Source organism: Sminthopsis crassicaudata, chromosome 1, assembly GCF_048593235.1.
Source record: "Sminthopsis crassicaudata isolate SCR6 chromosome 1, ASM4859323v1, whole genome shotgun sequence".
Classification (NCBI taxonomy): Eukaryota; Metazoa; Chordata; class Mammalia; order Dasyuromorphia; family Dasyuridae; genus Sminthopsis; species Sminthopsis crassicaudata.
Genome location: NC_133617.1, coordinates 315,471,967 through 315,544,055, shown reverse-complemented (window position 1 = coordinate 315,544,055; position 72,089 = coordinate 315,471,967).

Below are 72,089 nucleotides of genomic sequence, written 5' to 3'. Positions count from 1 at the left end.
CCTAATTTTTCACTCTTGGTCTAACTTGGTGATATTTCTCTTTGGATTCAGCTAATCTGGCCTGCTTATACTGACATAGAGTGAATAAATGGACTTGAATACTTTCTGGCTTATTAGTACATTCTAGAACTTGATCTCTACTGGTACATTCTTTGAAAAAACATATCAGCATGTGGTAATATAGTAGGGCATCAATAAATACTAAATTTTAAAAATTAAATAAAAACTCATTTTGATAAATAAAATTTCATCTTTTATGGATTTTAAGCTCATGGACCTTGAAGAACATAATTTATCAATTTAATGAAACAATTTATTTGGCTTTTTTTGTTCAAATATTTATTCAATGAGGTGATTCAGGCCATTTTCACTAGACTTGTGATGAAGAGAGCCATCTGTATCCATATGGAAAATTTGAGGGACTGAATGTGTATCACAACATAGTATTTTCCCGTTTATTTGTTAATTGCTTTTTTCCCCCTCATTTTCCCCCTTTTTTGAGCTGATTTTTTTTTGTGCAATATGACAATTTTTTTTAGAAGAATTGCATGTTTAACCTATATTGGATTATTTGCTGTCTAGGGGAAGGAGATGAAGGGGAAGAAAGGAGAAAAATCTGGAACACAAGGTTTTTCAAGGGTGAATTTTGAAAACTATCTTTGCATGTATTTTGAAAATAAAAAGCTATTGTTAAAACTTTTAGACAGTTGCTTTTCTTAATTTACATAATTGGGCTGTTATGAATCACTGCTTTGTACAAAAAAACCTTAAAGTAATGAGTGAATGAAGATACATTTATTATATTCCTAAATTATGTCTGCATTGGTGAAATGTAATATGTAACACACAGCCCCTTTTCTCCCCCTCATTTCTCTTATTTTCTTTTCATTTTAGATAAATTAGTGTGCATCATTGAGATGAATAAGAAGGACTTTAAAAGACCAGCTACTGCAATTGGCATGAACTTTCAAGTGAATACTTACATTTCAAATGCTGTGTTAGTTTATCTAAACTTAAATCTTTTCTATTGATAGCTCTAAGTTTCTGGACCAGCAGTAGTAGATGATACCTCATTCATTTATTCCAGAGCCATCCAGTAAAGCAGCTATAACAAAATAGCCTGAAAGGGGAAAAAAAAATCTCGCAGATTTATTCATGTGATGAATTGACTATTTGTTTATGGATAGGCATGTTCCACTACATCTAGAGCCATCTCTCATCATCCTGATCTGGAGCTTCCCATGGGACCCAGATGACTCCAGAAGAGAGAGTGAAGGTGATAACTTTGCACAGTCCTACCTCACTTAAATTCAATTCATTTGACAAACATGACATGGTTGTCTCAAGATCCTGCTGTTCTTTGAGAACAATAAATAAACAAACAACCTGTGACTTGCAGTAACTGCCTTACTGTGCTCCTAACTGGGACTAATGGGGATCCAACTGGTGAGTTTTAGTTGGACAAAGCAGCTTCTTCCTTCCTTGTTTGACTCGTTCTCCATTTTCCCTCTCTTCCTCCCTCCTTTGCTCCCACTATTCTCTTCATTTGTCCATCTAGAAACTCATTCTCTTACCTATGGGTGTTCTGCCCAAATGAATGTAAACTTTGATCACTGAAACCTTGCAAAATATCCTGGGGTTACCAACTAAATTTTTTTCTTAAGGATCATGCCTTAAACTCAAATCACTCATTGACTGGCCAACAGCGGGTTCCAACCCAAACTTCACTTTGTGAGGTCCTATTTGGCTCAGAGTGTAAAGAACATTTGTTTTTGTTTTGGCCAGAAACTATGAAAGTCTTCCCTGCCCAGATTGATTTTGTTTTGTGACTAAAAAAAAACAAACAAACAACAACAACAACAACAACAAAAAACAGGTCATTTTTGCTTAGTTTCTCACCTACTTTTAATCACTGAATGCATGATGCCTCAGGAAAACTGAAAACTTTGATAGCTCTTACCTCAAAAAGTCCAAGGTTTCACATTACTTCTAAGGCCATCTTCATTTTGTCAGTAGACCCAAATGGCTCTGGATGAGAGAGTGATACTGGTCACCTTGCATAGCTCTGCCTAAATTAAATCAAATTCATAAGCAAATTATGCCATCACCTTTCTGATATCATTATCCTCTTTGGGAATGAAGGACAATATGTCAAGAGTATTATCACTGAAATTTCAAGAAATCTCTGATCTTACTGATGTATGCATTCCCTACAAAGATGAGATTGCAACATATTTATGCCTGATTTTCTTGTTCTAGTTTTGCCTCTATGTTCCCATTTTAAGAAGGCCACACATTGTGCCAGTGGCCTTCTTCACTTCTCTTCTTCCTCCTCCTCTTCCTCCTCCTCCTTCTTCTTCTCTGCTGGTGCTCTATCCATTGTACCTGCTCCTATTTCTTTTTTAATGTTACAATCTACTACTGCTTACTCTAAGGATGTCCATTAATGTTTTGAGTCATCCTCATTTTTTATATATAAAGAATATTTAGTGCCAAATACAATATCTAATGTTAGATAGACACTTGATTATTGTTAAACTAATTAAAATACTTATTTCACTGAAACAGCATTGCTATTAAAAAGATAATCCTTCATTTTAAGAAAAAATTTGTGTTCATTAAGAGAGTTTTGTAATTTCTTAAAACTAATTCTGGCATAAAGAGTTATATAATCAGGGGCAGCTAGGTAACACAGTGGATAGTGTACCAGCCCTGAAGACAAGAAGATCCGAGTTCAAATGTGACCTCAAACATTAACACTTCCTAGTTGTGTGACCCTGGGCAAGTTGCTTAACCCTAATTTCCTCAAAAAATAAAAGTTATATAATCAATACCCACACACCTTTTTCTTAATCTATATTAACATTGGTATTGTTATCTATATCTATATTTATGTATGTCTTTGTCTATTTATATCTATAATTAACCTATATGTATGTCTATATTATCTACATGTCACTATCATCTGTTGCTGAATCTGTATCTGTTAATAGCTCCACATATAGAGATATTGAATAAAAACTGAAAATATAATTAGCATTGTAATAAAAATATATTATATGACTTTCAAATTAGTTTTTATTTAAGCACATTTAATATGTAATGCCATATGACTAATTCGTAGTATATAATAAATTTACCTTAGGCAAATTTCTAGAAAAATGATTTACAGATGAGTTGGTGATCCCATTGGTAGATACTGTTTTCATACTGTATTGCCTAAGTAAATAAAACTTAGGCAGCTAGATGGCATGAAAGACAAATTAAATATCTAGCTACAAACACTTAAGAATTGTGTGACCTTGTTAAAGTTAAAGTTGGACTAATAATAGCACCTATCTTCCAAGAGTTTTGAGGATAAAATGATATCATATTCATAAAACTCTTTGTAAACGAGTATATGAATGGCAGCACTTGTTATTGTCATAGATATAGACAAAAATAAAACAACTACAAATTAACATTAATATTTTTCATAATTTATTTTCATAATGGTATAATTGCTTTTATGTCATTTTACTTATATTATTGGGAATTTTTTTTAGTATAATTATTTTTATAGTTTACAAATGAAACAATTATTCTAACGTTAGATAGAAAAATAATTTTTCAATCATTTGAAAATTATGTAATATTTCCCGCAATAATAATAATAATAATTAATAATAATAATAAATTGAGGGTTTTTCCAGTTACAGTTAATTGGCTAAACCTCAAATGGTGTTTCTCAGATTGCAACAATATCCACACAGAATAAAAATATTTTGGTAATTCTCTGTAAAAGAAATTAGTCAAATGGATGATTCCCCTGAATTGGACATTTTATTCATTTGAAACAGTCACTTTGGAACAAGACCATTTTACAACCAACTTGTTCATTTTATCTATCACTGCTATGTACAGAGTTGAATTAAAAATATAATTTCTGAATTAAGTTTTAAGATGAAAATAACATTAAATTCACATTTATAGATTTTATCTATAAATGTGTAGTCTAATCATTGAGGTAAAGAAGATATGTCACTTTTCTGACTTTCTTTATAATATGCTTACAAGTTAATCCAACACAAAGGTAAACCATTTTTTCCAAATTAAAAAAAAAATTAGGTTTCAATGATTTCTCATGATATAGGATAATCCTTGTTTCTTTATTTCATTCATCTCTTCTAACTCCTATTCTTCATTTTATTTCACTCCTATCTTCATTTTATTTTGGTATCTATAAAATAAACCTATGAACTAGAAAGAATATTAATACTTCCTAGCTGAAAGTGATAGTATCAAAAATACTGTTTATCTGTATTCATGTTTGCCAACATTAGAAAACAGTGAAAACATGAGTTTATTTATATGAGAACATCTCATCAAATTATAAGATCAAAGCATGTTAGATTTAAAAAAGACTTTGGAAGATATATATTGCAAAATCATTGAACCAAATTCTTCACTACAATATTTAACATGTGATAATTCTGCCTTCACTAAAAGACCTAAACATTTAATTAAGGAAATTAACTCTTTTTTTTAATTAAAGCTTTTTTTTTTAAATTTTTTAAAACATATTCATGGACAATCCTTAAAAATTAGTCCTTGCAAAACTTTTTCTTTCCTTCCCTTCCCCCACACCCTCCCCTAGATGACAAGTACTCCAATATATGTTAAACATGGCAGAAATATATGTTAAATATAATGTATGAATACATATTTATACAATTATTGTACTGCTCAAGAAGAATCAAATCAAACCAGTAAAAAAAAAAAAAAAAAAAGAAGAAGCAAAATAAAATGCAAGCAAGCAATAACAAAAAGAGTGAAAATGCCATGTTGTGAATCACATTCACTTCCCACAGTCCTTTCTCTGGGTGTAGATAGCTCTCTTCATCACTGAATAACTGGAACTGGTTTGAATCATCTCATTGTTGAAGAGAACCATGTCCATCAGAATTGATCATTGTATAATCTTGTTGTTGTTGTGTATAATGATCTCCTGGTTCTACTCATTTCACTTAGGATCAGTTCATGTAGGTCTCTCCAGGCCTCTTTAAAATCATCCTGCTGGCAGTTTCTTACAGAATAATAATATTCCATAACATTCATATGCCATAATTAATTCAGCCATTCTCCAATTGATAGGCATCCATCCAGATTCTAATTTCTTGCCACTACAAAAAGGCTGCCATAAATATTTTTGCACTTATGGGTCCCTTTCCCTATTTAAAAATCTCTTTGGGATATAAGCCCAATAGAAACACTGCTAGAAGAAAAGGTATGCACAGTTTGATAACTTTTTGAGCATAGTTCCAAATTGCTTTCCAGAATGGTTGGATGCATTCACAGTACCACCAACAATGTATTAGTGTCCCAGTTTTATCGCACCCCCTTCAACATTCTTCATTATCTTTTTCTGTCATATCTTAGAGTTGTCTTAATTTGCATTTTTCTGATCAATAGTGATTTAGAGCATCTTTTCATATGACTAGAAACAGTTTTAATTTCTTCATATGAAAATTCTCTGTTCACACCCTTTGACCATTTATCAATTGGAGAATTGATTTGTTTTCTTGGTTTCTTATAAATTAGTCAATTCTCTATATATTTTGGAAATGAGGCCTTTATCAAAAACTTTGAATGTAAAAATGTTTTCCCAGTTTATTGATTCTCTTCTAATCTTGTCTACATTAGCTTTGTTTGTACAAAAAAAAACCTTTTTAACTTAATATAATCAAATTTATTTATGTTGTGTTCAATAATGATCTCTATTTGTACTTTGGCCACAAATGCATTCTTTCTCAACAAATCTGAGAGACAAACTCTCCTATGCTGCTTATGATACCACTTTTATATCTAAATCATGGACCAATTTGGACCTTATCTTGGTATACTGTTAAATGTGGGTCAATTCAGTAGTTTTCTTCCTTTGAATTTTATTAATCTTCTCTTTTATTTTCAGAATTTCAAGTCTGTTATTTGATTGGGTTTTTAAAATTTTTTTTCCTAATCTTTTTAGTTGCAAGCCTAATTCATTCATCTTATCTTTCTCTATTTTATTCAAGTAAGCATCTAGAGATATGAAATTTCCCCTTATTATTGCTTTGCTCCATCCCACAAATTTTGGTATGTTGTCCCATTATTGTTATTCTCTTTGATGAATTTATTAGTTGTGTCTATGATTTGCTGTTTTACCCATTCATTCTTTAGGATGCAATTATTCAGTTTTCAACTAATTTTTGGTCTATTTTCCTCTGGCCTTTTATTGAATGGAATTTTTATTGCTTTGTGATCTGAAAAAAATGCATTTACTATTTCTGCCTTTCTGCATTTGATTTTGAGGTCTTTATGCCTTAAGATATGATCAATTTTTCTATAGGTTCCATGAACTGCCCAGAAGAACATGTATCCCTTTCTGTCTCCATTCAATTTTCTCCAAAAGTCCATCATACCTAACTTTTCTAGTATTCTATTTATCTCCTTATCTTCTTTTTTATTTATTTTGTGGTCTGATTTATCCAAGAGAGTAAGGTTGAGATCTCCCACTATTATAGTTTTGCTGTCTATTTCTTCTTGCATGTCTCTTAACTTCTCCTTTAAGAATTTCCATACTATACATTTGGTGCATATATGTTTAGTATTGATTTTGCTTCCTTATCTTTGGTACCCTTTAGCAATGGATAGGATAATTTCCTTCCTTATCTCTTTTAATTAGATCAATTTGAGATCAGGATGACTACCCCTGCTTTTTTTTACTTTATCTGAAGCATAAGAGATTCTACTACAGCCTTTTACCTTTATTCTGTGTATATCACTGTGCTTTAAATGCTTTTTCTTATAACCAACATGATTCTAGCTTATAATCCCATCTGCTATCTACTTCCACTTTATGGAAGAGTTCATCCTATTGACATTTACTGTTAAAACCACTTATTCTGTATTTCCTGCTATCTTATTAACCCCAAATTATACTTTTCTCTTTCCTTTTCCCCTTTCCCTCCCACTCAGTATTTTACTGATGAGCACCACTTGCCTCAAGCAGCTATCCCCATTTAGGGTCCTTCCCCCTTTCTTATACTTTTTACTTACTATTTCTGTTTTCCCTTCTGATAAGCCTATCCCTCCCCTTTTCCCCTTTTCCCTCCCACTTTTCTATAAGGTGTCAGAAGTTTCTCTGTGAAATCAAATGTGTCTAGTATTCTTTCTTTGAGTCAAATCTGATGAGAGTAAGATTCACACAATGTTCCTCGCCCTCCCTTCTTTCTCTCAATTAGTAGGTTTTCTTTGCCTCTTGGTGAGATGTAATTTCCCTTATTTAACTCCAATTTCCCCTTTTTCTGATACAATCCCCTTTCCACCTCTAGTTTCTTTTTATTTTATAATAGTAAAATCAAATTATACATGTGTAATTGTATGCTCATAATGTATAACAGAAATACAATTTTCAAGCATTCTTTTCTTTTTTACATTTCTATGCTTCTCTTGAGTTCTATGTTTGGAGGTCAAATTTTTTGTTTAACTCTGGGTTTTTCATTAGCTATAAATGAAATTCATCTATTTTGTTGATTGTGCATCTTCTTCCCTGAAAGAAAATATGCAGTTTAATGGGGTAGTTTATTCTTGGCTTTATTCCAAATTCCTTTTGAATGAGATGAGGTGAGATCTTTCAAGACAGTTGTGAAAATCGAGTAAGGCTTCATCTACTTCAGAGTTCGAGTAGGCCTGAAGGACTCTGAAGTTCGGCAAAGGGCATTGCCTTCCCCTCCTATGATATCATCTCCCTATTTCATCCAAATATGGGCAACTATGTACTTATTGGTCAAGTTCAATTTCATGGGTAGATCTGGAGTTTAGAATGTAAGACTCTCAGCCAATGAGGATGAGGGTCAGTGGTGGGAGGGGGCGTTTTGCGTTAGGGATTAAAGGTGCTGTCCTGCCCACAGGAGGTGCTTCCTCTCTTCAATTGTCTACTCGAAGGGTGGGACGCCCTTCTTGCGAGAATGTACAATAAACTTTGCTTTTCTCTAGAGCTCTCTCCAGCTTTTTTTATTAAATGGTGTTCCCTCACCATTTCCGTACCACACAGTTTTGGGGGCTCGTCCGGGATCCTTTACTCGGTGAGTAAGTGAACTCCTGGGTGCTAGTGGGGTGGCGCCCTGCCTTGATTTAGGCAGCCTGCCAGCATCCAGGGGCTTCTCCTTGCTCCCTGAAGTAGAGTGGACCTGAAGTGGAGAAACTCAGAGAAAAGCAACGGAAACTCCACGGTGAAAATCCCAACCGGTTGGTGGAGGACAGATCAGTCAAGTAATTTGCTGTGCAGCAACCCAGAGGTAAGCGTCCTGTGAAGCCCCTTGAGTCTAGTTATAGGTTCTGGAGGGGGCTGTAGATGGTAGACAGGAAGAGAGCTAGGCCTTCCTGGGTGACTGAGTTAACCGGCGACGGTTAGTGTGTTTGGGCGTTTAGGAGTCTGTTAAACTCCTTCCAAATTCAATGGGTGTGGCCTAGTCCCAGCCAGCCCTCACAGAGAGAAATGAGAAAAATATCAGAAAATACCGGTAGATATTCCCTTGGGAGATAAATTAAGTACTTGGAACAAACTGCCAGAATATGAGGAAAAATAAAAAGGAAGAAAAAGATGATAAGGTATTGTTGTTTTGTTGCAGACTGGTGGTATCAAAAGGATTAAATGGTACCTGAAGGGAAGGACCTGAGAGGATTTAATTCCATTAGCCCTTCCAGGGGCCTTCGGGCAGGGAGGAGAAATATGTCTTTTGAAGCAGGGGCCATTTCAGCTGACCAGAAATAGCTGTTAGTAAATCCCATTTGGGATCAGAAACCCTGTACATGGGGAAGTATGTGGGATTGAGCCAGTGCAGATGGTGGCTTCCTTCCTTTTCCTCCCACATGTCCTGACTGCAGCAGGGCCACGTGGGCCGGGGGAAAGAAACCGCTATTTAGTGAAGTTCATTGTTTTAAATATGATAGCAAAGTAGTTTTATATTATTGGGAATTTAAAGCTGTGTTTGGGATTTTAAGTTAAAACATAGGTTTTTAAAACAAAATGCTGGTAGCTTACTTAGGGGAGGTTGTGGTTGTATCTCTCTACTTAGATGGTATGTTTGCTAGAGGTATTGGGTAATTTGTAACTGAGCTATGCCTTAAGTATTTGTCAGCTCTGTTGGGCATGTATTAAGTTTTATGAAATTTGGGTCAGTTACTTGCGAACATTGAAGTGTAAAGTTTAAAAATATATACATATATATTTACTTAAAGACGGGACAGGAAAGATTGATTTGTAAAAGTAATTAATAGTTTAAATGGAGCTATGATATATTGGGTCGGGAAGCATGGTGGTGTGGGGGAAGGGTGACCACGTGGAGAGGTCCCTCCTCCCATTAAGTTAGTGGGGTTTTTTGTTTGTTTGTTTTTAATAACTGCACCTCCTTGCTGATTTAGATATTAATTATTTCTACTGTTTAAAGGAACAGCCTACATTTATATGGTGTTAATAACTAAATGTTTTATTTTTATTTTTCAAGTCTATAACTGTTCTAAGGAGTTGGAACTGAAGTTTTCTAAAAGCATGTCATTTCTACTAAGATCTCATCTAATTAAGCAAATTATTCAATGTTTATTTACATGCGTGATAGTCTCCTTGTTTAAAGATTATTTTAATCTGATATGATAATTTGATAGGGTTATTTGCAAAAATTTTAATTCTTTTCAGAATGAAGAGAGTATTAATGTTAACTCTGAAAGACCTGAAAGTTTCTTTCTGTGGAAACGGGATGGACAACATGAGATTTAGAATTTTTCTTGTATTCAGTATTTTGAAGGCAAAATAATCTGTAATGTTAAACCTAGAACCATCTACTTTATGAAAGAAACTGTATAATCTGTGAACTTCCTAGGATGAATCTTTACTGTGATTCTTGAGAACTAGATTCACCTGAAGCCTTGATTAATGATAATTGCTGTAGGAGATAAAATCTTTTGGGACTGAAGCTAATATTTACTTGGAGCTTTGAATTCAGATATAACTGTTTGCATAGGTCGTTAAACTCCACCATCTTGGGATAGGATGGTTAAAAATTAGGACAGCTACCTGAAGTAAAACTGCCTTAAATCATGCCCCTGGTTTTTTCCTCTTATGTTTGTAATCAGAGCCAAGTGGTCAGTGAGATATACAGTACTAGGACTGCTCCCACTTTGCCTTTCTTTTTGAGACAAAGCTGGCAATCTCTGGAACCCCAATCCTAGACTCCTGACTATAGATCTATATTCAGATGCATTTTTCATGTTTTGCATGATCATGGTGGGGAAAGAATGTATATGGAAAGAACTTTTGACACTCAATCCCCTATTAAATATGCACAAAAAATGAAAGGAAGGGGTATTCAAGTTAGAACAATATTAAATCAAGAGGGCTGGGAGATGGCTCACAGATTCCAGAATGTTGAAACATGAGGCAATACTATTAGAAAAGAATGCTCTATAATCCAAGATCATAATTTTAATCCTGCTTCCTTTTTGTCCCCTGGAGAACAGAACTATTGCTGTATAAAACTGTATGACTATTGCTATTTGGGGAAATTTACTTCTTTGTTATGTATAATCTGATAATTTCTGTAACCAGGGGGGAAGGAAACTGAGATTTCAACTGGTCAGAAAATTGGGAAAAACTGATGTCTTATTTCAGTTCAGGCCAAATTGGAAACCATTTACTCTTTACTTACCTCATCATTTTGGTTCCCTGATGGAGGACCTCAAAAACTAGACATAATTTGGGTACTGAATGGAACTCTGGAAAAAGTAAAAGATTTTTTTTCTTTTTTCAGTGGACATCCAGGCTGCTTCTGGCCTGGATCGATGTTAGAGCTCTATGCTCGGGCACAATTCTTTAAGAATTGCTGTGATTGACAAAAGGTCTCCTTTTGTCTCGCTCTCTTGCCTCTACAGATAAGGGAGAGGCTGCAAAAAGTTGAAAAAGCTTTTTACCTGTCCACTATCTAGACACACCTGATTTTAGCAGATGCTGGGTTTGGAGAAGGCTGCAGAGACAAAAGGCCTTTTGCATCTCAAGGCTTTCTAATCAGACCTCAACCTTGCTTGCAAACCTTGCAATAAACATCTTTTTACTCATCTAGGTTTTCGGCCTGTAAATTCATTTACAGGGGACTCTAGCTGAAAATTTGCTAGACTATGATTGGCTGGCTTATGTTTTAACTGAATTATTGTCCTGACTCAGTCCTGCCTCAGTTTCCCTGCCTCTTAGTTCTGCAAACCTCCCCCCCCCTGCCTCTTTATCAGAATACTTGATAAGACCTTATGTTTCAGAATAGCAGAATGTCTCTCCCATTACAAGTTAATGGGCATCTCTTATCAAAACTTCTTGAATTCTCTTGTGTGGAATTGGACATTCTGTATATGATTGTATTTGCATTGGGTGTTTTTAAAAACAAACTGATTTGTATGAATAATGTTCACTTATGAAAGATCTACTTGGATATAAACTCATTGGGACAAATTCCTTACTGTTATCAACACAAGGTTATGATAAATATTTGTTTAGAATTTATGTATGGTTCTTCTAGGTAAATGGGAAAAGAAATGGGTTTGTTAGAACTTCCACTGTTACCAAGGGCAGTCTACCTGCCCATTGGTTGGCTCAAACTTGTGAATTGTATCCTTTAAATCAAGCGTTAAAATTATTGCGTGACCAAGATGGGAATATATATACTGATTTTAAATATGCCTGGGGTGTGGTGCATGTATTTGGGAGGATTTGGGAGGAAAGAGGATATGTAAACAGTAAAGGTAAAGAACTGGTTCATCATACACTAGTCAGAGAGATACTGGAAAACATTCTGACTCCTAGTAATATAGCAGTAATACATGTAAAGGGACATCAGATGGGAAATTCTTTTGAGGCAAGGGGAAATAGATTAGCAGATGAGGAGGCCAAGGGAGCTGGAGACCAGGATATTTCTCATATAATGGCCGGCCTTGATACCTGTACTTCCCCCTAGTCTACCCTCTCCCAGTTTTACTCAGGAGGAAAAAGAGAAAGCCTCAACTCTCGGAGCAGTTGAGAACTCGGAAGGACGATGGCTCTTACCTGACGGCAGAGAGGTACTGACCAAAGCAAGTATGAGGCAAGTCCTTCAGCAACTGCACCAGGGCAGTCATTGGGATGTCCAAAACCTGTGTGATGCTATACCGACAAGGTATGTTTCCCCCGGCCCATATACTATGGCTCGACAACTGGTGGACGGTTGTCTTGTTTGTCGAAGGACTAACAGGGCTGTTCAACGCCAGCTTCCAAAAGGGGGACCACCTCCTGGAATCAGACCATTCCAAAGCATCCAGGTGGACTTTACTGAGCTGTCACCAGTGGGTCGCCTTAAGTTCTTGCTGATCATAGTGGACCATCTGACCTCATGGGTGGAGGCATTCCCGTCAGGCCGAGCAACTGCCTCGACAGTAAGTAAGGTCTTATTAGAACAAATTATTCCCAAGTATGGAATGGTGGAGAGGATAGACTCGGATCAGGGAATACATTTTTCTGCCCAGATATTGCAGAATCTGATTAGGGCCTTAGAAATCACTTAGGATCTCCATACCCCTTGGCATCCTCCCTCTTCTGGGAAAGTAGAAAGGATGAACCAAGAAATAAAATGTCAGCTGACTAAGTTATCTTTATAGACCCAACTACCTTGGACGAAATGCCTTCCTCTCGCTCTGGTTAGAATCAGGACCAAGCCGCATAAAGATATTGGGCTTTCACCTTATGAATTATTGTATGGTCATCCTTTCCAGGCTTATCCTAAGGGAGACTGGGACCCTATTTTAGAAACTAAGGATTTGTTTGTTAAGAGAGATGTTAAATCATTGCTGGAACATTTGCAAGGACTTCAACAAAAAGGGCTAATAGCTCAGACCCCTCCTCTAGGTTTCCCTGTACATAGAATTCAGGTTGGTGATTGGGTGCTGATCCCTTCCTGGAAGGATGAGAAGCTGACTCCGTGCTGGGACGGACCCTACCAAGTGATACTGACCTCAGATACTGCGATTCGCACCCAGGAACGAGGCTGGACACACCACACCAGGACAAAAGGACCTGTGGCGCCACCTTTATCAGAGTGGACAGTTGAAGACAGGGGAGACCTCAAATTACATTTGAGGAGGGGACCTCCACTGAATGGGAACACTGATTCTGAATCTAATGCATTGTAACTGCGAACCAATATTTAGGGATTCAGTTGTATGATGATTTGGGAAGGGGGAAACGGAGTTTAGATACCTCCATCACTTGGACTGGAGATGCAAATGGTTGGGATGAGGCCTGGCCTCCAGAAAGAATAGTCAAAGAGTATGGGCCAGCGACCTGGGCTCAAGATGGAAGTTGGGGATATAGAACTCCAACATACATGTTGAACAGGATAATTAGGCTTCAGGCAGTTGTAGAGATTATCACCAATCAGACAGCTGAGGCACTAGATCTTTTGGCTGATGAAGCTACTCAAACCAGAGAGGCTGTTTTACAACATAGACTTGTGCTGGATTATTTGTTGGCTGAGGAAGGGAGAGTTTGTGCTAAACTAAATTTATCCACATGTTGTATAAAGATTGATAACAATGGTAATCTAGTGAAAGAAATCACTAAGAACATTAGGAAACTTGCTCACGTTCCTGTACAGATGTGGACCTCACTGTTCAATACTTCCTGATGGTCCTGGTTTGGGAAGCTGGTGGAAGCAGCTCCTTTGGTTTGGCCTTATAGCTCTTAGTGGTGTTATATTATTCCCTATCTACATCCCTTGTTTGATCAGATTAATAACCAGAATTGTCCAAAACTCATCATCTGGAATGATCAGGTTGGAAGAGAAAGCAGGAACCAGAAGGAAGTGAGGAATTCATAGGGAATGTGAAATTATGTTACAAAAATTTGAAGAGATCTCAGTGTACAAAATAAGAGGAGGGACTGAATGAGATGAGGTGAGATCTTTCAAGACAGTTGTGAAAATCGAGTAAGGCTTCATCTACTTCAGAGTTCAAGTAGGCCTGAAGGACTCTGAAGTTCGAGCAAAGAGCATTGCCTTCCCCTCCTATGATATCATCTCCCTATTTCATCCAAATATGGGCAACTATGTACTTATTGGTCAAGTTCAATTTCATGGGTAGATCTGGAGTTTAGAATGTAAGACTCTCAGCCAATGAGGATGAGGGTCAGTGGTGGGAGGGGGCATTTTGCGTTAGGGATTAAAGGTGCTGTCCTGCCCACAGGAGGCGCTTCCTCTCTTCCATTGTCTACTCCAAGGGTGGGACGCCCTTCTTGCGAGAATGTACAATAAACTTTGCTTTTCTCTAGAGCTCTCTCCAGCTTTTTTTATTAAATGGTGTTCCCTCACCATTTCTGTACCACACACTTTGCCTTTAGGAATATTAGATTCCAAGCCCTTCAATCCTTTAAGGTGGAAGCTTCTAGGTCCTGGGTAATCCTTATTCTGGCTCCTTAGTATTTGATTTTTTTTTTTTTTTTTTTTTTTTTTTTTTTTTTTTCTGGATGCTTGTAACATTTTTTCTTTGGTCTGACAGTTCTGAAATTTAGCCACAATATTCCTTGGAGTTTTAATTTTGGGGTCTCTTTTAGGAGGAGTTTCGTGAATTCTTTCAATGGTTATTTTACCTTCTGATTCTATGACATCAGGGCAGAGTCCTTTGATGATTTTCTGAAAAATAATGTCTAGGCTTTTTTTTTTTTTTTTTTTTTTTTTTTAAGAATGGTTTTTAAGAAGTTCTATAATCCTTAGATTGTCTCTCCTAGATCTATTTTCCAGGTCAGATGCTTTCCCAAGTAGGTATTTTACATTTTCTTCTTCTTCTTTTTTTTTTTTTTTTTGGTTTTGCTTGACTGATTCTTGATGTCTCATTGAGCATTCATTTCCATTTGTTCAGTTCTGATTTTTAGTGAGTTATTTTTTTCATTTATTTATTTTTTTTTTTTTTACTTCTTTTTTGTATTTGACCAATTAAATTTTTAAATGAGTTGTTTTGTTCTATGGATTTTTTTTTCCATTTCACAAATTCTGTTTTTCAGGGAGTTGTTTTCCTTTTCCATTTTTCAAATCTATCTTTTAATGAGTTATGCTTTTTCCATTTCACTAAGTCAATTTTGTAGGGAATTTTCTTCAGATAACTTTTCCAAACCCTTTTGTAAAGTTCACATTTCCTTTCCTCATTCTTCTTCTAGATATCTTTTAAGATTTAAAAAAAAAAAATTTCTTCTAGGTGAGCCTTGTGTGATGGGGATCAATTTGTATAATCCTTTGGGGTTTCATATGAAGATGATCTGCTTTTATTCTCCTCAGGGTTTGAAATCTGTTCTGCTTTTTCACCATAAAAACTATCTATGATCAGATTTCTCTCTCTCTCTTTTTTTTTTTTTTAAAACTCATTATTTTTTAAAGTTGAGATCTGCTTTTAGGGCAAGGGAGATTGTCCAAGCTTCTTCTAAAATCAGCAGTGGCTCTGCTGGCTCGGTGCTTACTGACTTCTGGTTCTGGCTGGGCATGGCCAGGTCCTGTGAAATTCAGGCTTTTCGGGGTTCATTATTTACCTTTCGTGTTTGTGTTGGATAACACAAGTTAAGTTTTGTAACTTCTCTGCTTATCTACTGGCTTTGCCACCAGGGCAGAGTAGCCAACACTGGTGTAGATTCCTCTCTACTGTAGATTTTCTGACAAGTGGAGCTCTCGCCACTCTGGGTCTTCACTGCCTGCACTGGCGTCTGTGCTCAGCCTGCTTGAGCTTGGCCCACCTCCCCCATGTCTGATTGAAACAGACCTTTTCTGGAGCGCTTTGAAATTATTTTCTGCTGGTAATTTGTTATCCTCCTAATATTTGTGGGTTCTGCCAGTCCAAAAATAAATTTAGAAGCTGTATTTGCTAATTAGTTTGAGGGAAGTGGGATGAGGTCAGAAAGAAATATGTGTCCTCTCTACCATTTTGGCTTCTCCCCCCAGAAATAAACTCTTAATCTAGGCTTTCCTACTTTTTATATTTGCTGAAATTTACATTTTGAACAATATTTACTCTTTCTCATTTTTTTATACTCTAGTAGCATGTGAAATCATTGTATTCCTTTATGATAACTCTTGAAATACTTGAAGACAATTGGTAATATCCTTCCAAGTCTCCTCTTCCATATAAAAAACAGCTTTTATAATTTATCCTTTTTTAACATGGTTTTAAAACTTGTTATTATTCTGACTAACCTGCTGATGACCTACAATTTATTGTTTTCTATTCTGTGGAATGAAGAATTATTTAATATATATATGATGTTACCTGATTCAAAAAATGTTGAGTAGAGCTATCACTTCCCTGTTTTGCTCCATTAATGCATTTGGTCATATTCCTTAAAGAACTAGTCTGCAAGTATGTATATCTGGGGTAGACATTAAGATTGGACAAGAAAAAGAGAAGCAGATCAGTTGTAAAGACACTGACAACATCATCTGTTAATCATCTATTTGCTTCTATTTATTAATATTTATTTTAGGAAAAGGTCTCTGTCAATTAAAAACATCTGAGGTAAATTGTATCATCTAATTAAGAGGCCCATTAAGATGGGAAAACCACCCTAAAGAATGTAAGTTTCTCTTAAGAAACATCAAATGGCAGAATCTAGCACAATAGCACAATAAACAACAATTAAGGTCAAGGGATACAGAAAACCAAGATAAAATATCTGTCCTCAATAAGTTTGTCATCTAATTGAAGAGATAGATATAAACATGTGAATGGCATCTGTACAAGTTAAATTATGGAATTTGTTTTAAAATTCCACTAGAGGAACTGCACAAGTCCTTGTAATGATGCTACAATGTCTAAAGAATGTAATTGAAATATTTAGGTTTCAATGACCTTCAGAATCTGAAGCAAGAAAATAGTAATAATAGAAAAGCAGATTAGGGCAATATCATGGAAAGCCTTAAATTGTAGGTCCAAGCATTGGGCTTTATTCTGACAATAAAGAACTTTGTAGGTTTTCTTTTTCCCAAATATATATATATATATATATATATATATATATATATATATATATATATATATATATATATATATATATGTATATGTGTGTGTGTATGTGTGTGTGTGTGTATGTGTGTGTGTGCGTGTGTATAATCTATAATCAAAGGTATAGTTGAATAATATTAGCTAAGAATTGATATTGAGGGAAAAAAATTGCACAGAGATAAGAAGTATATGCTGTATATTTACTTGAGAAAAATTCAGCAGATAAACATAGTGAATAGATGGGTAAAAGGTTTCCTATAATATATAATATACTATTTTTTTTAGAGTAAGTAAATTGGAATACACATTATGACAATTTATTTTAGCAAGGTATTTATTACTCATATAGTTCATAAAATGTTCTATATATCTTCTTAAATGGCAATAACCACTACAAAAATCCTGTGAATATCTTATTAATATTGCAACAGCCATTAGGAATATGCAACATATATCTTATTAATATGACAATAACCATTAACTTATTTTAATATTAATGAAGGCATGCAAACATTTGTCAGCATAATATACACTACTAAAGACACTTATAAACATGGGGCAATGACTTTAATGGTATTAATTAAAAGAAGCTAGCATTCTACAAATACAGAGGAAGTGTGCCTTTAAAAATTGGTAGTCTGAATAAAGACACCATTGACATTATCTAAATGTTGTCAAACATGCGGATGGAAATGAAAATCGATTATCAATGTAAAAAATTCTTTGTATTTCAATAAGTGCACAGAAGATTGATCTTTCTTCTTTAACTTTTATTTCTATCAGAAGCAAGGTGGTGAGTGGATAGAGTACCCCAAATGAAGTCAGGAAAACTCACATCCCAAAGTTCAAATCTAATCTCAGACATTTACTATCTATGTGTCCCTCAGTAAGTCATTTAAATTTGTTTCTCTCAGTTTCTTCATCTGGAAAAGGAAATGGCAAATCACTCTAACATGTTTGCCAAGAAAATCTTAAATGAGGTCATAAAGGTTGGATACTAGTGGAATGACTGAACAATAACTACAACAAAAATTTTAATTCTAGCCTCTTTTTAACAATATCACTTTTTCATATAAATGAATCCATTGTGAGCTCTATCATATTCTGTTTATATTCCAAAAGAACCTGGAAAGGAATAATATTAGAGATTTGTCTCTTTTTAAAATAAGCTTTTGAAATCCCCCCTTTATTGTACAGTCATTTAGTCTTGCCTACTCTTTATTATCCCAATGATCTTTAGTATGTCTTCCCCATCTCCCCTCTCTCATGTTCATTATTTCCCCAAACACTATCATAAATTCATCTCTATCATTGCCATCCTTTTCCTTTTGCCTAAATCTTTTTCAACACAAATGTATTTTTCAGTGTGTGCTGTCTTTTCATAATGTGGCCAACATATTTTAAGCTTCAGTCATTTACTTTCCAGTGAATAACCTGAGTATATTTAAGCATTGACTGATTTGATCACCTTGATATCTAAGGGACTCACAAAAGTTTCCAAAGTACCATAATTCAAAACCATTGACTCTCACAGCAGTTCGTTGCTACTTAAAAAAAATATACCTTTGACTATATGGAATATTTTTGCAAGGTGAGATGTCTGCTTTATAGTATGCTGTCTAGATTCACAGTACCATTTATTGAAAATAACAAATAGCTTTTAATTTTGTAGTTGTAGTCACTATCTGCAGTGATATTTGAACCCAAGAATATAAAATCTGACACTTGTTTCTATTTCTTCTGCCTCTATTTTCTGGAAAGTGATAGAATCAGTCACTAAGATCTAGGATTATTTTAAGCTTCAAGTCAACTTTTATACTCTCCTTTTTCACTCAAATCAAAAGCCTACTTAATTTTTCACAGAGTTATATCACCTAAATAGCTGAGATTGTTATTTCCTGGCCACCTTAATTCTGGTTTTCAATATACTTATCCATCCTGGCATTTCACATGATGTACTATTTACATGTAAGTTAAGTAAATAGGGTGACACTCTATAGGCTTCTCATACTTCCTTTTCCAACCTTTAACCAATCAGTTGTTCCATGTTCAAATCCAACTGTTTTTTCTTGGCCTTAGGAGCCAAATAAAATGATCTGGTATTCCCATCTCCTTAAGGAAAGCTGTGAAGAAGAAAGAAGTTTTAGAACCTTAGCTTCTTGGGGCATTGCCACTGTGCTGGCAACAATATCTAATTATATAAATTATGTAACCCCTGAATACCCCATAACTATTGCTTCTGGATTAGATCAGACACTTCATTCCCTGCACATATAACAGAAGAAGGAACAAAAAAGCCAGAATCTCAGGTTCATTATACTGTGTTACAGCTATATGCCCTCAGAGGAAGAAAAAGGAAGTCCAATTTTCACTCATCCTCATGATTTCATTGATTACAAATGAAAGGATCCATTTCTCTGTCATACTCAAAATGTTGAAAAAGTAATTTTCGGGGAAGCTAGGTGGCACAATGGCTAGAGCACCAGCCCTGAAGTCAGGAGGATCCGAATTCAAATTTGACTTCAGACACTTAACACTTCCTGGCTGTGTGACCCTGGGCAAGTCACTTAACCCCAATTTGCCTCAGCAAGAAAAAAAAAAAAATTGCCAACTTCTGGTCAAGATGGAGGAGAGGACACACACACACCTACTTAATCTCTGTCTTTGCTCTCAGAATGTATTTCATGACAAGCCTCAGAATTAGTGCTTGACTAGGGGAAAAAAAAACCCACAAATAATTACCCAGAGAAGATATCCTTGAAATTTGTCAGAAAAGGTCTGTTTTTGCTCTGAGGTGGAGAAGGCCAGATACGGCACAGGCTGAGGGCAAGCAGCAAGAGCAAGGCAGGCAGCCCATACTGAGTAGACCAGAGGGGGGGGAAAGGTATGATCTCTGCCATTTCTATGGAAAAAACATTACCACAGTGTGGATATTTTGTCCTGGCAGCAAGCCAGGATCAGCAGAGAAGCTGTAAACACAGGAGGTAAAGGTCATAACCCTGAAAAGCTAGGGTCTTTCTTAGGACCTGGTCATCCCCACCTGAATTGCCTTAGCATGATCTTAGAGCCTCAGAGTCTCAGAGTGCAGGCTCATTGAACAAAGGGAATTTAATGATTCAAGGACACACCAAGAATGAGTCAAGCAAAACCAAAAAAATGAAACAATGAAAAAAAATGTCAAATACTTTCTTGGGAAAACAAAAGACCTGGAAAATAGATCAGGAGACACAATCTGAGAAATTTTGGACTCCCTGAAAAAATGATGAAAAAAAAAAAAACCTGGACACTATTTTCCAGGAAATTATCAAAGAGAACTGCCCAGAAGTTATAGAAACAGAGGGTAAAATAGACATTGAAAGAGTTCATCAATTACCTACAAAAAGGGACCTTAAAATCAAAACTCCAAGAAATATAGGAGCTAAATTCCAGAACCATCAAACCAAAGAAAAAATATTACAAGCTGTTAGAAAAAATCAATTCAAATATAGAGGAGCCACAATAAGGATTACCCAGGATCTAGCAGCATCCACATAAGGATTACAGGGCCTGGAATCTGATAATCGGAAAAGCTAAAGAACTTGGTATGCAGCCAAAAATAACTTACCCTGCCAAAATGAGCATTTATTTTCCCCAGGGAAGAAGATGGACATTCAACAAAATAAGTGAATTTCATCTATTTCTGATGAAAAAACCAGAACTAAACAAAAAGTTTGATCTCCAAATATAGAACTCAAGAGATTCCTAAAAAGGGTAAAAATAAATTTTGGGAACTATATTTCTGCTATAAAGATATATAAAGAACACATGTATAATTTGTTCTAGAAACTAGAGGTAGAAAGGAAATTGTACCAGAAAAAGGGTAAAATGGAGGTACTACATCTCACAAAGAGGCAAAGGTAACCTATTATATTTGAGAGAAAGAATGGAGGGTGGTGAACATAGTGTGTATCATATTCTCATCAGATTTGGCTTAAAGAGAAAACTATTAGAAATATTTGATTTATGGTGAAACTTCTTCCACTTCATTGAAAAGTGGGAGGGAAGGAGTAAGCTAAGCAGAAGAGAATACAGAAATTGTGGGGTAAAACTGAGGGAGGAACTCTAGGGTGGGGGAGGGATACTAAAAAGGGAGGGCTGTGAGAAGCAAGTGGTGCTCACAAGTTTAATACTGAAGAGAAGGGTAAGAGGGAAGGAAAGGAGAAAAGCATAAGCAGTGGTTAACATGATGGCAAGTAATATAGAATTAGTCATTCTAACCATAAATGTGAATGGGGTAAACTCCCCCATAAAGAGGAAGCAGTTAGCAGACTGGATTAAAAGCCAGAATTTTACAATATGTTGTTTACAGGAAACATACCTGAAACAGGGTGATATATACAGAATAAAAGTAAAAGGTTGGAGCAGAATCTACTATGCTTCAGATGAAGCCAAAATAATAGAGGTAGCCATCCTCATCTCAGATCAAGCAAAAGCAAAAATTTATCTAATTAAAAGAGATAAGGAAGGGCACTATATCTTGCTAAGGGGTAGTATAGATAATAAAGCAGTATCAATATTAAACATATATGCACCAAATGGTGCAGCATCTAAATTCTTTTTTTTTTTGAATGAGTACTTTTTTTTTTATTATAATATTATCCCTTGTATTCATCTTTCCAAATTTTCCCCTCCCTCCCTCTACTCCCTTCCATAGATGATAGGCAATCCTATACATATTAAATGTGTTACAATATAACCTAGATACAAGATATGTGTGTAAATCCAATTTTCTTGTTGCACCTTAAGAATTAGATTCTGAAGGTATAAGTAACCTGGGTAGAAAGACAGTAGTGCAAACAGTTTACATTCAATTCCCAGTGTTCCTTCTCTGGGTGTAGCTGTTTCTGTCCATCATTGATCAACTGGAAGTGAGTTGGATCTTCTTTATATTGAAGATATCTACTTCCATCAGAATATATCTTCATACAGTATTGTTGTTGAAGTGTATAGTGATCTTCTGCTTCTGCTCTTTTCACTCAGCATCAGTTCATGTAAGTCTCTCCAACCCTTTCTGTATTCATCCTGTTGGTCATTTCTTACAGAGCAATAATATTCCATAACATTCATATACCACAATTTACCCAACCATTCTCCAATTGATGGACATCCATTCATTTTCTAGTTTCTAGCCACTACAAAAAGAGCTGCAACAAACATTTTTGCACATAGTTCTCTTTCTCATCTTTAGTATTTCTTTGGGATATAAGCCCAGCAGTAGCACTGCTGGATCAAAGGGTATGCACAGTCCGACAACTTTTGTGGCATAGTTCGAAATTGCTCTCCAGAATAGCCGGATTCTTTCACAGCTCCACCAACAATGCATTAGTGTCCCAGTTTTCCCACATCCCCTCCAACATTCATCATTGTTTGTTCCTGTCATCTTAGCCCATCTGACAGGTGTGTAGTGGTATCTCAGAGTTGTCTTAATTTGCATTTCTCTGATCAGTAGTGATTCGGAACACTCTTTCATATGAGTGGATATAGTTTTAATTTCATCATCTGAAAATTGTCAGTTCATATCCTTTGACCATTTATTAATTGGAGAATGGTTTGATTTCTTATAAATTAGGGTCAGTTCTCTATAGATTTTGGAAATGAGGCCTTTGTCAGAACCTTTAACTGTAAAAATATTTTCTCAATTTGTCACTTCCCTTCTAATCTTGTTTGCATAAGTTTTGTTTGTACAAAAGCTCTTTAATTTGAACATCTAAATTCTTAAAAGAGAAATTAAGAGAGTTTCAAGAAGAAATATGAAGCAAAACTATAATAGTGAGAGATCTCAACCTTGTACTCTCAGAATTAGATAAATCAAATCACAAAATAAGAAAGAAGTCAAAGAGGTAAATAGAATACTAGAAAAGTTAGATATGATAGATCTTTGGAGAAAACTAAATGGAGACAGAAAGGAGTACACTTTCTTCTCAGTAGTTAATGGAGCAGATACAAAAATTAACCATATATTAGGACATAAAAAACGTCAAACTCAAATGCAGTAAGGCAGATATAGTAAATGCATCCTTTTCAGACCACAATTCAATGAAAATTACATTCAATAAAAAGCCAGGGGAAAATAGACCAAAAAACAATTTGTAACTAAACAATCTCATACTAAAGAATGATTGGGTGAAACAACAATTCATAGAAATAATGAATTACTTCATCCAAGAAAATGACAATAATGAGATGTCATACCAAAATGTATGAGATGCAGCCAAAGTAAGGGGGAACTTTTATGTCTCCAGAGGCATACTTGCATAAAATAGAGAAAGAAATCAATGAATTTGGCTTGTAGCTAAAAATGCTAGAAAAGGAACAAATTAAAAACTCCTAGACAAACACTAAACTTGAAATTTTAAAAATAAAAGGAGAGATTAATAAAAATGAAAGTAAAAAAGCTATTGAATTAATTAATAAAACTAAGAGTTGATTCTACGAAAAACAAACAAACAAAATAGACAAACCCTTAGTAAATCTGATTTTAAAAAAAGGAAAGAGGAAAACCAAATTGTTAGTCTTAAAAATGAAAAGGGAGAACTCACCACTAATGAAGTGCAAATTAGAGCAATAATAATGAGTTACTTTGCTCAACTTTATGTCAATAAATTTGATAACTTAAATGAAATGGAAGAATACCTTCAAAAATGTAGCTTGCCTAGATTAACAGAAGAAGTAAATTGATTAAAGAGTCCCATCTTAGAAAATGAAATAGAACAAGCTATTAACCAACTCCACAAGAAAAAATCACCAGGACCAGATGGATTTACATGTGAATTCTGGGAAACATTTAAAGAACAATTAACTCCAATGTTACATAAACCATTTGAAAAAATAGGGATTGAAGAGTCCTACCAAATTCCTTCTATGACACAGACATGGTACTGATACCTAAACTGGTAAGTTGAAAACAGAGAAAGAAAATTATAGACCAATCTCCCTAATCAATATTGATGCTAAAATCTTAAATAAAATATTAGCAAAAACATTACGGAAAATTATCCCCAGGATAATATACTATGACCAAGTAGGATTTATACCAAGAATGAAGGGCTGGTTCAAAGGAAAACTATTAGCATAATTGACTATATCAATAAACAAATTAACAAAAACCATGTGATCGTCACAATGGATGCAGAAAAAGCATTTGATAAAATCCAACATCCGTTCCTAATAAAAACACTTGAGAGTATAGGAGTAAATGGACTTTTCCTTAAAATAGTTAGTAGCATATATTTAAAACTGTCAGTAAGTGTCATATATAATCTGGATAAACTGGAACCTTTCCCTGTAAGACCAGAAGTGAAACAATGTTGCCCACTATCACCATTACTATTCAATATTATATTAGAAACTAGCCTCAGCAATAAGAGTCAAGGAAGAAATTAAAAGAGATCATTTTTGCAGATGATATAATGGTATACTTAGAGAACCCCAGAGATTCTACTAAAAAACTATAAGAAATAATTCACAACTTTGGCAAAGTTGCACGATGCAAAATAAATCCACAGCAAGAAATACAAAGAGAAATTCCATTCAAAATAACTATCGATAGCACAAAATATTTGGGAATCTATCTATTGAAGGAAAGTCCAAAATTATATGAGCAAAATTACAAAACACTTGCCACAAAAATAAAGTCAGATTTAAATAACTGGAAAAATATTAAGTGCTGTTGGATAGGCTAAGCTAATAGATAACAATACTCCCTAAACTAATCTATTTATTTAGCGCTATATCAATCAGACTCCCAAGAAGCTATTTTAATGACCTAGAAGAAGTAACAAGAAAATTCATATGGAAGAACAAAAAAGTTGAAAATTTCAAGGGAATTAATGAAAAAAAAAAATCAAGTCAAGGTGACTTAGCTGTGTCTGATCAAAAACTATATTATAAAGCAGCAGTCACCAAAACCATTTGGTATTGGCTAAGAAATAGAGTAGTTGATCAGTGGAATAAGTTAGGTTCACAAGACAAAATAGTCAATAACTATAGCAATCTAATGTTTGACAAACCCAAAGATTCTTAGGAAAAGAATTCATTATTGACTGCTGGGAAAATTGGTAATTAGTATGGCAGAAATTAGGCATGGAGCCACACTTAACACCAAGATAAGATCAAAATGAGTCCATGATTTAGGCATAAACAACAAGATCATAAGTAAATTAGAAGAACATAGGATAGTTTACCTCTCAGACTTGTGGAGGAGGAAGGAATTTGTGTCCAAAGGAGAACTAGAGATCATTATTGATCACAAAATAGAAAATTTTGATTACATCAAATTAAAAAGTTTTTCCACAAATAAAACTAATGAAAACAAGATTAGAAGGGAAGCCACAAACTGGGAAAACATTTTTACAGTTAAAGGTTCTGATAAAGGCCTCATTTCCAAAATATATAGCGAATTGACTTTAATTTATAAGAAATTAAGCCATTCTCCAATTGATAAATGGTCAAAGGATATGAACAGACAATTTTCAGATAAGGAAATTGAAACTATTTCCACTCATGTGAAAGTGTTCCAAATCACTATTGATCAGAGAAATGCAAATTAAGACAATTCTGAGATACTATTACACACCTGTCAGATTGGCTAAGATGATAGGAAAAAATAATGATGAATGTTGGAGGGGATGCAGGAAAACTGGGACACTGATGCATTGTTGGTGGAGTTGTGAATGAATCCAACCATTCTGGAGAGTAATTTGAAATTATGCCCAAAAAGTTATCAAACTGTGCATACCCTTTTATCCAGCAGTGCTACTGCTGGGCTTATATCCCAAAGAAATACTAAAGAAGGGAAAGGGACCTGTATGTGCCAAAATGTTTGTGGCAGCCCTTTTTGTAGTGGCTAGAAACTGGAAAATGAATGGATGCCCATCAATTGGAGAATGGTTGGGTAAATTATGGTATATAAATGTTATGGAATATTATTGTTCTGTAAGAAATGACCAGCAGGATGAATACAGAGAGGCTTGGAGAGACTTACATCAACGGATGCTGAGTGAAATAAGCAGAACTAGGAGATCATTAGATACTTCAACAATGATAATGTACGAGGATGTATTCTGATGGAAGTGGATATCTTCAACAATGAGAAGATCTAATTGAGTTAATGGACAGAATCAGCTATATCCAGAGAAGGAACATTGGGAAATGAGTGTAAACTGTTTGCATTTTTGTTTTTCTTCCCAGGTTATTTTTATCTTATGAATCCAATTCTTCCTGTGCCACGAGAAATTCGGTTCTGCACACATATATTGTATCTAGGATGTACTATAACATATTTAACATGTATAAGACTGCCTGCCATCTAGGGGAGGGGGTGGCGGGAGGGAAGGGAAAAATCGGAATAGAAGGGAGTGCAAGGAATAATGTTGTAAAAAATTACCCATGCATATGTACTGTCAAAAAAAGTTATAATTATAAAATAATAAAAAAAGAAAGACAGTTAATTATTAACTGGTATGTAGGATTGATATCCTGCTGGCAACTCTGAGTAAATTTTCATGACCAAGGGAAAAAAACAAAACAAAACAAAAAGTAATTGCCTATGCCTGTACTTTTAAAAAACAATACTAGATGTAACTATGTAGCCAATGAAGAAAAAAGACTTCTCTAAACAATGTAGTAGGCCAGCATTAAATACCTATGCATGCTTTAGTCTTCCAATCTCATAGAAGACATTTCAGATGATACGATAATAAATGATCTAGTCATATGTCAAGTTCCCATTATGCTTTTAGTGAGGACATATAACATATTTAGCTCCAAGCATACAAGATAATAAGCATAAGCATAAGATAAGCATACAAGAAAACGTCTGCTTGGAGCTAAATAACTGTTACATAGAATACATTTTGAAGGATAACATAACTCTTTTGAAATAGTGAACTAAATCATTTCCCATGAAGCTTGGCCCTGTACTCAACTCTCTTGCCCTAGAAGAGATATTTAATTTAGTTATTGGTTTTAGTTGGTTGCATTCATATAGAAACAGCCCAGAAGTGAAATAAGGACTAGCTAACCTTTATCATTCTCTTTCTAATTGGTATCCTGTGGCTCTCCAAAATAGATTTTATGTAATTTACAGTCATTCTACTATTAGAATATTGGAACAGGCAGAGGGCACAGTATCTCAAACAGTAATCTACCATTAGCAAATATATTTCTAATGTGAAAGAAATCCAATGTAGCAATCTTCCAAGTGCTTTCAGCTACTGATGACTAATTGAAAGTACCTTTTGATTCATGTTTCTGTTTTTCCATGGAACATTAAGGCACAACATCTACACTATTTGAATTGACATTGACTGATTTATAGGAACCACACTGATGCCAAAATGTATTCTTTTCATTATATCCCTTGTGAATGGTGTGTTGCCATTTTTATTCTGAGGCAGCTAAGTGGAGCAGTGAATAAAGTGTTTGGTCTGGAATCAGTAAAATTGAGTTCAAATTCCACCTCAGGTACTTACTAACCATGCCATCCTTGTCAAATAACAAACCTGTGTCTGTCTCAGTTTTCTCAATTATAACATGGAGATAATAATAGCACTTGTCTTCCACAGTGACCTAACAACTTTAGCTTTGTGATAAGGATCAAATGAGTTAAGTATTTTAAAAATACTTAACATAATTCTTGACATATAGAAGATACTTGATGCTTCTTTCCTTAATTTCCTCCATAACTTCAATTTATTGCCTGTTTCTCTGCTTACTTTTAGATCATGTTCACTTGTATACAGGGATGAGGAAAGATGGTAGTCCTAGTAATAAAAATAACACTGAGGAAAAAATTCCTCAAGATAGGAGTAAACAATATAGACTCAGGTAATAATAAATAAAGTAATTTGTCTGGAATCCAAATTTTGTGAAAAGAAATTGATTCAGGCTCATCAGACTTGCCTTAACTTTTTTTGTAGATAAGGATAGATCAATAGAGTCAGAGCAAACAGTTAAGCTAAACAAATCCTGAGTTTTCATTCTTATTTGTCTTAGGTTTTTTATACTCTTATGAGTTTGGGAATTTTTTACCCTTCCCTGGGATGTTTAAAGAACATTGGAATAACTCATTCATTGTTAAAACAAAACAAAACATAACAAAAAACCGATAAAATGAATATACCCTTATAGTGACAATTGTCTACTCAGACTAGCTATAAACCTTAATTGGCATCTAATTCCTGCATTTTGCATGTCTGCATATATATTCTAAGATTAGGATGAAATGTGGGGACCAAAGGGCAAATATGTCACTTTTAAATGCATATATCCTCTCTGCATCTTTTGTTTTAATATTGTTAATATTTATATAAGTTCTCTGAATATGGACAGTCTGTTTTTATCATGCATGACTACTCTAAAAGGAATAGGCATAATTGAAGACTAAATTAAAATTTAGGTTAGAACAAGTTTATTTAGACAACATTTATTAATATGCTATGCATCCATGCTAAGGACTGAGGAGTACAAAGAATGACAAAATAGTACTTATTCTTTAAAGATCATAGCAACTAGGAATATTCAAGCTATATACAGCACAAGTAAGAGGTAATTTCACATAAGAATGAACTATCATTTGTTGGGGGCAGAAAAGATATGCTCAGAAATGTCTGCTTACTTGAATGCAAGTCAAATATATATTTTATATGGGGTATGGCATGATAAAATACTATTATTTATTAAGAAGACTAATCTGGTTACAGTGAAAAGAGAAATAATGATTTAAAAGGTGGATGTTATGTATATAACATAAGGGATCACTGTACTTCCCAAACTGAGGTTAGAATGGAAGTGAAACTGAAATCACAGCAACACTTTTTTCCTTTCCTTCCAAAAGCAACTTCAGGAGTCCTCCAAATCTATAATTAAACACAAGCTTTTTAGTCTTCGAGAAGGGAAAGTGTGAAATTTCCTTTTAGATTGCTACTTTAAGGATTTTATAATTTAGGAAAAAATGCTACATAGTAGTTCTTACTATGGGTCCCCTAACCAAAGAGATTATTTAACAATGGACCAGTGATGAGGATTCTAATCCAAAACTAGGTAGAAAAAACTTACTGAATCTTTCTTACTATCTTACAGTAAGTATCTTACAGTAACTTACTTAACGTACTGTCTTTTTGGGTAGCTAAAACTACCAGAAATTTCTATGCACACTAAAGCTGTCAACAAGGAACACAAACACAGATATTTGTAAGAAATAAAACTTGGACAGTAAAAAAAAAAAAAAAAAAAAAAAAAAAAAAAAAAAAAAAAGAACTTACAACAAATAGTTAAAAGAATTCAGAAACATTACTCAGCTGATGAAAGAAAATGGAAATAAAATCAGTTACTTCTTGTACATTCCCTGCAACAACATATCTGTTTTTACCAAAACTCCAGACACATGGTTGAGCAGTTAAAATTTAAAAAAGAAAAAGAAAAAATAAGTTCTGTCTTCTCTCTTGGACTCTGAACCTAAGAGAAAATATTTTAGCAACTTTATTTTAGTAGTGCTAAGCTCTTTTAGTATCTCTCAACTGCATTTTATGTTCAGATTTGCTTACTCCATTAATGTAGAAAGAAGTTATAAATGCCCAATATCTTTTTTTGAACTTTTTTCCCTTGGGTCTCTTTAAGTTTTACCCCTGCTTAAATACCATACCAAATCTAGTTAAGTTGAGAAATAAGCAAAATCTTTAAAAGAAGAGTTCTATGTTTATATATCTGCATATAGATCTAGGACAATACTCCAGACCTCCATTGTAAAAGGCAGAAACTTTGGAGAAAAATACTTAAGGCTCAGTATGATTATTTTAATCCTACAAGTGTTAACTCAGTGGAATTGATAAGACAATGGTTATCTAGTTTAGCATGTGAGTTCTCTAGTTCTATATGGATTGATTTAATCTTACAACACATGACACTATTCCCTAGTGATATAATGATTGGTTTATATTCAGTATACTGTAATGATGTAACTGTAATAGAGACTGTAAACTGGGGCAAACTCAGGCAAATACAGACTTCAAGACAGAGACCATTATGGTGGCTTTCCTGCTTCCTCCAATGAAACTAAGACCCAATCCTGAGGGCCAGAAAGCTACTAAGCCCCAGGCAAGGAGACAGACTATAAAGGAGACAATAAACACTTTTGGACTTTGTCCCTGGGTATTCTTTGGGTGATTACTCTGCTGAAAAGGAAGGCTCATCCCAAGACCTCCAGAAAGCTAACCAGATCATTACACTCCACCCTTATCATTTCCCTCCCCAAGAATCTTTCATATGGATTCATTAAATGTCTAATTTTGGGTGTCTACATATCTAACCATCTAAATGAATGCTTTTAAGACAAAAAATGTTAAGAAGATATGGTTGTTTTGTTAAAGGCTGAATAGATCTTTTATCATTGAAAATTCTGAAAAAGAAAGGCATCAAGTATCATTTATGTAAATATCTGAGACTAAAGAACTATTAATATGATTCATATAATATATAAAAGAAAATAGGGAATATATATGTGTCTGAAAGAACAAAGACATATCTGACACATGATGCCTGTGTGACTCTGAGCAAGTCATTTAACTTCTCATTGTCCCAAAGATTTGTTAATTTGTATTATTGAATAAAGTTGCCACATCAGGAGTACTGACATTGATCAAAATCAGAAGTTTAGATTCTTCTTCTTAACAATGGCAAGGAAGAGAGAAAGAGAGTAATATTACTATGACTTCATAGATGGCTTCCTTGCATCTAGTTTTTTTTGCACTCATCAGTCATATATACGTTGGAAAAATAAAGTTTTTTCTCCATTGTTATTGTGTTACTACATGACAATACATATATAAATACATATTAGAGATATATATCTTTTATATCTATTTATTCTATATATTTCCTATATTCTTTTATATCAAATTCAACTCTTTAGCCTAATAGTCTTTTCTATCCCCCAAATTTACAAATATTTTAAATTTGAATTCTGAATCAGACATCTAGTACTTTCTTACTCTTGACAATTTACTATCTCTCTCTCTCTCTCAGATTTAAGGTTCACAACTGCCAAATGAAAATATAACATGTCTTACAGAGTTGTCAAAATCAAATGAGATAGTAAAAGCAAAACACTTTGTGAAGCTAAAAGTCCCATATAAAACATAACTGTAATTAGTATTCTTATTTCTCATTCATTTCTAATATGCATCTTTCATTGTGGTCTAACTTAATATTTTTGATCTGTTTTTCTCTAATTGGTTCCATGATTTTCAAAATCAGTTTCTCATCTATAATCTAATTAGTTTTGTAATCTATTAAGTAATGTGTTTTTATCCCTTTTAAAGTCTAGTTTAGAAAATGCCTCCCCTACCTAGCACTTGCAAGCTTACATTGTTCTTGATGACAATATCTTGTTTTATAAGTTGTTTCATGTTAGCATTTTAAAAATATTTAAAGTATGCTAAGAAATCATGACTCATTCAAAAGAAACAGCAAAGATTCACAGGAGCTGTCCATAAGTGAGTTCCATTAGTAAAAAGTAAGAGGGACTAACCCCTAATAACTTGATTCAAAAGCATACTCTGCTCAAAGAATGAGAACTCAGTGAGAATGGTGTGATGGAGTTAAGCCCTTTCCTTTGACCTAGTCACTATATAATTCTTATGCCTCAGACTACAGATTCTATCAGAAGTTGTTGACTTCATTACTGTATGATACACACTACACATTCTTTTGCATCTAATTTTCCATAACACAGATTTTGACTGCTTGATAAGAAATGCATTTTCTCTCCTTATAATCCCATCCCTTCTCATCATGACACATCCTGATGTTTATTTAACTCATTTATTTACTCTCAGACTCTTTTTAAAATTTTTTTTAGATCATTTGAACTTTGGTCTTATCCATTAATCTACCTCTTAAGCTGAAGAACTCAGTCTTATTTATGATTTCTTTTTTTCTACCCAATACAAGTTTTCATGAAAACAAATTCCTAAAGATCTCTGTGTATGTTATGGAAAGTATCCTTTCTAGATCTAACTATAGCCACTCCTATCCGATCCTCTACTTGTACCTGGGAATAGGAAAAAATATGCAACCCACCTCTACCCGAGAACTATATTTCATTATTACTTATCCATTTTTGGTAACCACATCTCTGATCACCTAAATGGTGGCTTTATCACTTTTGAAGTCAAGAGAATGTATGCAAGAAAAGGGACAGGAGAAGCAGAACATCAGCTCCTCTTTTATATTAAAATAGTCATTATGTCTTTGTTAATTTATCTTTTACAAAAGCAACATAAAGATGAACAGCATATAGAGTTGGTTTCTGTTACATAAACTAAATGAATTGAAGCATATAAAATTATAATTTTAAACTACATAAGTGGTTCATTTGGATAACCTCTTATTTCAGCAGTTGTCATTAGTAATTGAGGTGAATAAAATTAAGAGATACACAGTTCATTTTTTGTTTCCTGACAATCCTACTGTTGTGAGTTCGTGGTGGTTCTGCAGTTTTTACTTTTAGAGGGTTTTCTGGGATACTAGACTTTGAATGATTGACCAGAGTAAAAAAAAATCTAGTTTGTATTAAAAATAAGATCTGAACCAAAAGGTTCCTGAGTCTAAGGCAAAATGTTTATCCTTTTTTTGCTCTGCATATAAAATTATTTATGCTAGCCAATTGGTCAGAAAAGTAGATGCTACAAAATTTTTTGTCACTGTTATTGTTTTTCTGTTGCATTTATTTATATTATTGGTAGTTTCTTAAACAATCTTAAAACTTTAACATTTCTATGGCTTTAGTGATTAATTGTTCAATTTTTTGATGATTTGCTTCTGCCATTGTATTGCTACTTTAAGTTTATAATCAAGCAGCCATTTCTATTCATCTGCTCATGTGGTTTGCCTCTCCACTGAAATCACATTTCCATTTTATACAATAATTAGGAACACTACATAAAAAGGACCATTAGTATCTTTATTATGTGCTAGCATAAGATAATGATTCTACTAGTAATTAGTGGGAAACTTATTTTTACATTGATGGAAGAGATTTTCATCTCCCTCTCTTTTAACTTAGGTTAGACCTCAAGATAATTGTGCATCATTCTATAATTATACTGTGTATTTGTAGTAGTCTTGATGTTTAACCAATCTAATTTGTGAAAAAGTTACTTTGATGAATTTATAATTTTATTATTGTGATCATTCTCTGCTGATCTCATGCCTTCTTACAGTGTACAATCCTTATCCTTGTATTTCCATAAATTCTCCATTTAGTGTCACCAATGTATTGAAAAACTTCTTCTGGTTGTTTTTATGTTTTAGTATAGCAATAGTAATGTTGTTTTCTTTTATTTGTTTTACTTTCTCATTCTTAATATACCAGAGACTAGTAACCTTCTCCAATCATATATTTTTCCATGATTTTTTTTAATATTTGCCATTTAGACCTTTTTCAAAAGTCTTCTTTGATAATGTCTGTAGCCTTCTTTCACTATTCCATTTTATTTTTCATTTTTTTTAGTGTTCTAGCATTTATTTTTCCAATACCCACCACCTTAAAGAGAGAAAAGAAAACAATTCCTCCCCACAAATAAGATAATTCAAGCCAAATGCCCATATTGGCTATGTCCAGAAATATGCTAATTACTTTTAGTCCATCACTTCTTTGTTATGTGGTAGGTGGCATTCATCATTAAGTCAACTAGAATCATTGTTGATTGTTGTGTTAATGTTGATCTGAATTTCTAAGCTCATTTAGAACTATTTGTTTGTTCTAGCTTACACTGCAGAATAGTAGGAGGGGAAGGGAATAAGAAATGAGGAAGGTGATAGAAAGGGAGCATATTAGAAGAGGGTGGTCAGAAGCAAAACACTTTTGAGGAGGGACAGGGTGAAAGGAGAGAAAATAGAATAAATGGAAGAGGGAATATGAAGTTAGCAAGAATAAATTTGAAAGAATTTTGAAGCAAAATTCTCTGATGAAAGTCTCATTTCTCATACTTAAAGGGAACTGAGTCAAATTTATAAAATAATAAGAACCATTCCCCAATTGATAATTGATCAAAATGTATGAACAGTTTTCAGATGAACTAAGCGAGCTATTTGCAGACATGTAGAAAAATATTCTAACTCACTATTGCTTAGAGAAATGCAAATGAAAACAATTCTGAGGTATTACCTCATATCTATTAGATTGGCTAATGGGCCAGAAAAGTAAAATGGCACATGTTGGAAAGAAAGTGGGAGAAATGAGATTTAATGCTCCATTTTGTGGAGCAATTTGGAACTATTTCCAAAGGACAATAAAATCATATATACCCTTTGACCTAATAATATTATTAGTAAGCATGTATCTCAAAAGATATCTTTAAAAAGGAAAAGAATACATATATACAAAAATGCTTTTTCAGCTCTTATATATAAATATAAAAATATTTATATCAGCAAAGAGTTGGAAATTGAGGGAATGCCCATCAGCTAGGGAATGACTAAATAAATTGTGGTATGTGATTATAATGGAATACTATTCTATAAGAAATGATGAACAGGGTCTCTCAGAAAAACCTGAGAAATCCTTTACCAGCTCATACAAAGTGAAATGGATGATTTTGCTATTCTCAGTAATACAATGATCCATGACTACTCTGAAGAACTTATCCATAGTCAGAGAAAGAACTGATTGTGTCTGAATACAGATTGAAGCATACTCTATTTTTTCTTGCAGTTTTTTCTTGGGGATGAAGGTCTAGGTTTCCTTTTGCAATGTAACTTTTATGGAAACGTTTTGCATAATTTCACATGTTCCTTATCAGTTGTGTTAGGGAGAAGGAGGAAGGGAGAAAATCTGCAACTTAAAGTTTTAAAAACAAATGTTAAAATTTATTTTACATGTAACTGGTAAAAATATTTTGAAAAGAACTATTTATATAATATTGATGGTACATTATCAATTGTTCTCTTGTTTCTGCTCATTTCCCTCTGCATTAATTTTTAACATGTCTTCCTAGGCTTCTTTGAAACTATTCCTTTACTTCTAAAAGCATAGGAGTACTCCACTTCATTCATATAGCATAATTTCTTCAGTCATTCCCCAAATGAGGTGTTGTTCTGTGATATTACAAAAGGAGCTGCTATAAATATTTTTGTACATATATAAAATTTTTTTCCTCTTTATTTGATTACTTTGTTTTCCAGAATGGCTAAACTAATTCACAGCTCCACCAGTGTATCAATATTTCTATTTTCCTTCACCCATTTTTAATTGTGTCATCTGCAACACAGATTCATTACAGTTTTATTAGTTCGTAGTCAGGCATTTTCCTGACTTCGTTTTTTGCTGCAATGATCATTTTTCACATCAGGTACTGAGGTGGTAAAGTTTAACTATAGTCCATTTGCTGTTGCCATTGACGAAAATGGTTGCATTACTAATTGCTCTGTTACAGTTGTAGAAAAGAATGAAGAACACACTTATCATGCATTTCTTTGATTATCTACAAACCATAACAACTTTCAGTATTCTAGATATGAGAGTTTTGCATAATGATCAGGAGTTTCTCATAGCATAGACAATGATTAAAATCCATATTTGACATAATTGTTATAAAAGAAATGAAAAAATACGAAGTTATAGCTGAATGGAAATAAGGCTCACAAAATTATTTATTTATTTGTTTGTTTGTTTGTTTTTGCAGAGGCAATTGGGGTAAAGTGACTTGCCCAGGGTCACACAGTCAGGCAGTATTATTAAGTGTCTAAAACCATATTTGAACTCAGGTCCCTCTGATTTCAGGGCTGGTGCTCTATCCACTGCGCTACCCAGCTGCCCCTCACAAAATTTATTTGAAAAGGCAAATAATAGATTTTGAAGAATTGGTATCTCATGTGCCCAAGGCAACATATAGCATCCTCTCTAGGGACACCAAGTCATCTTATTCTGTAGCACTAAGATACATATAAACAAGCATGAAGATGATTACAACTTATATACTAACATCTGTTTCAGAGGATAGAGAAATTAAGACATTTTGTAAAGAACCTGACATGATTTTCCAAATGAAGTTGGATCCACTTCCATATTTGCTGCTCACTTATATTAATGTAATAATGGGTATCCTAAGAACATTTAAAGGAAGAAAAAAAATACATGTTTTGAAATACTCTTGAACAAGAAAGAAATGAAAGAGCCCAGACACTTAGAAATTTATCACAGAACTCATGCCAATGAATTGTGAATGTATTATTCAAGCAAACTTAGAAGCTGATAAATATAAAAAACATTGAACAACAACATAAATTAAAGTTTACTATATTGTAAGAAATTAAGAATGATATTTTGAGCAATATTTATTTGAACAGTTGGAACAAATGTCAAGGTGAATGCTAAATGGAAAGAAAGGCATAAAGAAGAGAAGGTATTCTCTGTTATTAAAGTAAATTCATTGCTGTTCAAGTAAGTAGCCAATTAAAATGGGAATTGGAGAAAAGGAGAAATGTTAATATTATGATTATTTCTTACAGGCATTTAAATTGCAAATCAGTCATTGGAATAATGAAACCAAGAAGCCATTTATTTCTGTCAACAAGTACTTAATCTCTTTGTCAATAATGATTTTTTTAAAAAAAGTAAACAATGGCAGAAACTAGGCATGGACCCACATTTAACACCACATACTAAGATATGATCAAAATGGGTCCAAGATTTAGGCATAAAGAACAAGATTATAACATTAGAGGAACATAGGATAGTTTACCTCTCAGACTTGTGGAGGAGGAAGGAATTTATGTCCTAAGGAGAACTAGAGATCATTATTGATCACAAATTAGAAAATTTTGATTACATCAAATTAAAAAGTTTTTCCACAAACAAAACTAATGCAAACAAGATTAGAAGGGAAGTAACAAACGGGGAAAACATTTTTACAGTTAAAAGTTCTGATAAAGGCCTCATCTCCAAAATATACAGAGAATTGACTTTAATTTATAAAAAATCAAGCCATTCTCCAATTGATAAATGGTCAAAGGATATGAACAGACAATTTTCAAATGATGAAATTAAAACTATTTCCACTCATATGAAAAAGTGTTCCAAATCACTATTGATTAGAGAAATGCAAATTAAGACAACTCTGAGATATCACTACACATCTGTCAGATTGGCTAAGATGACAGGAACAAATAATGATGAATGTTGGAGGGGCTGTGGGAAAACTGGGACACTGAGGAATTGTTGGTGGAGTTGTGAAAGAATCTAAACATTCTGGAGAGCAATCTGGAATTATGCCCAAAATGTTATCAAATTGTGCATACCCTTTGACCCAGCAATGCTCCTCCTGGGCTTATATCCCAAGGAAATACTAAAGAAGGGAAAGGGACCTGTATGTGCCAAAATGTTTGTGGCAGCCCTTTTTGTAGTGGCCAGAAACTGGAAAATGAAGAGATGCCCATCAATTGGAGAATGGTTGGGTAAATTATGGTATATGAATGTTATGGAATATTATTGTTCTGTAAGAAATGACCAACAGGAGGAATAAAGAGAGGCTTGGAGAGACTTATATCAACTGATGCTGAGTGAAACTAGCAGAACTAGGAGATCATTATACACTTCAACAATGATACTGTATGAGGATGTATTCTGATTGAAGTGGATATCTTCAACATAGAGAAGAGCTAATCCAATTCCAATTGATCAATGATGGACAGAATCAGCTACACCCAGAAAAGGAACACTGGGAAATGAATGTAAACTGTGAGCATTTTTTTGTTTGTTTGTTTTTCTTCCCAGATTATTTTTACCTTCCGAATACAATTCTTCCTTTGAAACAACAACAAAATTCGGTTCTGCACATATATATTGTACCAAGCATATACTATAAGATATTTAATATGCATGGGAATTCCTGCCATCTAAGGGAGGGAGTGGAGGGAAGGAGGGGAAAAATTCGGAACAGAAGGGAGTACAAGGGATAATGTTGTAAAAAAAAAAATACCTATGCATATGTACTGTCAAAAATTTTTTTTAATTATAAAATTAACAAACAAAATAAAAATAAAAAATAAGTAAACAAAGGTAATGCAGGTTCAGAAAGCATGTTTTTTTTTTTTTTTTTTTTTTAATGTTATAGGAAAATTACATTAAAAAAAACAAAAAAGAAGGGAAGGGAAAGATAACCTATGATAAAGTTTGTATTAATTTCAATTATTTTATATCATCCTGGGCTCACTTGTAGATCAGGTCTACAAAAGTTTATTACTTGCTACACAATTGACAAATTCAAAAGAAACATAAATATTAAAACAAATCTTTCAAGCTTGAATTATTAACTTTTGACACCACTTTCTTTTTCTATTTTTATTTTATATAGTCTAACCAGACAGAACTCAGTACTCATACACATTTAGAGAGGACAATTTCATTGTGGTTTTAATTTTAGCAAATAGTTTTTTTAATAAATATTATTTAGAAAAGTGCATTTAATTGATGGCAAACTAGATATTCTTTTTTGGTGATATTAGTTTTCAGGGTTAGAGAAGATGTCAAAGTTAAGAAGAGTGGAATCCTAAACAAGGTGTCTATATTAAAAATGAAGCAAAGATTTTTCAGGTGCCTCCTTGTACCTTTTTGAAGCATGAATTTTGATGTATCATGTTTACTAGTAAAAACATCCTTTCTTTTTCTCTCTGTCTCTGTCTCTCTCTTTCTCTGTCCCTCTTCATATTCACCCATACATAATGTATGTATGCATGATATATGTATAAATGTTAATATATGTGTACATGTATAAAATCTTTTCCTCAAATTTTTTTGGGGGTAAGCAATATCTTAGAGCTTAACACATTTGAAATATAATTATTCTGACATTAAATTTAAGTGAAAATTTTACATTTTTGTCATTTAGTTGCTTTTATTTATTAGATTTTTATAATGATGATTAAAAATGAAATGTATTTCTTCTGTCAGGTCAACTAATTTTTTTATATTTTTTTTCACAGTATATATGCATGAGTAATTTTTTTATAATATTATCGCTTGTATTCATTTTTCCAAATTATCCCCTTCCTCCCTCCCCTTGATGACAAGCAATCCCATACATTTTACATATGTTACAATATAACCTAGATACAATATATGTGTGTAAATACCATTTTCTTGTTGCACATTAAGTATTAGATTCCAAAGGTATAAATAACCTGGGTAGATAGACAGTAGTGCTAACAATTTACATTCACTTCCCAGTGTTCCTTCTCTGGGTGTAGTTATTTCTGTCCATTATTGATCAACTGGAAGTGAGTTCGATCTTCTTTATGTTGAAGATATGCACTTCCATCAGAATACATCTTCATACAGCATTGAAGTGTGCAGTGATCTTGTGGTTCTATTCATTTTACTCAGCATCAGTTGATGTAAGTCTCTCCAAGCCTCTCTGTATTCCTCCTGCTGGTCATTTCTTACAGAGCAATAATATTCCATAACTTTCATATGCCATAATTTACCCAACCATTCTCCAATTGATGGACATCCATTCATCTTCCAGTTTCTAGCCGCTACAAAAAGAGCTGCCACAAACATTTTGGCACATACAGGTCCCTTTCCACTCTTTAGTATTTATTTGGGATATAAACCCAATAGCAACAATGCTGGATCAAAGGGTATACACAGTTTGATAACTTTTTGGGCATAGTTCCAAATTGCTCTCCAGAATGGCTGGATTCTTTCACAACTCCACCAACAATGTATCAGTGTCCCAGTTTTCCCACATCCCCTCCAACATTCATCATTATTTAGTCCTGTCATCTTAGTCAATCTGACAGGTGTGTAGTGGTATCTCAGAGTTGTCTTAATTTGCATTTCTCTGATCAGTAGTGATTTGGAACACTCATATGAGTGGATATAATTTCAATTTCATCATCTGAGAATTGTCTGTTCATATTCTTTGCAGGTCAACTATTTTTAAAATAATTGTTGTATAAATATGGAAGCTACTCCAGATATTTCCAAAGAGCCATCTGTTTTCTGCCATTAAATCTTTACATTTATCTGATCAATAGTTCTTTGGATTTATGTTCTTTTTTATTTACCCCACCCAATTCTTTCATTGTTTTAAATATATAGCCAAAATCCCAGAGAGGGGTGCATATTGTATAGAATTAGACAATTGATTATACTTGATTTATAACATATTTAAATGCCTGCAAACTTGGTTAAAAAGAAATTCTCCTTATTTTCCTATTAACTTATGGATTCAGATCAAACAATAATTCTTGACAGAACAATTTTCCTGGTATAATTGTTAAAATATTTTAGTAGGGAAGTATAAGATGGAGTACAGCCCCATCACTGAGACAAGGTCATACTAATTATTATGATGAATAAAATCCATGATGCCTCCAGCTCAACTATCTGCCTAGGGCAATGGCACTAAGACTGTGGTGTAGGAAAATGTGATGATGTTTCTTCAAGCCAAAACTGAAATATTCTTAACAATTGAAATATACACAAATATTTTAAAAGAAATCAGTGTTATGAAATAGAGCTCCAGTATGATGTCATACTATGTGATTTCTAAACTACCTTCCACTCTAAGGAAATAGTATGATCTTATTTCATTTTCTTTTAGGCATCATCTGAAGCTATTTAAATATCTTGGGGATGATGAGTTCCATAAGTTTACTATTCACTATATGAAGTAGCAGAGTTAATTTTAAAAGGATAGCAATCAATCAGTGGCAATATTTTGCAAACCTAACCCACCTGGAATCCCCAAAAGTTTTTGAGTATGAGCCTCTTGTGTAGTAATTTTTTTTTTTTAAAGGAGATCAATTATTTAACTTTTCTTATATTATTATAATTTAAATTTATTTATTTGATAGAGCCAAGTTTTCTAGAATATTGTGATCTTTTTGGATCTCTGTGTTAGTAATGAATGTTGAACTCAGTCTTAAAAGATTTGAGTAATTTGAGGATTTTATTAGCATTGGCTTTTATGCTATTATAAAAACCATTGGTTAAAAAAGAAACAAAATATGTCTTCTTTTCATTGTCCACTATCAAATTTCACTCTGTACTACACACTTGTCTTATATTTTGTTTTATCCTTGCTTATTTTCTAAAATAGCTACTATAACCCACTTTGTTATCATAACTGTTCTAGTTGTTCTGACATTTTGTTCTGACTTTTGGTATAGTGGATATAACTCCAGGTCAGGAATCAGGAAGACCTGAATTCATATGTAACCTCAAATACTTAATACCTGTGTTACCCTGAACAAATCACTTAAACCTATTTGATTCAATTTTCTCATCCTTAAAATGGGGATAATAGTAGTATCTATCTCCCAAGTTGTTATGAAGATTAGAAAAACAATAATTATAAAATATGTTAAAACAGTGATGTAAAACTCAAATTGAAATGGAGCTACTAAATCCTACATAAAGATACCTGAAGGCAGCATACAGGAAACCATCATCATCTGTTCTCTACTATTCTATTTACTTTGTTAACTATTTCTCAATTACATTTTAATCTGGTTTAGGCCACACAATTTTGTCATCAATGGTGCCTCTAGGCCATGATTGACACTTCTGTGTTCTCTACTCCAGATAACCCAATTATCTTTAGGGCATTTTTCCCATATTGCCATTACTTAGAATCCAAACCACTTATGTTCCCCACATTTTAAGACACCCTTTAGTAAAACCTCAATTTCATGTAAGCACTTATATAAAATACACTTTTACAGAGGAATATTTGTTTCAAATATCTGGTACATCTTGGTATGTATCCAAACTGCTTCATTTTCTTCCTATTAGGGAAAAAATGCTTTCCCTAGTAAATACTCAGAGATTCATTTTGAATACACTATTTATATCACCAATTCAGAAGATTCCTCTGAGTATCCAGGGAAGCATAAGCATGGTTCTTTCCTTCATTTTTTCCCATGTCACACAGGAGAGTTAAAAAAAAAAACAATAATATTATATGAATAAATTGTTGAAATTTGTATTTGGGGCTAATTCTGCCCCATTTTACATGTAAAATCAGAATTAGCCTCAAACACAAAGCTTGACATATTCAACAAAACATTTACCAAAGTTTTCCAAAATTTACATGCTGCTAGGCACCTAATGGCTGTTTTACTTGTTGCTCACAGGGCCTTTCTCATTCTACAATCTAAAGAACATGTCAAAGAAAAAAAAAAAAGAATCTTTTGTGTCATATGAAATCATGCTTTACACTGAGGTTTCCTAACCACAGAACTTTCTCCAAAGGAATCTCAGATCAACTGGATATTTACAGTTCTCTCAGGTAAGAATATTGTCCAGGTGTGAAAACTTCCAGAAATCAGAAAAGAAGGCCATATAATTTAAGATCTGAATAAAATTTTCCAGTTTCTTTTTCTATTCACTATATCAAAATTAATAGTCTCTGGATGATAGACAATCTTCTTAAAAGTTCAAGGAAATTTTTTCTTGGTCTTTATTCCAAAGGACATCCAAAATTTTCCTCTGCTCCGGAAATGGAAAGACAAATGGATTTACAATATTAAAAAAACAAATAAACTCTTTCTAGGCCCAGGGAAACCTTATAGTAAGTTACATGGCACAATGCTTTCATAATTGGGTAAACAGTCAAGGTCTATTTAAATGAAAACAAACAAACATTTCTACTAGGCAATAGCATTCTAGTAATGCAAATTCTATATTTCTCATAGTAGACTCAAAATCAATACTTATATAGCATTCAATAATACAACTATTAGTATCTAAACATTCAAGAAATCAGCAAATTCAAAGCTTGCAAAATTATTTTGATAAAGCTGACTTGTGGAGGAACACCCTGGAAAGAAAAAAAATTGACTGTCAATATACAGCTGGGGAAAAAATGGAAATTTTCTCAAGGAACTCACAAACTAAGGTATCCAAAATTTAAAATATAATACTAGAAATTTCTCAAACTTTCTTGTCAAGATGAAGGGCTCAATAGTGGACAATGCCTCATAAGTATAAAAATGAATGAATGCTGGACCTACTTCTGAAAGCCTGGTGGTTTCCATATTATAACTCCCAGAGGTTCTCTTGTGTCCTGAGGTAGTTGTGGGACTATTTTTTCTCTTCCTCACTAACTTTATTACCTCAATGTTAAGAGACACAGTGAATAGCAATCTAAATTCATTTAACCATTATACATGGGATTATCTTTTACAAAAGAATATTTATTTTTAAAATATAACAAAAATACACATGCAGACATTTCATCTAACTAACATTTGAGTCCCCTTTCCTCTTTTCCTTTTTAAGAATTCAGCCTTTCTTGGATAGGCCGAGCGAATATAATAAAGATGACAATACTCCCCAAACTAATCTATTTATTTAGTGCTATACCAATCAGACTCCCAAGAAACTATTTTAATGACCTAGAAAAAATAACAACAAAATTCATATGGAAGAATAAAAGGTCGAGAATTGCAAGGGAACTAATGAAAAAAAACTCAGAGGAAGGTGGTCTAAGTGTACCTGATCTAAAGCTATATTATATAGCAGCAGTCACCAAAACCATTTGGTACTGGCTAAGAAATAGATCGGTAGATCAGTGGAACAGATTAGATACAAAGGAAAAAAAAGGGTACATCTATAGCAATCTAATCTTTGACAAACCCAAAGATTACCAACATTAGGGACAAAAATTCATTATTCGGGGAAAACTGGAAATTTGTATGGCAGAAATTAGATATGGACCCACACTTAACACCATATACCAGGATAAGATCAAAATGGGTCCATGATTTAGGCATAAAGAATGAGATCATAAATAGATTAGAGGAACAGGGAATAGTCTACCTCTCAGACCTGTGGAGGAGGAAGGAATTTATGACCAGAGGAGAATTAGAGATCATTATTGATCACAAAATAGAAGATTTTGATTAAATCAAACTAAAAAGTTTCTGTACAAACAATACTAATGCAAACAAGATTAGAAGGGAAGTAACAAATTGGGAAAATATTTTTAAAAGGAAAGGTTCTGACAAAGGTCTCATTTCCAAAATATATAGAGAACTGACCCTGATTTATAGGAAACCAAACCATTCTCCAATTGATAAATGGTCAAGGGATATGAACAGACAGTTCTCAGATGATAAAATTGAAACTATTTCCACTCACATGAAAGAGTGTTCCAAATCTCTACTGATCAGAGAAATGCAAATTAAGACAACTCTGAGATACCACTACACACCTGTCAGATTGGCTAAGATGACAGGAACAAATAATGATGAATGCTGGAGAGGCTATGGGAAAACTGGGACACTGATGCATTGTTGGTGGAGTTGTGAAAGAATCCAGCCATTCTGAAGAGCAATTTGGAACTATGCCCAAAAAGTTGTCAAACTGTGCATACCCTTTGAGCCAGCATTGCTGTTATTGGTTTTATATCCCAAAGAAATACTAAAGAGCGGAAAGGGACCTGTATGTGCCAAAATGTTTGTGGCAGCTCTTTTTGTTGTAGCTAGAAACTGGAAGTTGAATGGATGTCCATCAATTGGAGAATGGTTGGGTAAATTGTGGTATATGAAGGTTATGGAATATTATTGCTCTGTAAGAAATGACCAGCAGGAGGAATACAGAGAGTCTTGGAGAGACTTACATCAACTGTTGCTGAGTGAAATGAGCAGAACCAGAAGATCACTATACACTTTAATAACAATACTGTATGAGGATGTATTCTGATGGAAGTGGAAATCTTCAACATAAAGAAGATCCAACTCACTTCCAGTTGATCAGTGATGGACAGAAATAACTATACCCAGAGAAGGAACACTGGGAAGCGAATGTAAATTGTTAGCACTACTGTCTATTTACCCAGGTTACTTATACCTTTGGAAGCTAATAATTAATGTGCAACAAGAAAATGGTATTTACACACATATATTGTATCTATTGTTATTGTAACACATGTAAAATGTATGGGATTACCTGCCATGGGGGGAGGGAGTGGAGGGAGGGAGGGGATAATTTGGAAAAATGAATTAAAAAAAAATTTCAGCCTTTAGGGCAAGACCAAGATTAGGTTCACAATTTAGCTCAATTGAACCACAGCAATTGGGCTCATCAAATTCAAGGACTAAGACTTCCTGGTCAAGCTTCTGGATAACAATTCTTAGGACTTTTTTGTGAGGCTGGTGATAATGTCTGGCTTGGAATTCTGGGCAAAAAGATCCCTCTGGGTCAACATTCTGAGTCAATGATTTCACTCTTTGCACTTAGACCTGAAAAGGACAAATACTTAGATCTGAAAAGGACAGATGAAAGAGGCTGAAACCCCAAATCCAGTTCCAAGAGTTAGGGATGTAGCAGGTAAATTACTGATCCTTCCCTCTCATTTCTCTCCCAGATGTTAATGGTGGAGATGGGAGGGAGCAGGGAAGCAAAACTCTGTAGGATATAGTGGCATTTAGAGTTGCACAGCAAATAGAAAAAAAAATGCTGCTCCCAACTACTTGATTAAACAAAAACAGTATGCCCAAATAGTTGGGAGTTCTCCTTTCTCCAAAAATCAGGTACCTAGCACCTGCCCCTAGGTGATGCTATATTGGGGAATCTGAGTATGTGCAGAAGCCTTATTAAATGTAAATTTGAAAGGTATTTGAAAGGGAGATAGAGATATAATGGCTGATAGAGAATTTTTCTATGAAAGCATATATCATAAAAAGTAATTCAAACAGTCCTGGGTCATCAAATTTTTTTTTTTTGTTTGTTTGTTTTTAGCAAATCATCATCTCTCTGACATTTTCAAACATATCAATAATATTCAATTTTTAATCATTTGCTACATTTTAATTTAATTTAGTGACTAAGACTGAAATAGTAAATTTTTTTTTAAATACAGTCTAGAAATCTTCTTTCATATATGTAACAATATAAATTCTAGATTCCTGCTTTAATTTAAAAAATCATTGAATCATTTTCATATTTCATTTTTACTATATGGTCAACTATTTTGTGTGTGTTTGCATACTTCTTTATTTCCTTTTTGTTTTCCTGCCATTGAATTGAGCAGGATTGTAAAGCAATTAACTGGTGCTCTTAGATTCTTATAGTATCTACCTGAGGTTAAAATCTAGTAAAATGGATGAAATATGTATTACTGATATTCTTTAAAATGAAATATGATATGGAGAAAAGGAAAATTAACTTGGAATAATGTAGTCCTGACTAGCTCTCTGGAAGATCTCTGGACAATAGAGTAATGAAGGCAGGAGAGTCACCAAGAGGATAGCCAAAGATGGAGTCCAGAGTCTAGAGTCTGAGATGGAGTTTGAGTTTTTGCTCTCCAGTCCTCTCAGCCCTTAAATACTGTAGTAGTGTATATCACTGCAGCAGACTGAGCATATGCCAACTGTAGAACCATTACAACACATATCACACTAAGTATATGCAAACTAGAGAGCCATTATCTCATCAGTCACACTGAGTAAATACCTGCTGTAAGTATCCTTGCTTCAAGTAGAACACAGGTGATCATGCCCTCCTTAATTTCTCATGAAAAGGTGTGAACACCAAGGGAAATGGAGAGCCAAAGCAAATATTGACAACAGGTTTCCTCTGGGCTAAAGGGTCTTATACATTATTCAGAGTCCCCCCCTATCTGCAGCCCTCTACAGAATAAGAAAGCAAAGATTCAAATCCCAGATCCAAGAGTTTCAAGCCGTATAACCATTAACTAGCCATGTAGGAGTATTCATTCAGTGTTTAGATACCCATAAATTAATTATGAGCTATTTTATGCATTGTGTAATTATTTTTGGTCATTTTTGTCTAATTGTTGATATTATTATATAGATGTGATGATTATTTTGTGGAGTTATTTTGTATAATGTTATATAATGGAAATTATTAATCATTTGGATTTATATTTTATTTAATTCTCCAAGATACTATAAGTATGTCATCATGTCACCTGCAATTCTCCATATACCAAAATATTTGTATTATATCCCATTACGTTATCACCCTATTTTTCTTTTTCCTTTTATTACCATAAAAAACCCAAAAACTATCTACTGTTCTTTTCTCTTTCACTTCTCAATTCATTTCACTTTAACTTCTGACTTCATAATTCATTTGAAATGACTTTCAAAAAATTACAAAAAATAATCTCCAGTCCATCCTCAAATGATAAATGGTCAAAGGATATGAATAATTTTAGAAGCAGAAATGACAGGTATCTAAAGTTATATAAAAATGTTGTAAATTGCTATTGATTAGAGAAATGAAAATTAAAATAATTCTGTTCTCATACCTTTCAGATTGCCTCATCTAACTGAAAAGAAAAATTCAAAATAATAGATAATTTATCATAAAACTGGATCTCTATGGCACTGTTGGTGAAGCTGTGACCTAAATCAACCATTCAGGAGGATAATTTGGAAGTACACCCAAAGGACAAGCAGAATGTATAGGCTTTTTATCTAATAGAACTACTAGGTCTGAATCTCAAAGAGATCATTAAAAAAAACAAAAGGACCTACATGTACAAAAATATATGTAGTAGCTCTTTTTGTGATAGCAAAATATTGGAAATAAGATACTCTACAATTGGGGAATGACAGAACCAGTTGTGGTATATAAAGACTACTACTGTGTTATAAGAATGATGAGCAGAATTTCAGAAAAAAACTCAGAAAGACCTACATATTCTAATGCAAAATGAAGTGAGCAGAACTAGGAAAATATTGTATGCAGTAACAACTACATTGTGCTTTGATCAACTATGATATCCTTAATTCTTGTCAGTACAATGATCAAAGTCAATTCCAAAAGACTCATGATAGAAAATACTATCCAAATCCAGAGAAAGACCTGATGGAGCCTGAATAAATATTGAAGCAAACTATTTTCACTTTTTTTTTTGGTCTTTCCTTCCTCTCCCTTTTTGGTTATTTCTTCTTTCACAATATGATTAATATTGTGTTTAAAAAATGTATTTGACATGACTGTATATCTATAAATATTTATATAGATTATATATCTATAAGCTATATTTATAAAGTTTATCATTTTGGGAAAGGAGTAGAGTGAAGAAATAGATGGCGAAAAGTTACAACCAGCTTTTAAAAAAAAATAAATGCTAAAAATTATCATTACATGTAATTAGAAAAAATAAAATACTCTTAAAATACTATCTCCAGTGCTTTTTATTCTTGATAGCTTCAGATAATTTGACATTTAGGGTATTTTCACTAGATTGTAAAATCCTTGAGTGTAATGGGCTGAAACTCTTGAGTTAATGCAAAGAGGTCAGACAATAGAGCATTTGAGGCTAATTACCTATATTCTTATAGAGTATTGTCCAAATGGTAATTAGCCTTAAGTGATGGATTATCCAACTTCAGTGCATTAACTCAAGAGTTTCAGCCCTTTACATCTCCCACTTTCTTTTGTTTTAGAACACAGGTGGTGAAGCCATCCCTGACTTCTCAGGAAAGGAGATGAAAAGCACCAAAAGGAAGTGGGGATTTCTGGTGGTTTCTGGACTAAAGGGTTTTTTCAGAAATAGGTATGCACAAACCCATCAGCATGGGAGGCATTACACAAACACAAAGCAATAACACACAGGCTATTAGTGATTACTCTCCCCATAGCCAGTATAGGCTCAATGTGGTGCCACAAACATGAATTGTACATGCAAGTAGTGATATAACAAACAATATGAATCAACGTAATCTTGTAAAAGTTTTCTAGAAGTCCTAGAAGGAGGGTATGTAAACAACAGTCACATAATGCCTTCTTCAGCAGCCAAGAGATAGTCCAAAAGCAATCTATTGTTCATTGCTTCATGTGTCAGGGAATCCAATGATCCCTACATGTTTCTGAAGTCCTGCAATAGTGTTTTTATGTGTTAAGGAATCCAATGATTCCTGCAGATTTTGAAGTCCAACAACAATCTTGTCATGTCTCAGAGAATCCAATAATTCCTGAGGATTTTGAAGTCCAACAATTTTTGATGTCCATGAGTCAATCATCATAACTGCCATGCTCTTTCAGTGGTTGGCACATTCAGCAATGGAACCAGCTGGTGTTTTTGGTCTTCTCCTTCATTTCAGAGGTCTGCTCCATCTCTCTCCAATGGACAAGGCGAATACGGCTCATTGACACCCGTCTGATTCCTTCTCCATCTGTAGAGATACAAGCAAACCCTCTCCCCCAAGCAGTTAATCTATCCACCAAGTGGACAAAGCATCCAAATTCCTAGGAAAAAAAAAAAAGTTAAAAGAGCAATAAGAAGAATTAGACAGCAAAACTACAATAGTGGGTAATCTCAACTTTGCTCTCTTAGAACTAGATAAATTGAACAACAAAATAAGTAAGAAAGAAGTTAAGGAAGTAAATAGAATTCTAGAAAAATTCAGAATGATAGATCTTTGAAGAAAATTAAATGGAGACTGCAAGGAATATATTTTTTATTGATAGTACATAAAATCTATACAAACATTGACCATATATTAAGGCATAAAAACTTCAAACTCAAATACATAAAGGTAAAAACAGTAAATGCATGCAATAAAAGACCAGGGGAAAATAGAACCAATTAAGTAACTAAGTAATTTAATCATAAAGAATGAGTGGGTGAAAAAACAAATCAGATACAATCAATAATTTCATCTAAGAGAGTGACAACAATAAGACAACATACCAAAATTTTTGGGATGCAGCCAAAGTGGTTATGGGGGAAAATTTTATATCTTTAGAGGCCCACTTGCATAAAATAGAGAAAGAGAAGATCAATGAATTTAGCTTGCAACTAAAGTTAGAAAAAGAACAAATTAACAACTTTCAATTAAATATCAAACTTGAAATCCTGAAAATAAAAGGGGAGATTAATAAAATTCAAAGCAAGAAAATTAATGAAGTAACAAATAAAACTAGGAGCTGGTTTTATGGGGAAAAAATAGATAAACCTTAAGTTAATTTGATTAGAAAAAGGAAAAAAATAATAGAAACAGAGAAACTTTCCACCAAGGAAGAGGAAATTAAAGCAATAATTTGCCTGATTATATGTCAATAAATTTGATAATCTAAGTGAAATGAAAAATTAACTACAAAAATATAGATTGCCCAGATTAAAAGAAGAGGAAATAAATTACTCAAATAGACCCATCTTAGAAAAAGAAATAAAGCAGTTTTACTCAACTCCCTAAGAAAAAATCTCCAGGATTAGATGGATTCATATGTGAATTCTACCAAACATTTAAAGAACAATTAATTCCAATATTATGCAAACTATTTGAAAGATAGGGAAAAAAGGAGTCCTACCACATTCCTTTCATGACACACTATGTAGCTTATATCTAAACCAGGTAGGGTGAAAACAGAGAAAGAAAATTATTGACCAATTTCTCTAATGGATATTGATGCAAAAATCTTAAATAAAATTTAGCAAAGCAATAACATAAAGTCATTCCCAGGATCAAGTAGGATTTACATGAGGAATGCAGGGCTGGTTCAATATTGGGAAAACTATTAACATAATTTACTATATCAATAACCAAACTAGCAAAAATCATATGATTATCTCAATAGATGCAAAAGAGACATTTGATAAAATCCAACACCCATTCCTATTAAAACAGTGGAGAGTATAGGAATAAAAGAAATTTTCCTTGAAATGATTAGTAGCATCTATTTAAAACTATCAGCAAGCATCATATGAATTTGGGTAAACTAGAACCATTCCCCATAAGATCAAGGTGAAACAAGGTTGCCTACTATCACCATTACTATTCAATATTGTATTAGCAATCTTAACTTTGACAATAAGAGGAGAAAAATATTAAAGGAATTAGAGTAGGTACTGAGGAAACCAAATTATCACTCTTTGCAGATGATATGATGATATACTTAGAGAACCCTAGAGAATCAAGTAAAAAAACTTCCAGAAACAATTCCCAGCTTTAGCAAGGTTGCAGGATATAAAATAAATCCATATAAATTATCAGAATTTTTGTGTATTATCAACAAATAGTTAAAATGACTATTGATCAGAGAAATGCAAATTGAGACAACTCTTAGGTACCTCTACACACCTCTCATATTGAAAAGATGATAGGAAAAGATAATGACAAATGTTGGAAGGGATGTGGGAAAACTGTGACACTAACACATTATTGGCGGAGTTGTGAACTGATCCAACCATTCTGGAGAGCAGTTTGGAAGAATGTCTAAAGGGTTATCAAAATGTGCATCCAACAATTTTCCTACTGATCTTATTATATTTATATTCCAAAGAGATCTTAAAAGGGGGAAAGGGACCCACATGTGCAAAAATGTTTGTGGCAGCCCTTTTTTATAGAGGCAAGAAAGTGGAAACTGAGTGGATGCCCATCAGTTGGAGAATAGCTGAATAAATTATGATATATGAATGTTAAATAATATTATTATTCTATAAGAAACAATTGGCAGGATGATTTCTGAGAGGCCTACAGAGAGTTGCATGAACTAATGCTAAGTGAAATAAGCAGAACCAGGAGATCATTGTACATGGCAACAACCAGATTATATGATGTTCAATTCTGATGAATGTGGTTCTTTTCAACAATGAGATGATTCAAGTCAGTTCAAGTTCAAGTCAGTGATGAAGAGAGCCATCTACACCCAGAGAGAGGACTGTTGGAACTGAGTATGGATCACAACATAATATTTTCACTCTTTTTGTTTTTATTTGCTTTCATTTTAAATTTCTTTTTCCATTTTGATTCAATTTTTCTTGTGCAGTAAAATGTATAAACGTGTATGCATATTTTGAATTTAACATATATTTTAACATGTTTAACATATATTGAATTACTTGCCGTCTAGGGGAGGGAGTATGGGAAAGGAGTGAAAAATTGGAACACAAGGCTTTGCAAGGGTTAATGTTGAAAAATTATCCTTGTATATGTTTTGATTATTAAAACTTTAATAAAAAAAGTTCAATTGCTTGAGCCCATCTTTATTTTTGCTGTTCTGAGATGATATAGTGTTTTTTTTTAATTAAGAAAAGTTGGAAAGCTGAAAGTTTTTTAGACTACACCATGATCTTCCCAGAACCCTCTTCCTGAGGCATTAATTCAAAGCTGTTTGAAGGAAAATTTTGGGAGATCTCAGCTATAATGCTTCTTTTACTCTGTCATTTTGGCTCTAGTCCAAGAATTCCAAAATTCTCTCAAGGGGAGATCAATAGCTTACTCTAGAAAACTTAGTATATTTGTTCTAAATATATTTGTTACATGAAGGGCTATCCCTTGGAGTGGTAATAAATCTTTTTTTTTTTTTTAAGCAAAATAAATAACAAAGAATTAGTTATGTAGTTTTGAATAAATAATAGAATATAAACTTTAAATTATATTTTCAAATTGGGAGCAAGGTTAACTCTCACCATAAACCAAGAAGCAAAGATATTATTCTAGGGGATAATAAGTAGAATGGGCATATATATATATATATATATATATATATATATATATATATATTTTTTTTTAACTGAATCATATTGAGAAGCTAATGTCCGCATTATAGTTGTGGCTCTGGGGATATAGATTTTTCACTTTTCAAAAGTTTGAATGTACTTTTCTTTTGAGACTCAGAGATCAATTATCTAATCAAGTGTCTGTCACCACTAACTGTCCTAGCCATTAAGTTATCCTCAGACTTAGATGTTTAAAGATAATATAGAGATAGAGACAGAGATGATAAAGATGGAAAATAGACATAGAGAAAGAAGGGATGATGAGCAAAGGTAACAAGGGTAGAAACAGATTTAGACCCAAATCTTATGATTCCAAACCCAGAGCACTTTCTACTATGATCGCTTCATCTTCCATGCTACTTCTCAGAAATGCTCATTCCTGTATTACCCCTGGACCAAGAGAAGTGGGAAGGACCCTAGATTCACTTGGTTACCTCAACTCCACTGCTATGGGGTAAGGGACAGAGTGGTCTCAGGTCCCTCCTCTGTCTGATCCTGGCATGCCTGGTGCTGGTACAAGACAAAGGTAATGTCTTCATCCTGTCCCTTCCTATGTAGATGCTAGTTACTAGATACTTTTATGTTTTTATAGTATGTGAGCCAAAAAGGGTCTTGATGAGTCCATGAGTCTGGGGAAGGGCTCTCAGGACCTGACAAATCTCAGACACAGAGCTAGTCAATCTTCCAAGAGTGCTTTACACCCTTATTGGCCACATCTTTCATCTTATTAGGAGCTTCCTTCCCCTCTCCCCCCACCTTTTTTCCATGGAGCAGGACCCACTCCAATAGATTTGGTATTTTGTGGCCCCTCCCAGTTCCCCCTTCTGATAATGCTTGTTCCCTTTAGAACTTCTAAAAGAAAAACTACTAAGTTCCAGAGCTTGACCCAATCTTCTCCATCTTCCCAGACTTGATCCAATCCTGTCCTTGGTCCCAAGCCTGTTCCCTAGCACATTTCAGTTCCTGTTCAAAATGTCATCCAACTCAGATACAGAAATTATTGGGACAAGATTGGCCAATTGAAGAAGCAGGAGAATTACTGGAGAGAAGAGCATTAAGATAGGAAGATAGTATTCACCCTTATTTGAAAAGCCAGAGAGGGAAAGACATATCTAAATGAGATGTCTGGAGCATGGGCTTCTCCTCGTTTAGCCTCAAGGATTAGGGTCTGAACTGAGAAAGAAGAGGAATACATTGGGAGCTATTTAAACAGAAATGATCTCAGCTGAGGCCCTACTTCTAGTCTTACTTCCTCTCATTCCCAATGTTTCTTGCTCCAAATGTCCCTGTCACTTATAGACTCTCTGGTTCTCCCTGGCTAGACAAAATGCCTTTGGGCTGAGAACCTTCTGTGTTAAAACAAGAAAGAGCTTGTGCACTGAGCTAGAAGGTTAGCCATATTTTAAGTGGAAAGGAACCTCAGAAGCTCCAATAAAGCTCAGATAGAGGAATGGCATCTTGCCCCCTTCTCTAACTTCAAAGGTATGCCCTGTTCTAAAATATCTCTCAGGTTGCTATGACAATTCTCCAGTAAAAATTTGCTGCTTTCTGAATGGCAAGTTTCCTGGGTCTACCAGCACAATGGCTTTAGTAACATGGAGCCCCAGGCAACTAATTGGACAGGGTAGGATTAAAGCAGCTGAATTGATGAGGATGAAAGACAGGGGCAGCCAGAGATGGAAGCAGGAAGAGGTGTGGGGGACAGAAATAATGAAAATAAGAGAAGGGACTCTAGTTAGAGGCCATCTAGTCTCAGCTTCCTCATTTAACTGATGAGTCTAGAAATGAAATAACTTGTAAAATAGGGACTGGCATAAATGAAGGTAGGGATAGAGAAGAAATAGGGAGAAGCAGACCTGGAGAGAAACAGTGAGGGAGACAGTGTAGTACAGTAGAAATGGAGCTAGAAGATTTGGCTTCCCCAAGCCAAATTTGGTTTCTGGGTGAGAAACAACATGACATAATGGATATGTGATTTATTTATTTAATTTTCCCCCAATTACATTTAAAACAATTTAAAATTTGTTTTTAAAATTTTTGAATTCTATGTTCACTTCCTTATTGCCATCCACAATTAGGAAATCACATGAAGTTATAAAAAGCATTTCTATAAAAGTTATATTGTGAAAGGAAACAAAGATTTCCCACCCTAATGAAAATAAAAACTCTCAAGAAAAATAAAGTTTAAAAAAGAAAGAAAGTTTCAATTTGGATTCAGATATAATCAGTTTCTTCTCTGGGCATGGATAGGATTTTTCATCATAAGTTCTTCAGAGTAATCATGGATCATTGTACAGCTGAGAATAGTAAAGTCATTTACAGTTGGTCATACCAGAACTTTGACATTACTTTGTATATAGTACATTTCACTTTGCTTGATTTCATGGAGTTCTGTCCAGGATTTTTTTTTTTTTTTCTGAAAATATCCTGTTCATCATTTCCCATAGAGTAATAATATTGGATCATAAACACATGCCACACTTTATGGAGTGATTCTCCAATTGATGTTCATCCCCTCAATTCCCATTTTTTTTCCTGAGAAGACTGCTGATATTATTATTTTTGTACATATAAGTCATTTTTCTTTCTTTTTTTTAAAAAATTCTTTTGGTATTTCTGCCTAATAGTGATGTTGTTAGGTCAAAGGGTATGAGTAAATTTATAGATCTTTGGACACAGATCATATCTTTTAATCATTTATCAATTGTGGCATGGCTTTTATTTTTTATAAATTTGATTCAGTTCTCTCTCTGTTTGAGGAAATGAGACCTTATCAGAGATACTTGCTACAAAATTATTTTTACAATTCCTATTGCTAACTGCTTTACCCCCCCCCCCATTTATACCAGTATCTTTCCTTTCACCCTGTTCCTCCTCAAAAGTATTTTGCTACTGACTACTTCCTCCCCCAATATCCTTCCCTCTCCTCCTATCAAATTCCAAATTCCTTTCTTACTTTCTTTCAGGATAAGATAGATTTCTATACCCACATTGAGTATGTACAACATGATATAATGGAAAGAATATACTTAATAATAGTGTTAATTATAATGAAAACTAGCATTTATATAGCACTTTAAAGTTGGCAAAACACTTTAGAAAAGTTAACTCATTTATTTGATTGTCAACAGTGTAAGCTGTTAAGTGCTGTTTTATCTCTATTTGACATAAAGGAAACTGAGGAACAAAGCATTGAAGTGACCATCTCAGGGACTAATAAGCATCTAAGGCAGAATTTTAATTCAGATCCTCCTGATTTCAATGTCAATATTTAGATTGACCTTCTACTGTACCTTCCAGCTGTTCCCATTTATACTTTTTAATGATTATAATTATTAGAGTATTTTTTCCTAATAAATCTAAAAGCAGCCACTCCAGCAAAGAATCATAGCTCTTGAAGTTGAAGGAGCCTCAGAGACCAATCTTATCCAACCTGTTCATTTGTCAAAATTATATAAAATTATAAAATTTAGTAAAAAACATAAAATATACATTTAGAGGTGATTAAAATAGATCCAATCACACCTATACATGTACAGATATATGCATACATATGTGTTTTTATATTTAAATATGTATATGCACATAATATTGTTTGTATTATTTTAGCTTAATGTAAATTTGAGTAAAACTGGTATTTCACTTTTGTTTTCATAACAGTAGTCACTAGTGCAGTGTTTTACAACTTGTGAGAGTTTAATAAATTTTTAGTAAATGGTATTCAAAAGTTGCATTAAAATGTAAACAAAATTATCCTCTGGGCAGGCTACATTTGAACTAATCTATAACCCAAGCTATTTCTCTTGGGAAAATATACATTCTATGAATACATTCATATTCAAAACTCCTTTAGGAAAATAAGCAATATTAACCTGAATGTCTCCTGTTAAGCTTTTGAGAACCAAGGATTATTTTCCTGCCACAACCACACTTCAGAAAAGGACTTGTAGAAACCCACATTCTCACAGATTATGAATGTCAGGGCAATATGTTGTCACTAGGTCTTCTAATACCAAGTTGAGTTGAATGTTCTTTCAACTCTGCCAGGAATTCAGAGAATCACTTTTCCTTTGGGGATTAAAAAAAAAAAAAAAAAAAAAAAAGGCAAGTTTTTATTACAGTGTGTTTCATATTCCTGCTGAAAATTTGAGTTAATATAATTTTTAAGTCATTTAATATTTCATTTAGTGTTATCTTTTGCAATGTGAACACTTTCTATCTTGAATTTCTGAGTAATTATTGAATATCTACTATAAACACAAAGCAGAGCATACACATTGTTTGCCCTAAGAGCACTTTTCACAGGTATGTATTGATTGTCTATATGACCTGTAATGATATGAAATGAAAAAGCAAATCTATTTCTATGCACATAATCATCTTGCTACCTACTTTGAGCTCTTTCTATTAGCATAAATGACCACGAAAGACATTGACATTTAAGTCAATATCAAAATTCCTGTTGATACAAACAATTATTTCAGCATGAGGAAAAGGAAAGACAGACACTGAATGTAAGTAAGTATATATGTATGTGGTCAAATATATTCAGGAAAGGGATGTTCAGTCTTTTCAGTCATGTTGGATTCTTTTGTCACCTCATTTGGGTTTCTTGACAAAGATACTAGAGTGGTTTCTCTTTTCCTTCTCCAGATTAGTTTATAATTGAGGAAACTGACACAAACAAAATTAAGTGAGTTGTCCAGGGTGACATAGCTAGTAAGAACTTATGGTACTTCCAGGCCCATAGGTTTCTGTCCATCTTATCATCTTACTGTCTAGAAAAGGAATGGCTTGGGAGGAAAGGGCAGCATAATATTGAATTTCTATAAATGACACCTTTCTGAAAATTACCTGTTTCTTATCTAGATCCTAGATTTTACTCAAGCTTGGTATATATGTGGAATTCTCACTTGTAATTCTACTAATTAATCATGTGTCTCATTTACCTTATCTTTCTGCTCTTAAGGAGGTGTTTGCTTTTTTTTTTTCCCCTGCTATTCTTCTCTTGAAAATTTTTTCATAGTGAACATGAGATATTAATTGACCTTAAGTGCTTTTACAGCAAGAACTGTGTATATAAAATTTATTTTAATCTAAAAATACTGTATAAAGTTTTCTATCACCATCATCATCATCATCATCATCATCATCATCACAAGAAGTATCAGCAATAACACCATTACCATCATTTTCACATATCTTTATTTCCTACTAAACCCAGGACAGTAATTTCCTCAATAATTGCCTATTAAGCTAAATTTAAAAATTCTTTTAGATTAAGCTTTTAAACATATATACATGAATAAATGTGATTAAATTTGGTTCTTTCCATTAAAATCAACTCCTTTCAATTTATTTTAAGCCTAATTTTATGCTTAACGTTTTTCAATATTTATTTATATAAAACTAAATATAAAATAAGAAAAAGACAGAAAAAGACAAACAAAATAAAACAAGACATTGTCATGTGCCCAACAGAACATTAGGGAGGATTTGAAATATTTAACAATAAATATTCATTTCAAGAAAGCATATATGATAATAGAAGAAAGTAGAGTGGTGACTGTCTGTAAGTGTTAAAAAGCCTCTAGAAGCAAGGAATGCAGTTCAAGGCATGTGGGAGGACCTGAGGGATGAGAGGTTCCTAGGCTCAGGTGAGTCCTACATGGAGGTGGGGCATAGCTCCAAGAGGCAGTGTCTGATTCCAGGTACCACGCCTCCCTCCTTAGTGCTCTCAAAGCATAGCACGCCTCCCTCCTTCTTCTCAGGCCAATCCCATTATGCCAGGTTCCTAGAGGACACTCCCCTTCCCAGGTATCATGGTGTGGAGGGGTTATAAATATGTGCTATCTAAGAATAAAATTCTCTTTTGCTTCATCCCTACCTCTTGGTGGTCTGTCTCTATGGGATCCGGGTTGGTGTCCAAAGATGGTAAGTGTGGCCTAGCCGTGCCCTCTACGGACAGGCATTAAGAGTAACTCTAAGGGGAGCTACCAGGTTAGAGTAGGGGTGTAACAACTGTCCAATTTTTTTTTTACTTCCTTTTAAGTTATTCTTAAGTTTTCTGCTGGGCACTTTTTACCTCATTCTTTTTTTCCCCTTTCATTCCCTCTCAGTTGCCCCAAACAAGTTGTAATAAAACACAGATACACACGCACATGTATTTATATATACACATACATATACCTAAACACACACACATACACACACACACATATGTGTGTGTGTGTGTGTGTGTGTGTGTGTATATATATATATATATATGTATATATATTTATATATATATATACACACATACACATTTATATACACATATTCATTTACACATACATAGAAATGCATCTAAAATATTTATATGGCTAACATATAATATAGATTTCTCTTTTCATTGAATCTTTAAGTGTGACTTTGCCTGATATCAATGATTACTAGCCCTACTTTTTGTTTTTCTAATACATTATACTCCTCATTCTTGTTATCATGTATGTGCCTATATCCTTTTACCTTTCCCTGCTAACTCTTCTATTTTAGTTCTGCTTCTTAAAAAAATTAACCTCCCTGCATCCATAGACTCTTTCTTTTTCTTCTCCTATCACCTTTTCCCTCCCTCTTTATCCCATTCCTACTCACACCTTATCCTACTCCCATTAATTTAAACACATTTCTGAACCTTATCTTATAACATCTTTTCCCTCTCACTTCATCTCTTCCCTGTTAATCTACACATCTTATCTCAGTGCTGTAAATCAAAATTCCATTTTATGCCCCATTTTATCCTTTTCCCTTTCCTCTTCTTTATAGAATTTAGAGGATGCTGTACCCTTCATGATATATTTAACTTTTTTCCAATGTAAGTTTTCAGAGATACCAATTCTGCTCCCCTAGTTAATGATTCTATGTGTTTTTCCTCTTCACCTCACTCATATAGCATAATTATTATTTTTATTTCTCCCTGCTTTTAAGAATCATATCATTAAGAATCATAACATCTTTGTTCCAGGTTTATCACCCTACCTGGAGCACAGTTGTGTAGGCTATGACTGAATGGACCTATATTGCTACTTTCCCTGTTTTATTTATTTTTTCTATTATTAGATGAATGTGAATTAATTGAGATAGAATGGGCTATGCAATGATTTTTTTTTTAATTTTGAAAAATTGGTAGTCAGCAAGAATTTTCAGCAGTCATACAAAGAAGAAGCCTGTTAGTTATAACCCAGCAGGGAATCCACATGACCCTTGAGATGACATTTGGAAGCTTGCCTTTCATCTTAACTTTTAAATTTTGATTTCAAGCTCTCTTCACTTTACACAAAATCCCATTTTAAATGTCTCTCAGCTAATCTTGATTCATTTTTTTTTTCTGTATACATTATCATAGAACTACCTTTTGAGATAATGAGATAGAAATGAATGTCTTTACAGTGAAGAAAAATATCTGACCATCGATGTCTTTCAAGTTAGGAATTTTTAAAATTTGCACTTGTTTATAAGTAATTACTTAAATGACCAGTAAAATGATTTTTATTTTAAAAAATGCATTCAAAATTTTTATTTGAATCTTTCACTTAGTTGTGTTTTCCTAATATAAAAACTGGATTCATAAAGCTATGAAAAGTTTTACATCTAATATCCAAAACTAGAAATTTATTCATTTATGTTGAATAAAAGGTAATACTTTTACATTGTTGGTGTAAGAGATAAAAGTAAATCAACATCATATTTACTGTTTCTTTTCTTTTTATTTTGCACATATTGATTCTCACATTGTTAGGTTCTACTCTAAATACAAGTCTTCTGACATTTTTTTTTTTTCCTTAATGGGAAAAAAAAAAGATTCCTCTTAAAGAAATGTCAAAAAGTCAAAATGTTTAGAGAGGGAAGACAAGCCCTTCAACCCTCTCCCTCCACCAAAACAAACAAACAAATAAATAAATGGACCAAGTACTTACTATGTACCAGACATTGTAAGAAAAGTTCATTTTATTTCACTATAATTATCTGTAGCAAAGGTTTATATGCTCTGCATATAAGGAGGGTATAATTATTCACTTCTAACAAAAATAGTTAAACTGCCAGGGACAAAGAATATCAGAGTAGCACATGATACCCAATTCCTCTCCTTTCTTCCTTCTTCTATTTTTACTTCTGGACTTATAATATTGGATTCATTTTTTGCTTAATGGTGAATAATTACACCCTCTCTAGTCTTTATTTTTTCTGTTTACAATTTCAAAATAGTGTAGTACGCAATGCCAACTAACCCAGCAGGACTGGTAAATTGTGACAGAAACTCCATTGTTTGACTGACTTAGGTGGGATTCCCCAATATTGGTGTTGATTTAAAATCGATTTTGTCTCATTTGCAACACTTTTCAGATATTCACATAGTCAAAGCTAATATGCTAAAATTGCTTTTATAGTATAAAATAGGACACATCATATAAAAGGAGGTTGCAAACAGATCATTCAGTGGTGAAAGAGAAGTTCATTAGTCAGCAAGGAGAAAATATCCAGTCAATATTTTTTCTGCTTGCAGAAAAAAAAAAAAAAAATAAAAGTAAGTACTTCCTATCAACAAGGGTTTCTTATTTCTATTCTGGAAAGGCACAGTTCATTAACACCTTCCTGTGCATTATGTCTGAATAAAGATCAAGGAGTGAGAAGAAATAACATCTTTTTTTTTTTCCCCTTTAAATAGATACACACTGTTGTATCACATATCACCAGTTATGTTTTTGAAGTTATTGATTCTCACCTTAGAGATATGAGTATTGGGGAGAAAACAATTTGCTCCTCATATCTCTCTCCTTTGAGATACAGAATGTGCCAATTGTTCTTCCTTGTCTTTTCCCCCAAAACCAATTTTATCCACATATATGCATGTATAGCCTTGAGGGTCATCCTTGTACATCTTAAGATCACTGTGCCTCACAAGGTTAGTTTCATATAAACCCTCTTTTTGCTTGCTTAGCTGGATAAACTATACATAAATTGTTTTTTACAATAATACTGATTGTTTGTATTCATCTAGAGGAAATAGAATAAAGCAGATAGTTGGCCTTGGAACTCAGAGAGTGGATTTCAAATCTTATCTCTAACACATACTGATTTGTGGCCCTGTGCAAGTCACATTATCTCCAATGTCCCTAAAGTCTTTTAGATTAAGAGCTTCATAGAAGGTGGCAATATGCATCCTCATAGGAAGATTTCCATACCAGTGAAATTAGAGATCTGTGTGTGTGTGTGTGTGTGTGTGTGTGTGTGTGTATGCATTTACACACATACATATCCAAAGAAACATATATGTGGGTATGTATATATAAGAGATATATATATATATATTCAAACATAATAATCATCTTTGTGCTATCTAATTTCACAGAAATCCTTTTTAGTTAAGTAGGACAATCCTTTCCTCAGGCTTTCATCCCCATCTAAAGATGAAGATCTGAAGTTAAAGGAACAATGACCTTGTTGTTGGTAGTTCATAAGGGAAACATCTTGGCTTTGAATACCAGTTTTCTGATTTCAAGTACTCTTTCTAGTATACCTTCTTTTGTCACTTTTTAAAAAATAACTTATATTTGGAGGAAGGTTTACCATATATCAAGCCAACAACTCTTTACAAATCTACCCATTGCTTCTAATTTTGCTTTCTAATTTAGCAGCTAGATGATAGATTAGATAGAACATGAGTCAAAGTCATGAGTTCAAATTTAAATCAGAAACTAACTTTTTGACTCTGGAGAAGGCACTTAAAACTTCTGTTACCTCAGTTTCTTCAAGTGTAAAATGGGGGTAATCACAGCATGTACTTCACAAAGTTGTTGTGAAGATCAAATGAGATATTTGTAAAACATTTGGCACACTGCCTGACACATTGTAGGAGCTACATAAATGGAAAGGAATAAATCCTTTCCCTTTTTCTGAGATAAAGCAGAAGACATATATATGACAATATTATCTTAGTCTGAACTAATAATAAAAACTACTGCTGGACCTAAGAATCTGGTGTAATTTAGTTGCTCAATATCCCTTAAAGGTCCCTTTTAAATTTGGACCCATACATATGGTTCAAATTAAGCTTAGCACTGATAGAGATCAAGCTCAGCACTGGTAGAGTCTGGTTTCTATTTAGAGGGGTTAGAATATTTTTTTTGATTTGTCATGAGCCTTTCAATAACTCTTTTTTGTAGGCATACAAGTTTGTTGACTAAGTTAGTTGTGATTGCAAAATTTACACCAACTTCATGGTACTCTCCTTCCTTATAGCCATTGCAGCAACCAAACAAAAGAATCAAGCCTATATCCAACTTCAACTTCAGCATGTTGGCCTTCATTTCTCAGCCTTCTTTCATCAAGGGTTGCAATTTGGATTTGATACCTGCTAAATTATTTTTTTCAACAAGAACTGACCAGAGGTCTATACACATGTGTCAATTTGACCAAGACTTTTGTTACTGTCAGTCATGAGGGTTTATGGAAAATTATGTCAAAATTTAGTTGTCCAAATGTGTTCATCAGCATTGTACATCAATTTTATGTTGTATGCTATCATGAATTATGGATAATGGATGAAACTATCATGATTTCCCAGTCACCAGTGAAATGAAGTAAGGCTTCCTAAACTTTCTTCCATAGTTTTTAGCATGATTTTTCAGCAACATTGTCATATTCTTTCAGAGGTTGAACATGGTACCAAACTCAGCTGCTAGATAGGTATCTTCATGGATCACTAGTTCCTCTGATGTGAGGGCTGATGAACCATTTTCAGGACTGATTTCTACCTCTAATGTCCACTTGTTCGGCCTAACTTTCACTTGTGGCTCCAAGAAGCTGTTGTATCCACAGCAGCCATACACTGTCAAAAGCTTTTCAATAAATAGGCTAAATCAGATTGAGAATAACTGAAGAGTCTCAAGCTCATTGGTGATTTACAGTTTGTCTACTTCAAGCATGTGAAGACATCCCTGGTAGAATGGGTGGATGAGAACAGCTTGTTCAAACAACACCCATGAAAACAGTCAAGCAGACACTTGGAAGACTTAGAGCTTGGATAGAGATCAAAGATACCAAGGTACATCCACTATACCTTGAATCATCACCAGTCATATTGACTTTGTCCTGCCACTGGACAGTGATGATTCTGGAAGAGAGAGTGAGGCTAGTGACTCCATCCACTCTATTTTACTTAAATTCAATTTGTGCATGAATCAAAAAACATCATCCATATCATTTTGCTATTTTTGCTTAGGTCAAAGTCCTGTATGGCATGCAAGTGATGAAGCAGGAGATGCAAATACATGGGGAATTGTAGTCAAAACTGTGCACATAGATGACCCAGGTTATAGAGTTATCTTTTCACTGGAACCAATTATAAATTTTGGCAGCCCCATGACTGTGTGAGTTTTTTTTTAAGGTCCAAACTCCTCACCTCAAAGTATGAAGAAGGGCTAGAAAAGGTGCCTTAAAATTGTTTGTTTAGGGGTTAAAGCCAAATGGCAGAGAGTAAACAGGTCTCTGACTGCCTCCTTTGACCCTCAGATCAACAACAACAGATCAATTCTCTGAACTGATTCTGTGATTAAAACACAAAAACAATGTGCAAAAACTTCTGCAAAGACAATTTCATTTACCATCAGTATGTATAATGTGCACACACTTAACAACAACACAAAATTCAGTATATTTGGAGGATAGCTCTTGTTTTGAGAAAACTCATCAAGTATCACATCCAAATAGAAGCCTGGAGTGAAACAAAGTTGGCAAAGGAAAGCCAGTTTACTGAAGTCAAAGGTGGATCTGTGTTTTCTAAAGTGATTCCAAGGAAGGAGAAAACCATGAAACTGGTATAGATTTTGCAATCTAAACTAATCTAATCAATATAGTTGTATGCCTATGGAAAGGAGTAAATGATAGGATCAAGACAATGAGATTGCTTAGTATAGGAGTTTGTTTCTATTGTTTTGCTTTCTTAATGTTCTTTTAGATTCTTGATATTCTGTACCATAGGAAAAAGCTGAAGGTGCTTTCATTTTTGGTATGTAATTTCTATGTTGACATAATTTGAGAAATTATAGACATCTGACAAAATATCTAGTTGATTTTTTTTTTACTTACCAGGACTCACAACTCTTAGAGACCACACTGATCCTTATTTAAAAAAAATGGATTTCTTTATATTAACTATTTAATTTTGTTAATATTTTCTCTAGCATAGCCCTGTGAACAAAGAGCATTTTACCCAATCACATTTGGAATTTGGACACATTTACGTCGGGAAATATTTGAGATAAAAATTAGAACCTTGGAAATAATCTTATTTCTTTTAGAGAGATTTCAAATGAGGATTCAGCTTGAGGGTATTTTTGTACTCTGTAATCATCTAGAATTTTTGAAATCATGCAAAAAGTATTTCAACATTGCAAAGTCAATCAGGCCCTTTAAAAGAAATGAAGAACAACAAGAAAAATAACAGAAAAAAGTGATTCTTAGGGATATATAATCTTTTCTATTGAAGAAGTAATGATAATTAGGTTGTTTTGCTCAATTTGTTTTGCATGAATTCAATGAATTCATACTAAGTTTTCCCAGTTTCTTTCTGAAACTATTCTGCTCCCCATTTCTTATAATGATAGTATTCCATCACAATCCTGTGTGGCAATATATTCCATCATTCCCCAACTCTTGGACATCCCTTCAGTTTCTAGGTCTTTGCCACCAAAAGCTGGTATAATTTTTAAAAATATGTCATTCCTTCCTTTCCCTTTTGTATGTAATTTTATAACCTTTTGAATTTGCATAATAGATTAGTCCTAAATTTATGATCCCCAAATTTTGAAATAAAATGTTATAAATATATGTATATATATATATATATATATATATATATATATATATGTTGGCTGAGGCAATTGGGGTTAAGTGACTTTTCCAGGGTCATGCAGGTAGGAAGTGTTAAATGTCTGAAATCAGGTGCAGAGGACAGAGCACCACCTAATTACCTTGATAGATATATTTTTTTACACATGGATTCAAAAGAATAAGATCATGAAGTTAAGATAGGCTACATACAGTTAAAAAATTAGATTTTTTGTGGAGGGGATATATTGGATTTCATTCCCAAGTTCAGTAAAAGTGAACAATATGCCCTCTAGGGCTGAGACAATTCTAGAACACTTTGAATGGAATATTATCTAGATTTTGTCTTTCAGTCATGTTTGACCCTTTTTTACCCCATTTGGGGTTTCCTTGGTAAAGTACCTGGAGTAGTTTACCATTTCCTTTCCAGTTTATTTCATAGATGAAGACATTATGGCAAACAAGGTGAAGTGACCTCCCAGTGTCACATAGCTAATAAATGACTGAGGTTAGATATGAACTCACTTGGCCTAATGATGTACTAACACTGTGGCACTAAGATGCTCTAATATATAAAATTAGTTAGCCATAGTCCTTCCTATGATATCACCCTTCCAGAATATTTATGGAATATTATATTCAATACTTTGAAGAAGAAAATGGAAACCATAGTGTTCTATAGTGGTTTGAAACAAAAAGGTCTTAGAGTAAAGGGTCTTAGAAATCAAGGGGTAGAAAGAGGTTATGATAACTATTTTTAAAAATATGAAAGCCTATTACATAGAACATTATATTTATTTTGAATGGTCCTCAAACTTTTTTTAAATAGGGGTCCAGTTCACTGTCTCTCAGATTGTTGGAGGGCCAGATTATAGTAAAAACAAAAACTCACACTCTATCTCCGCCCCTCAGCCCATTTGTCACAACCTGGCGGGTCACATAAATGTCCTCAGCAAACAGCATCTGGCTGTAGTTTCAGAACCCCTGGCAGGATGTGGGATAATGAATAGAGATTGAAACGAAACAATTTAATATTTGACATAAGAAAATAATTATTAGCCATTAAAGTTTATCAAACAGTAGAATGTAATACCTTTAAGTTTCATAGGAACATCAATATAGGTTTTAAAGGGAGCATTCTAGTCATTTGCATCAAAACTTTTGGTTTAAGATGAAAGGTAAAGTGAAATTCCCAAAGTCACTCAGGTGAAAAGTAGAATTTGAACTCAGGTAATCTGATTATCAACCAGAAAGAAGTTAGAATTCTCATTTGCTATAGAGATCAGAAAGGACATTACTTTTCAGCAATTTTCTTCTATTTTATCACCTGTTACTCTTCCTCAACACTTTATAAAATAAAAGTCAGCAATGTTGGTAACACTTGAAGTATATTTATTTTAAAGTAAAGGAACATACTCTTGTAAAAGTGATTAATGTTTATCACATTGTATTTAGATTATGATTAAAAAGTACTTTGGAATTAAATCCCCCAAGGAATCTAAATTGAATAAATGTTATTGGTCATTGATTTAGCATTTTTTCAAGTACTTCCCTTTATTTAAATCGAGACTGTCATTAAAATGAAGAAAAAAAATAAGGAGTTTGAATTTTTGTAAGCTCTATACCCAAAATAAATGTCTAAATTAATGTCATGTTCAAACTGAATTTAAACATCATATAAAATGAAGGCTTGAATTTCTCATCAAATCTTTACCATCTGTGTCAGCCTCAGCAAATCACTTCAAGTGTTGGATCCTCAGTTTGTTCATCTTCATCATCAACAATAACATTTTCCTCATAGTTTTTTGTGCAGTTCAAATGAAATAATGAATATAAAGTGGCTTGAAAATTTTAAATTGTCATATAAATTTCTTGTGGTTGTTTAGCTGTATCAATCCTATCCAAAGCTTCATGACTCTATTTGGGGTTTTCTTGGAAAACATACTGGAACAGTTTGTCATCTCTTTCAGCTCATTTAACAGTTAAGGAAACTTAGATAAACAGGACTAGGCCAACTCACTCAGAGTCACATGGCTAGAAGGTGTCAAGTAAAATCTGAACTTAGGTCTTCCTAACTCTAAGCTTCATTCTCTATTTGTTGTTTGACTCAGTTGCCAGCAATTAATTTTTTTTCTATTTGCCTTATATTCATAATACTTAATATATGAAAACAGTATATCTAAATAGTGTAGTCCTACTTTTAATATGTATGATCAAATTAATTATTATTTTTACTTGAAATTCTGGCTATATATGTCACTCATAATAGCACAATAAATGAAGCCATTGCTTCTTTAGTTTTTGGCATTGAAATAAAGGTGCAAGTAACTGGTTTCCACAAATATTCAGTTGAAAGTTGAAAGTTTCTTAGTGTTCTGCAAAGTACAACACTGCTCCAGTATGTTGTCAGTTTTGTATTACTAGGTCACTGGTTTTTATAATTTCAGAACAGGTGAGCACATTACATTATTAGCATGAGCTATTACTTATAGTACTTCTTACTTCATTTGAGAATCCTTAATCCAGCCCTGCCTGCTTAATTACTAAAGAATGTCTAAGGACTTTCATTTGTTTTTATAAAATCATTTATTTTGGCATAAGTTAAGTAATTTGATATATTTATATTGTTGAATTAAAAAGGATTAAAGTAATAAACTGCAGAAGATTTTTGACATACTACAAAATTATAAAAAACAATATTTCCTGAAAAAAATGTGTTTTTCAGCTAATGATACATTAACTTTAAATGAATTATTGAAGGTATTAAAGGCTGCAAAGTGAAGCTAATAAAGAAGAAATAAGATGAACTAACTAGATTTAGTTTAGTTTTGTTTTGTTCTGTAATTTTATTAAAAATATTCAAAGATACTTATTCCAGACAGAATTAGTGAAATGTGATTAATAGTAAAAATTAAAAGAATGTTAAAATGGAGCTACTAGCAATCATCACAACCTACCAAAAATTTTCACTGTATAATTCTCATTTATGTGGTTGCCCAAATTCTCAGCATATGAGCTTTTAAATATGTTGGAAACCTGCTACTATTTTTTTTTTTTTTTTATTATTTTCAAACACATCGGTATAGCAATAAGGGTCCTACAGTAATATGTTGTGCATCATTCATTCTGAATAATTAATCCACCTCCATTCATGAAAAATAAATTTTCTTGATGACACAATTCATGTTGTTTCTTATATGGAAGTCACAATTGTTAATATGCTGCAGCTAAATTATCATTGTGTGTTCTTTTTGTTGCCCTTTGGATTACCCACAACTTTGATTCTTTGAAGATTCTAATATTCCAGGATTTGAAGAAATGCAGTATGAATATCTTTTTTATTTTATGAATTTCATTTTTATCTATCTATCCATTTATCTAAACTCGAGGCATTCATTCATTCATGCATTCATTAATTTATTTGTTCCTTTAGAACAAGAGAGAATCTTAAAATGATTAAAAATGTAACACAAGATAGGCTGCAAGAAAACAGGTCATTTATGTATTCAGTTCAAAGAATTACTTATTTTTAATGTGAATCATATATTACATATTGTTAGGATTACTAAGTGAGAACTCGGCTTGTCTGGATAGTGACAAATGTATAAAAATGGATAGTAGTACAAATGTAAAATGTAATGTAAATGTAAAAAAATGGATAGTAATACAAATGGCGTAACACAATTATCTGGAATAAGTCCTGAAAAAATATACACATTCTATACTAACGCACAAATTAATGTATGCTGTGAGACCATCCCAGAATGGCAAATTTTATTGGCCACCGCTCCAAATTTTGCACATGGATCTCCATTAAAGATTACCCGGCTACTACATAATTGGCGATGGATTTTTGAAGAAAAGGTTTCTAAGGTTCCTCTTAAAGGACCAACAATCTTTACAGACGCCTCCAAAGAAAATATTTGTGCTATATACTCTCATGATTTAACCATAAAGAGAGTAATCAGGACTCCTTTTCAATCCACTCAACAGAATGAATTATTTGCTATCATGCTAGCTCTTAATTATTACCCAGGAGACGTAAATATAATTACTGATTCAGCCTATTCAGTAGGTGTAGTACAAAGAATTGCCACAGCCCAAATAAAATTTGCAGCCTCTAATATTTATCAGCTCTTTAAGGAACTTCAAGAGCAAGTGAGAAAACATACAGGCAAGATTTATATCTTGCATGTCCACTCACATAGTGGACTTCCAGGTCCCATTTTTGATGGAAATTCAAAGGCAGATAGCCTTCTAACCATGTTAGCCAGTAGTCCTTTATTTCAGGAAGCACAAGAATCTCATTCTAAATATCATCAGGCTGCTCGAGCTTTACGTTTACAATTTGGAATCACAAGAGAGGAAGCTAGGAGCATAGTAAAAAGCTGTACAGCTTGTCTTCCTTTCCATGCTCCTACACTCCCTCCAGGGAAGAATCCTCGTGGTTTGAGACCCAATGAAATCTGGCAAATGGATGTGACCCATTATAAATCTTTTGGTCGTCTATCTTTTATCCATGTAGTGGTAGACACCTTTTCAGGATTCACATTTGCAATGCCAGCAGCAAAAGAGACAGCCCGAGTGGTCACTGAATTCCTTATACAAGCTTTTGCAATTATGGGTGTGCCACAAGCAATAAAAACAGACAATGGACCTGCATATACGTCCAAACATTTTACACACTTTTGTGCACAGTATAAGATTTTACATATCACGGGCATACCCTTTAATCCTCAAGGGCAGGCAATAGTAGAGAGAAGAAACAGAGATATTAAGACATTCCTCCAAAAACAAAAGAAAGGGGGAGCCACAGGTAACCCTAGAGAACTTCTAAATTTAGTTCTCTATACCATTAATTTTCTAATTTTTGACAAAGATGCACTGGCTCCGGCAGACAGGTTTTATAACCCACCAGAAGGGCAGTGTCCAGTGCGAGCAGCTCCACTGTCCTTAGATAATCGCCAGGTGATGTGGAGAGATCCAGAAAGTGGTGAATGGAAGGGACCAGATAGGTTAACTGCCTGGGGGAGAGGGTTTGCTTGTATTTCTTCAGCAGGAGAAGGAATCAGATGGGTGCCAACGAGTCATATTCGCCTTGTCCATCAGAGAAAGACAGAAAAAGAGAAAGGCCTCAAAATAAAGGAGAAGATCTAAGAAACATCTGACACTGAAAGAGCATGGATAATAAGAAGACTGTTAAAGAACTTTAAAAACCAGCAGGAATCATTGGACTTCCTCACACAAGATGAGACTAATGGACAATGGACTTATGGACATTTATAAATTTTCAATTTATGATTATGTTATATACTTCTAGCATGTGTTACGTTACTATGTTACTATGTGCTTATGTAATTTATGTAATTATCTGTAATACTTCCCATATTGATGGATTTATGTTTCAAGGTCATTTATGTAATTATCTGTAATACTTCCCATATTGATGGATTTATGTTTCAAGGTCATGACTGTCCTATGTTCTAAATCAAAAGAAAGGGGGAGATGTTAGGATTACTAAGTGAGAACTCGGGTTGTCTGGATAGTGACAAGGTGAGAATTCAGGTTGGACAATTACAAGGTGAGAACTCAGGTTGACTTGATGGAAGGAGCAGACTCATTGGCTGAGGTGGTTTTTCCCAGAAGCCCTTGCATTATCCCACGCCCATTCTCTGGGAGAATAAAAGAGAGGACTCCCAGAGATAAAAAAAGACTCTGCATTGCATCAGGCTTGACGGGGCTCCCTGCAGGAAGGGAAGTCACTTCTCTGGACAAGAGTTAACAGCAACTGCCTGGAGACAACGGTTCGTTACAGGAAGAAGAATCAGTCGGAGAGATTTGAGTAGAAGACACAGCAGATCTCTTCCCAGAGAGTGATCCGGCAGCTTCTAGAGACGACAGCTCGCTACAACATATATTTCCATATGTATGTGTGTATATGTCTTTGTACATACCACAGGTATATATGCATGTGTATATATGCATGCAAATATAATTAATTCATTCTTTGATCTTTCCAACCATATGGCTGTCATCAGCCATTCACTTGCATATTCCCAAACTCCTAAGTTTTAGTGTTTCTCAGTTGAAGAGGTCCTATAAAGTCATGGGCACTGATGCAATTAACATAACACCAGACATAAATAGGAGCATGTGGAGGACATCATTATCTATAGAGTCTCTCTCTCTTCCATTAAAAATCTCATAAGCCATTTTCCATGAGGGCTAATAACAACTTTTTGTAAGATCATATCTCCAAGTTTTATGCCTCACTTAACAAAAGTAATTGGAAGATTGTTTGACTAAATTATTTCTCTAGTTTCAGTTATCAAGGAAATGTGTATTAACTTCCCAGAACCCTGACAGTTTCTTCACTGATTACATTTAAATATCCATTTTATATCCTTTGTAATTTTTAAAGTCCAGAAACAGTATTTTTTTCTAACATTCATGTTATTATAAAAACCTGTTACTTAAATAAAAAAAGTTTGCAATGATCTAGTGTTAGGATTACTAAGTGAGAACTCAGGTTGTCTGGATGGTGACAAGGTGAGAATTCAGGTTTTCTGGACAATTACAAGGTGAGAACTCAGGTTACAAGTAAACTCTGCTCCTCAATTATGT